This window comes from Daucus carota, chromosome 1 (assembly GCF_001625215.2).
Source record: "Daucus carota subsp. sativus chromosome 1, DH1 v3.0, whole genome shotgun sequence".
NCBI lineage: Eukaryota > Viridiplantae > Streptophyta > Magnoliopsida > Apiales > Apiaceae > Daucus > Daucus carota.
This window is the reverse complement of record NC_030381.2, coordinates 32,146,231-32,218,319: the sequence shown is the minus strand read 5'-3', so window position 1 is coordinate 32,218,319 and position 72,089 is coordinate 32,146,231. Positions and strand designations below refer to the sequence as shown.

Below are 72,089 nucleotides of genomic sequence, written 5' to 3'. Positions count from 1 at the left end.
TACAAAAAAAAATTCTAACTCAGCACAAAAGGTATGCAAATTGATCGTTGGAAGATGATGAAGTGAAAGCAGATTTCAAACAATAATATCCCCGATTAGCCTGAAACATTAAATTGGAAACGGAGGCGATTATGCGGGATCATTTGTGTTAGAATGTATTTTAATTATGTGCAGTGCCTTTTAGAGGCTGTTCGAAGGGTTTAGATTAATTTTGTAGTTTGTACTGTAATTTGGTTTGTATTTGAGCAATTGGATATATACACACACACACATACATATATATATATATGGTGCTCATCCCCGCCATTCATGGCTGAGAGACTCTTAACTGACCAACTATTTATGGGCCATATAAATATCAGACGGTTAGGATAATAACAAATTTTTATTACGTTTAGGGTTTTTTAAGCGAAGATGACCTCATCAAAAAGTATTGGATGAGTCCCAGTCGAGCACTTAAAAAGCGTTGGACGTGTTAAAAAAAATTATAATGCTGGCTGCTGAATTTCATCATTTTTTTTCAAAAAATTGTTGAAAATTAATCATAATATAAATATTGGTTGTACAGTGGAATCATCGAAAGAGGTTCTATAGTGGAACCAAATTTAAATTGCCAACTGTTAAATTGGTCCCTAGCCAGTAGCCATGGATGGCTGAGTGACTGTTAAATTGCCATAAAATTGGTTGTACAGTGGAACCATAATAATCGAAAGAGGTTCTATAGTAGAACCAAATTTAAAATATTTATTCTATAAAGCTAGCTCATAGCAGAAGCAAGATGTATCTTGACATTTTTCTTTACAATTCAACTCGAGTACAGATATGGTTGCAAGTATGCTCATGAACATATCAATTTTCGAACAGTTAAAACTGAAAAGATGGCATATACCAGGAAACTGATATAAATTACAATATATGGATGCTCATACCAGTTTTTACAGTCATCACACGCTATCATCAAAGCATCTGGATTGTAAGGCATCTCACAATTACAGAACCTTCAATTTCAAAAAAATAAACAAAAGTTATGACCCATGTCATTTAGGAATCAAATATATATTTAACGATCGAGAAGAGTGTCAGTACTCACACTTCAACGGTTGCAGGGTTGAATTTTTTAGTAACAGTGTTGTACTCGAATCGAGAGTAGTAATCCTTGGCACCTACGTCTTTAAGCTGGATGTAGTCCTCGAACGAGTGCACAATGCACTTTCCTCTAATTGCGTCAGTACTGCAAGTGCCATATTTATCAGACAGAAACACTTCCTTGATTCCATGAAATTCTCTCCTTCCAGCGTCTGTCTGCTCTGGCCTATAGTACCATCTCACTTTAACCATAGATTTACCTTTCATTCCAGTTTCGAATTTTTCGACACGGGCAACATAGGTTTGTTTATCAGGTTCAGATGATTTTATGAGCACATAATCTCCAGCTACAAACCATCAGCAATATAATTAATGTGTGTCATAAGCAACAAAATACATTTTACCTTACACCATATATTCAGTCTCTAAATGCATAAAGAACCTTTAAAAATAAAGGCATTTCGATCACAAGAATTTCACCCAATGTAACACAACAAAAATAACTTTTCAAGAATTCGACTCAGTGTGTTTTGTATTAATATGCCCACACATATGTTACTATAACAGGTCTTCATAAATCCCCTAAACATAAATGGTGTGCTTAATGAAAGATTTAAGCAGAATAAAATGAATATTGAACTTGTCTAACAATAAGCTTTGGATCTTTACCCCACAAGATTTCTTTCTCAGGTATAGACCTACATTTTTCAATTAAATTGTTTATTTTGGCATAAATATAATAATACATAGAAAAATATTTGAAAGTATGATTCGTTCCACGGCCCAAATCTCATCTTTGAGAACGAAGAATCAAATGTAATCTTTAAACACAAAGAGGCGCACCATGCCTCTAATATGATAGATCTTTGCATTAACACAAACACACACACAGCGAGACACACATTACCCAAAACAATTTCCTTTGTTCGTCTGAGTGTGTAAGAATTGGAGTACTCCCGCTTTCGTTTTCTAATTCTGATTATCGGTTTTGAGAGATTCCCCATCAGTCTCCGGGATACAGTGATGTGCGGAATAGATAAAATTTGAAGGTGTAATATGTTTATGGCTCAACAAAAAGAACTTATTACGGCGGCGTGAAGATTGAGTATTTGTATTTTGCGAGAATAGAGAGTCGAGGTGAATTTCTAGATTGTTCCTTAAACCCTAAAATTTTAGGGGTAGGTACATGACATATAGAACTAAAAAGCGGATTTCACAAACCATAAGGTAGCTCAAGAAACATATAGCGAAAAATGAGAATTTTTTTAGAGAAAATATAAATATGTAAAAGTAATAATATGATTACGTTTCTAGTGTACTTTGTAACCATTTGGGGCGCGGGGCAATATAAAAATACAAACTGAAAAATAACAATCAGACTGAAATTCTCACTTAAAGATTTTAATGACAATATTAATCTTGATTGAATACATTGAGTTGGATATGGAGTCTTCAATTTCTCCAATATACAATGATATTGTATTTACAATTTATGCGCACACATTTCCATCGACATTTTAACAACCCAAGTCAGCACACAAAGGAAGTAAAGGCAAAACATTATAACAACTTTGAAGGCCTGAGGCATGTATATATAGGGTCTCTAAAATTTCTCAAGAGATTCACGCAAACAGAACTCTCTCTATGCATAAACGAAAATCAAGTTATATTACAAATTACTGATTTAAAGAACAATAAAGTTCCAAACAAAAACAATTTCTTGAATATATACAAAATATAATAAAATCAAGCAAAAAACTAGCAAACAGAAATATTAAAAAAGCTTTACAGCTACTATTTAGGTCCATTTGGATCCAGATTGCTCTGCAAACCCTAGACTTCTGGGGATAAAAGACAGAGTGGCATTGGAAAACCCAGGTTTGAATACTTTTCAAAGCTTATGCCAAACAATATATATTTGACTCATGCATCATGATCAAAACCCAGCTTGATTGAGGGGAGGTCCTCCTCTCCTATCTCTTTTATATAATTAAGGGGCCATTTGGATTAACTTAAAATAAGGGATAGGCCCCCATTACCACAACATAGATCATTAATGCCCTGAATATCAGGATCCAAAAAAAATGGCCCCGAATACCATTTATTAACGCGGTATCATCTAACATATCTTGGATATTCATAAAAACCAGTACTACAGCGTCTAGCGTTTGTTACGGTTAAAAGAACAGAACATTATTTCATGTAGGGTTCTTCTAGGGTTAAAAGAACATAACGCTATTTCATATAGGGTTCTTCTAGGGTTAAAAGAACTAAACCCTACATGATATAGCATTTTGCTTGGTTCAAAAAACAGAATGCTACTTCGTGTAGCGTTTTGTTAGGGGTTAAAAGTACAAAACGCTACAATATCTAGCACCGCTCTTTACTCCACCTGTCACCACACATGATCAACCACCGCTCGACCTTTAATTTCCTCCATTTGATCACCAAATGCCGCTTGACGACCATAATTCCGGTGATTGGCCACTACCTACTTAACACCAGCCCCAGCCATTCCTCCGTCTCGATCGAATACCCACATCTTTTCTATTCACAAACACACATTTAATTTCCAGCAATTTTGCTTTGTAATTGGTGATTTTTCAGATTTTGAGGGTCTGTATATGGTGGTGGTGTGGTGATTTTCATTTTCTGGTGGTGATTTTTGTTTTCCGGTTGTATTTTTCAGTTTGATGGTGATGATTTTATATTTGCCGGTGGTGATTTTCTGTTGGTATGACCGGAGGTGGTGGTGTTGGTCAACGGTGGTCAGAGGTGGCAGGTGGTGGAATTAGAATGTAGATGGTGATAAAATATTAAAAATGAATGTGTGGTGAGAAACTGATATAAGGTATAAAATGAGTGGTTATGATTGGATCTTATATGTTACATAAATATTGGTCCTAACTAGAGCAGGATTCCCTCCCTCTCTCTGAGTCCAAAGTGATATTATTAACAAAATTTAAATGAAGCCCAACCCTTCCTAAGATTGCAATAAAGATGAGAATTAAGGTGGTGGTAACACGCCATAACAAACGCAAAATCCCCCCCCCCCAACGATGTCATCGCTACTTTGTTGATAGAGGAATTTGGTGAATCAACAAACGTGAGGTTCGTTGCCGGAATACGGTGTAACGTGGTGGTGATATGACGGAAACCCGCCGTAGGGTGGTGGTTTTTGGTGTTTGAGGGTGGCTGAGATCAAGGGAATATATTTCTGCTCTCGTTCTCACAACTCTCGATATATCCTCCGATGTGCCTACGTACCCCTTTACATAGGGGATCAAGCCGTGCCAAGACTCCTGGTTTGATCAGGACTAGGCCTCTTGGGGATAAGACCAACCTTAAGCCAGTGACTTATCACTTAGAATCCTACTCCAGTTAGAATCAAGCCTTGATCAGGCAACTACGTCAGACTCCTAGTCCAAGTACATCACGGATACGGCATTATCTCCACTACGAGAGATAACACTAACCGCTACTTTTTGTAGCATGGAGGAGACGTCTGATAGGGCCGTGACCTATTCCTTGAGGTGTAGGGACGCGTCCTTACCCCCTAGTGGAGATTCTCACTAAAAGGTAAGGCCATTGAGGAGCCAAGTTACACGATCGTCTCAATCCCTCAATGAGGACTAACTCACCAGAATACAGGATCCAGACATTTGATCGGCCTTCATGTTACCCCTAAGGGCCTTCAACAACCATGATCACCTCAAGCCCCCGCACGAGGACAACCCGGCAGATAGCAGGATTGAGGATTATAGATCAGCCCGGACGTAACGCGGGAACGACCAGATGAGCCTGATAACTACCAGATGAGCCCGGCACTAGTATTCATATCCCTCGGAAGGGTAGGTCTTCGTATCTCCCGAAGGGGTCGTCATCGAGACTCACTCATCCTCACATAATTTGAACAATTATCAATGTTGTAGCATATAAAAGACGAAAACACAAAATATTATTAAAAAATTTAATACATATTTAATTTTGAATTACTAGAGTTCTATGTTAATTTGTCAAACATCTAGACCTACATGGAGTCCAACTAGCGTTACAAATAACTTTTGCCTGTTAAACTACTAAAATAATTATAAATTTATTTTAACTTTTACTAAGATTGAAGACTTTATAAGCCAATTGCTTAATATTTTCTCATCTCTTCAGAAGTTATAAACAACATAATAATTTTACTAATATAAAACATATCATTCTGAAATAAATTCATATCATAACATCTATTCGAGAACAATATTTTTTACAAAAAATGAATGTTTAAAATAGGATCAAATGTGAATATATAGAAAGTTTATATCCAAACAATGATAGTGTAAATACGTAAGTTATGAAAATCATAATGTAATCAAATAAAAAGATATTATCATTATAATTGATAAAAAAAGTAATTTTTTTAAACCCGTGAAACCCTCCTTCAATTACACATCAGAAATACTAAATACCAAAGTACCAAAATTATGTTACCATGATATAATTTTTATAATTTAATAATTATTATTCTTATACTACCATAAAAAGACTTCCATGAATTTTATAATGTAAAGACTATTCTCATAATTATATCTCCAACAAAACTATTTGTCTAAAATTTTAAAAGGCAAGCAATATTATAAAACAACTCCATGAAATTCCTATCATGATTTAGAATTCAAGTAAATAAGGATTTCATATTGATGTTATTAGTGAAATCCATATTAATACAAAATTTGATTCAAACTCTACCCTTCACAAAATTGTGATAAGAAAATTGTGATAAGAAGAAGGTGGTGGTAACATTGGCATGAGAAACACAAAATCCCCCCATAATGATGTCATTGCCATTACTACCATTAGAACAATGATCCACGTTATAGCATATTGTAAAAACATTGAAACACAAGTGATTGTAAAATTTTCTTGATAACATATGAATTTTAAATTAAATTTATTTAACTTAAAAGCTCTCAAGACTTCTATTTTAATTTTTCAAACAACTATTGAAAAAACTTCAGCTAGCGTTACAAATAACATTTACCTATTAGACATCTAAAACAATTAATAATTTAAATTTTATAAAGATTAACGACTCTACAACCAAATTGCAAAAAAATAATAATTCATCTCTTCAAAACTCAAAAAGAAAATAATGATTTTACTAAAATAAAATATATCATTCTAAGATTAATTCATATCATATCATTTATTTGAGAATATTTGTTTTTAATTCTTTTTATCAATGCTTAACGGATATTATGATAAGTGACCTAAATGAAAGTTTTTTGAGTTTGATGACTCGATTGCAAGTTTGTAGTTAATTGAGTGACCAAAATGCCGCTTCAGCTGAGTGTACGTGCCACGGTGAATTTATTTAAGCCAAGTCATGACGCTTAGTGAGCTTTCCCTCAAATTTTTACGGAATGTAATAGTCAGTGACCTGAATGAAAATTTTTTAAGTGTATAATAATGTGAATAAAAGTTTTTTGAGTTGACTGACCCAATTGAAAGTTTTCGGTCAGTTAAGTGACCAAAACACCATTTGACCCGGCTTCTATATTAATTTGTCTAACAATTACTCAAATAACTCCACTACTAGATCTACTGGGACTCCAACTAGAGTTACACAAAAATTTACACATTAGACTTTTAAAATATTAATAAATTAAAAAAATTTAAATTTCACTAAAGATTAAAGACTTTATAAGTCAACTGCAGAATTTTTTTCCGTCTCTTCAAAAATTATAAACAACATAATGATTTCACTAGAATAGAACATATCAATCTGAAATAATTTCAAAACATAACATCTATTTGAGAATATTTTCTTTAAAGAAAATCAAAATTTAAAATAGGATCAAATGTCAATATATAGAATATTTTAAATAAGTATATCAAATAAAAAACACATAATTATAATAAATAAAAAATTTAAAAAATTATTCTTACCTTTAATTTTTTTTTTAAAATTTTAAAAAAATTTAGAAAAACTAGTATAGATAAAATGAGAAAGACGGTTATGATTTGATGAGAAAGGGATGCAGATTTTAAGCAATTTCTGTTGAATAAGCTGATTAAGCGTGATTGGCTGGTTCCTAACTAAAACACCCACGAATTGGTATTTTGGGGATGGTTGTTATAACGTCCAACCCTGCAGCAATGCGCAGGCATGCTAAGAATAAGAATAGAACAACAGCGATGGTGGAATTAACAGATTGCCCGATGAATTAATTAGCAGTTCGTGCTCGTTTAATTGTAGGAACCAGCGTCCTCTCCAAACGATGGAAACTTATCTGGACCACTCTTCCTTTTCTCATTTTCGACTGGTACGTATGACAAATTCTTCCATAACAAAGATAATTTTTCCAAGTTTTTTTATTATGTTTTCACCACTGAAACCATATCTCAAACGTATCAAACTGAAACTACATGTTCCCAGGTAGGGGTGTGCATTCGGTTCGGTTAACCGAAAACCGTACCGAAAAACCGAAATAATTTCGGTTCGGTTAACCGAAATTTAAATTTCGGTTCGGTTTTCGGTAACCAAATTTTGATTTTTCGGTTTTTCGGTTTTTTAACTGCGGTTAACCGAAAACCGAATGGTTAACCGAATTTTTATATACTTTACCAAAAAATTAGTATTTTAATTAATAATATAAATATTTGAACTTTACAAGCAACGGAGGCTATAACCGATTTGTAATGCTTGTTAAGTATCCCAGGAAGATCCAACTAAGGATTATAAGAATGAAGAATGCTAATCTCAAGGATTCTGATTTCCGGTTCATCACCTCTATCAGTCATTGTATTATGTAGTAGTAAGTACAATTTTAATCTCAAGTTCATATCTTTCTTGTTCTCTTTGTACTGATCTTGTGGCCTCTGGTAACTGTTTGGTTTTCTATTTAATTTTTTAAGATTTCTCTCATCCTTGGTTCAGTTAATGAACAAAACAATCTTTCATTCACTCTATAATACAATAACTAGTCCCTGTTTTATTGTAGCTATGATCTCATTACAATTACACAATGCATTTGGTTCAAACTATTTTCACGGTTTCCTATTTTCAGATTTTTTTTAGAATTTCGGTTAATAAATTCGGTTTTCGGTAATAACCGAAATTTAAAGTTCGGTTCGGTTATTAACCGAAATTAATTCGGTTCGGTTTTCGGTAGGAAATTTTGATGAATTTCGGTTTCGGTTAACCGAATGCACACCCCTATTCCCAGGGACGTCAGCAGTAGTTCTGTTGGAAGGTCGGTTGAGTCTTTGATTTCAATTGAGAAGTACGTGAAGTATGCCAGTTCCCACTATGTGGAAGAGCTGGATGCTAATTGTCAGTTAAGTACTCTGGTAACTTAAAAGAATCTTAAACTGACCATGGACTTTGATCCAGATGAGATAAGGGGATTATGGTGTTGGGATTTTATGGGTTTTATATCAAACTGGCCACCCATTATATCAAAATATCTCACTTTATCCACCCATCTCACCGGGAACTCATTTATGCCACTGTAAATCAAATATATATCATTTTACCCACATCACTATTCATACATCTTTACTTAATCATTTGTTAAAAATTAACCGTTTATTTTTTTACCACAAAACCACTTCGAGTACTTTCATAATTGTCTCTAGTATTTATCAAAATAATTTGGGAATTTATAAAGCAACATAGCAAGGGTGATCACATAAATACATATATTTTTAACTATATATTTTTTAACTACATAGCTATGTTGCTTTGAGAATTCCCAAATTATTTTGATAAATACTAGAGAGAATTATGAAAGTACTCGAAGTGGTTTCGTAGTAAAAAGTTAAACGGTTAATTTTTTATAAATGATTAAGTAAAGAGGTATGAATAATGAGATGTGTCAAATATATATTTGGTTAACAGTGGCCTAAATGAGTCCCCAATGAGATGGGTGGGTCAAGTGGGATATTTTGATGTAATGGGTGGCCAGTTTGATATAAAACCCGGGATTTTATTTTTATTTTTTGCTAAATTACGGTGTTGGGATTTACCTGCTTTAGAGACTCTGTCTGAGAAGCCATTATCATATGGGAACCTGTGAGCTTCTGGTATCATGTTTGATTTTCTTGTTTACATTAACAACGTTGAGTTTTAAAAATATCGATCTGTTTGCTATCGTTTGGTTATTTCAGCGTGCCTGCTTTAAGGAGTCTCCTTATCAATGGACTGCAAGATCCCCAAAAGACCTTGGAATCTCCCAACTTTATTGAGTCTAGAACTTGGTGATATAAATTTTCCTCAGAGTATGACTGACTTTTTATCTGCCTTCTTTAGTCTGCAGAGTCTCACATAACATATCATGTACTGCGAAATCAAAATTGTGTTTTGTCTTGTCCTCAATTGGTGAACCCGAAAATTGGTGCCTGAATGAGTTGTGTTGAATTTGGTACAGATGAACTTGTGGTTATAGCACTGAAGCTGAGGAATTTCTGGTCTCGCGCGTGGTGTCTTTCCAGTTACATTTGAAGGGATGGTGGAAAATGTACAATGTATGCCATTGAATACAATCATGCATTATGCATCTGCAGAGAAGTTATTGGAATATTTTGTTCGGCTTATGCTAATGTTTCCAGGACTTGGTACTGGCATGAGTCTTACTATCAACCTGGATACCATCGAGGTAACATTTTATTTCCCTTTTTGTAAGGGAAATGTTATATCTAGATCATTTTTTTAATTTCCAGAGCAATTTGCAGAAGTTTCCATTAAAGTTGTACGATTTATGTGGATGCAAGGGGAGAGAGAATTGAATTTGCTCTGGAAATAAAAATGTTGCTCTGGAAATAACATTTTCCTTTTGTAATGATCTATATGTTAATTCTATCCCTGGAAGAAGATATTTGGTTGTGTGACATTGCTGGAAATGTATGTAGTCTATGACTTTGATATTGAAAATAAAATACACAACACACTCTTGTTTTTATATAGATAAGGCTACCGCTTATTTTTTTTACACATTCAAGGCTACAGCCTTTTTCTCACAATCCAGGACACAGAGCTTCTGCTCTTGTTTTGTTTTATCTATTTTCCTCATCAATTGTGTTCTCTCTTGCTTTAGGATGCTTATATATATAGGTTACAGATTACTACTTTTAACACATGTATTTATTACTTCTCTAGACTTTTATCAGCCTGCTATCTTTGACCTGGAGAATGCTGCAGATTGTCCTCCTTCACCAGCCTGCGTTTAAGAGAGCCCACCTTATATCCAGGAGCTATGTTTCTTTGTTTAATCTCTTTAATCTTTAAACTTAGCCTACCTTAACAGGAAGACATTTATTACAGACAATATTCTTATGTCTTCGTTGGAGCTAGCTGCTGTATCTTTTTCTCTTGATATTACTGCATCCATTAATCCATACACACCCAGCTGTTTACTTTGATATATATAACTCTTACTTGCTTAACAAAATAACATTTGAATTTATCTCAGCTGCTAATATAGTCTTCCATGTTATCTGGCATACATAAGCTGAATTCCATCACCCACTTCATAGCCAACCTTTTATTCATAAGAGAGTTTGGATTCTAAAACTCCCACTCAAACTCGATTTCCATTCCGAGTTTTCATTCCTTTTGTCAAATATATGCGACCTTACCAGCTTCATGAAAATATTTTTTAAGTGATATTAAAATCTTGTCTCTCTCAAATGATTGGCGGCTTTCATTTGGCTTTCATTTTTCTGGCATCTCTCAAATGATTTCCTTCCAAATTCACGTCTACCTTGATAACCAATTTTTTCACATACAAAGCCGCTCTTCTGCCTTAATTATAATGGTTGGACACCTTAATTACAAGCACTTAAAAAGAATTTACAAGCTCATCACATGAAATTCTCGACGACTACTCCTTTGACTTCGCCACAAATGTAATGACATAATCAAATTTTCTTGGTAATGAACTAAGAAGATTTTCTTTCATCCAATCATTAACGCGTCTTTCGTGATTTCTTTCCATTTCATTTTTTAAACACATAACATTTTCTTCGAAATTCTTAGAAATTTTCATTTTGATATTTTCGAACTCGCCATGCAGTTTTTGAGGCTGCACCTCTCTAACTTTATCGACACCTTGAAATGCCTTTCAGAAAATCTCCCACGCAATCAAAAGTTGATTCATCGACCACTTTTGACTATCTTAAAGATGTTGTAAAATTAAACTAAGTAGCTCTTTCATTTTAGTTTAGAGCTTTAATAATTTATATATGTTAATAACAGAACTTGTGCTTCTTAAAACTTGCCATTCCTTTTTCTTGAATGAAACCTTGGCTCTGATACTACTTGTTTGAAACATATATAGTTCATGGTAGTTGTGTGAAAATATAAAAAAATTGCAGATAATGGTGTAGTGATCCTCAGACTTGAAGTCATTACATTTTTACACGAGAATTAATATATTTTGATTCTATCAAAATATTACCTTTAACCGGGTAATGTTAAAGGTGGACATTGGGTTTATTATGAATCATGCGAGAAATTTGAATAATTTAGATAAAATTTAACCCTTATATTTTAGGAGTTTAAATTATTAACTACTTGATTGATTAAGACTATAAAATTCATGATCGTACGCAAATATTGATTTGATTAATTAGTAGTCTACTCATTGATTAAAAAAAAATTTAAATTATTGTAAGAGTGACACAAACCATGCCTCGAGTTTAATCTATAATATCAATGTTAAAAGGATTGTATTACATGAAACATTAGTCATGAAAGGTTTCACCGAATCACCCATATATTATTATTACTTAGATAGCAATGATGTATTATTAGATGATGTTCGTTGTTTATTATTTTATTAACGAATATAAAAGCCTTATGTAGTAATAACCTATAGGGTCACATACAAAGAGCACTTATAGGAAATTTAATTTAAGTAATGAATTTAAATAATTATGTAATTCAAATTTATTTACCATATTAATTAAATGAGACTTAATTTTATTAAATCTGAAATTCTATTATTATCTAACTAGATGAGTTCAAAGTAATGAAAATGAGTCTGATTAGACAATAAAAAAGAGTTTTAAATAAGTATTAACACTAATTGGTTTAGTGTTACAAGTCTTAGACTAGTATCTCTGTATATTTTTCTTGACAGACTCATCTATGCGAGAAAAATTCATATTTAAGAAAAAGCAAGGAGTTGAGAGAGTTTAATGAGAGAAACGAATCAATTATGGTGACTATTACCTCTGTCCCTAATTGATATATGGTTGGACGTTCGGGTGTCGTGTTGATTCCAATAAAGACGTATATTGCAAACACAAATATGTTTGTGATTACAGCAAGCTAGGGCCTCTAATTGACATCCATATGTAAAGCTTTAATCAAGTAAATAATCTAACTCCCAATTAACTCTTATGGATTTGTATGGATTCTAGAGAGGGTTTTGATTTTGTAATTATTAGTTGTCATATTTTGCCACTGTGTTTGAGCTCGAAATCCTCTGATATATAACTGAAAGAATATTAAATCCAGATCCTAAGCACGTTCAATTTTGTAACTTTGTCTCGGATGAACAAATAATTTTGAGCAGTGCTCTCTATGCTTGTCCAGTTGAAAATGGCTTTTGTGACTTTTTTTCCCAACTGACATTCAATAAATTAGGATTGGTACACACGGATGTGTGCAGACCTATGAGGACGTCCTCACTTGATAATAGCAAGTATTTTAGATTATTTATTGATGATTACTCACGAATGACTTGAGTATACTTCTTTAAAGAATGATCGGAGATATTTAAAATCTTTAGCAAATTTAAGAGCCATGTTGAGAAAGAGAGTGGATACAAAATTAAGTGCCTATGGAGCCATAAAGGGACATAATATCACGGAAAATCTTCAAAATCGACTACGTTACATAGGCTATTCATAGGAGAACCCATCTTAAAGCATGTTGTGGGCATAGACCATCTGTAAGACACTTGAAAATATTTGGATGTATTTGTGCTAGTAATAAGTGTTTCTGTGCTTGGAGTAGCCTATATATAAGGTATTCCTTTATTCGAACATCCCACACAATTGTTGTGTAGCTTGTAGGACAACTTTCATTTTGATACTCCAGAACTTATATTTTTGTTCATTGAAAATGGGAATAACTTGTTGCTAAGAAAAAGACATTGTTTATATTATATTGAGGAAGTAAGTATAGGCCCTTTTGATCTTATAGCTCTGATACCAAATGTTGGATATTTGATTATTGTTTATAATAGTGCAAAAAAGACAACTGAGAATAAATGTGTTTATAAGAATATAACTCTTCTTCTTATCTTATTACATAACAACCTTATTTTTATTGATAGGTTGTTCATATAAATATAGTAATTGTACCAGTACCATCAATACTGGTGATTTATCTTATTATGATTGTGTCCTATTTTGAAACAGACGCAAAAGTTTCATTATAATCTACTCCAAATTGTTGTGAGTAACCTTTCATGACTAGCCTTGCTTTGTATTTCTGAATTGAACAAAATGGATTTCTCTTGGTTTTAAAACCCACTTCACACTAATAGTATCCTTGTGTGGTGGTTTATGAGCTAATCCTCATGTATGGTTCTTCTCAATCATGTGAATTCCTACTTTCATCGCAGCTCTCCATTCTTTGAGCTGAGCTACTTGCTCATAGTTATTTGGTTCATCCGAGACAAAGTAAAAAAATTGAACTTTATGAACATCTAGATCTGGTATTTTCAGTATTATAATATATATATATCTGATAGTCTTTACGTTTTGTAGGTGGTGTATGTGAAAAATTGTCATATTCATACCTTCACGAGTCTAGTTCATCTGAACTACTCTCAGACTCCTCCTCGAAGGGTTGTTCAGGTTGACCAACTATCACTCGTGTTGGTTATTTAGTTATAGTGTGCTAATAGTGTAGAGAAGATAAAAGAGAATAAATGTGTTTATAATAATATAACTCTTCTTCTTCTTCTTCTCTAATCTGATTACATAAAAAGAGATTTATTTATACTGATAGGTTGTTCATATAAATATAGGCCCTGTTTGGAAGTTAGAGGTTTGGGGCAAAATTAGAGGTTTGGGGTGGTTTAGAGGTTTGACCACTAGAATCCGCTAATATAAGTGTTTGGTAGTTAGCAGATTTAAATAGAGGTTTGGACCCAAAAAGCTAATTTTGAAAAACCTACTTTGAGGAGCTTTTTGGGTTAGAGGTTTTGGTTTGTGTCATAAAAAGCTAATCAATCAGCTATTAACCAAACAGTTTTACGAGAAACAGCTAATTAATTCAATCCACTAGTCAAAACATCTATTTCAATCCACTAGTCAAAACATCTAATTCAATCCGCTAATAGCTAACCGCTAACAGCTAATCCCCAAACAGGGCCATAGTAATTTTACAACTATCATCAATATTGATTGTTTATCTTATACGACAATTAAAACCTTATTGGTTTAAATTTAATAATATATAAAACTCTTATTTTATATATAACAAATATTGAAGTTCTTCATAATTGAACACTCCTCCTTGAAGAACATCTTGTGTTGGCTAAGCTTATTCCTCAAAGATTCAAACTATATTTTTGAAAGTGATTTTGTAAAAATGTCAGCTAGTGAATCTTCTATATGACAGTGAACTAGGCTCACTTTTCCTTTGTTTTCTACTTCTTGAACGAAGTGATACTCTATTTTAATTTGCCTTTCTATGTTGTATTGGGTTCTTTGCAATAGCAATTGCTGCTGTGCTATCAAAATAAATCTTAGTTGTTGATTGTTGTTTTTCCCCATATTCTACAAGTATCATCATGAGACATGTTACTTGATTGACTGTTGTACATACTCCTATATACTCGATCGGCTTTAACTGTTGATTGAGCAATTATATCTTGCTTTTAACTTAACAAAGAATATATTCCATTTTCAAGTGAAAATGTGTATGCCATATGCGGAGGTGCTTTTTATATCATCTACCGACCCCGCCCCATCACTATATAAATATTATATTATTGTAGTAGTTTTGGTTTATGCACAAACCTTTATAGCATACATTATATCTTGTTATGTTGTACTTTAATATAGTAAACTGTTAATCATACTTCTATTACACATAACATGTGCTTCTCATGAATCATCATCATTGCTTAATTTATCATTTTGAGCTACAGAGTTGAAATTGGATTACATTTATCCATGTTAACTTCTTCAAGATGTTGCTTGCATATCTTTTTTTACAAATGAAGATGCTTCTTTTCTTTGATCAATCTCCATTCCTACAAATTAGTTTATTAATCCTAGTTCTGTCAATTCAAACATCTTCATAATTTGTTCTTCAAATTTAGTAATCATTAAGAGATTACTTCCACTAATAATAAGATCATCAACATAAATGAAAAGAATGAGTACTAGTATGTGAATATTAGTATGTATGATCCTTCCAATTTAATATATAAACTCGCTTCATTCAGACATTTATTGAATCCTTGTTGATGGTCTTACTGTTACTGGAAGTAATCTCTCAATGGTTACTAAATTTAAAGAACAACTGATGAAGATGTTATAAATTACGGACCTAAGATTAATTAACTACTTTTTAAGAATGTAGATATATCAAAGATAAGAAGGGATCTTCATTTGTGAGAAAGATATGCATTTAACATCTTGAAGAAATGTAATCCAATTTCAACTCCCTCAAAATGACAAATTGCCCAGAGATGACGATTTAGGTGAGGCATATGTTAAGCACTATAGAAGTATATGATTGGCAGTTTACTATACTTAAGTGCAAGGCCATATATATAATGTATGCATGCTACAAGTATGCTATAAAGGTTTATGCAAAAATCTTAAACTTATAGGATATTCAGATAGTGATTGGACGGGGTGAGTAGATGATATGAAAAGCACCTCCCGATACATATTTTCACTTGGAAAACGAATATTCTCTTTATAATTAAGTCAATTGTAAGACATAGTAGCTCAATCAACAGCTCAAGCCAATCATATAGCAGCATTTGCAACACTCAAGTAAGTAATAAGGCTCAAGATGATACTTGTAGAATTGGGTGAAAAACAAAAATCGACAACTAAGATTTATTTTGATAGCACACTAGTAATTGTTATTACAAGGAACCCAATACACCATAGAAAGAGAAAACACATTAAATTAAAGTATCACTTTATTGAAGAAGCTAGAAAAACAAAGGAAAAGTGAGCCTAGTTCACTGTCATACAGAAGATCCTGTAGCTGAAATTCTTACAAAATCACTTTCAAAAGCAAAGTTTGAAACTCTAATTAATAAGTTTGGCATACAGAAGAAGTTCTTGAAGGAGGAGTACTAAATAATGAAGAGCTTCATAATTTTGTAATATGAAATAAAAGATTTATATATTATTAAATACAAACCAATAAGTTTTTAATAGTAGTATAAGATAAACCACCTGTATTGATGGTACATGTACAATTCTATGTTTATAACTGAAAACCTATCAGTATAAATAAAGTTGTTAAGTAATCAGATAAGAGAAGAAGAAGAGTTCTATTATTATAAATGCATTTATTCTCTTTTATCTTTTCTGCACTAGTAGCACAATATAACCAAAGAACCAACACTAATGAGTTGGTCAACCTGAAAAACCTTTCAAGGAGGAGTGTGAGAGTTGTTCACATTAACTAGATTCAGGAAGATATGAATATGACAATTTTTGAGATACACCACCTACAAAAACTCGAAGACTAAGATATATGATAATAGTGACCATACCATACCATACCATACATACTCAATATTCCCGCTTAGAGCAGGGTCTCCGGAGGGTAAAATGCACGCAGCCCTGCCCCTACCCTTAAAGTAGAGAGACTGTTTCCGTGAAGACCCCCGGCTTAGTGTACGATAAATAAAATAGTGTGTTATACAATATGACTATAATACCTTAGCCCATGGTCTTCTTCACATGGGACTTACCTAAACATTCCCCATTGTCGGTGGCGAAAGCCGGTTAGGAAACGAATGGGGAAATCAAGAACCATCACTTTCACCGACTGCAAGGTTGAAGACATGGGAGAAGAGAGATTGGTGCAAACCAAATCGGAGCATAAAACCTTGAATCTTATAAAAAATCCAAATCATGAGCAAGTTCAATTTTTTTTACTTTCTCTCGGATGAACCAAATAATTATGAGCAAGCAGCTCAACACAAAGAATGGAGAGTTTCAATGAATGTAGAAATTTACATGATTGAGAAGAACCATACATGGGAGTTAGCTGATAAACCACCACACAAGGATACTGTTGGTGTGAAGTGGGTTTTCAAAACCAAGTAAAATCCATGTGGTTCAATTCAGAAAAGAATGCAAGGCTAGTTGTGAAAGACTACTCACAACAATTTGGAGTAGATTATAGTGAAACTTTTGCGCCTATTTTAAGATAGGACACAATTAGAACAAGATAAATCACCAATATTGATGGTACATGTACAATTGCTATATTAATATGAACAACCTATGAGTATAAATAAGGTTGTTATGTAATCCAGATGTATAAGATAAGAAGAAGAGTTATATTATTATAAATACATTTATTTTCTTTTATCTTATGTGCACTATTAGCACAATAATCAAATATCCAACATTCGGTATGAGAGCTATAGGATCAAAAGGGCTTATACTTACTTTCCCAATATTACAATGGCATTTCCTCAGCATCAAGTTATTCTCATTTTTAATGGATAAAACTTTAAGTTTTGGAGTATTAAAATGAAAGTTGTCATGCAAGCTACACAATTTTGCAAAAGGTGGTACCCTCTGATTAAGCTGTGTAAAGAAGACATAATATTTGTGAATGTTGTTATCAGTTTGATGCTTGTTTTTCCAGCAATTTTGCAAAACATTGTATTAGTTTTCAAACTTATATATAATTTACATGGATGAAAAGACTTGTTTTGAGTTTACTCAAACAGTTAGACTTGATAACATGCAGTATTATCTTTCTCATTGCTTTTTGGCAGTTTCTATAATCTATATTTCTTAGTTAAATAATGGTTGCATTGGTTTCATATGGCGTCATACATGACTCTTTGCCAATTTTATGTTGATATTCTTTTATTATGTACCATACCCTATTGTTGTCAAATATCCGTTATTGATTGCATAAAGAAGCAATATTTCCTCTATTCAGCAGTGATAATTGTTGTGATGCTTAAACTCTTTGCAAAACTCGCCGGAAACATGACATGAACATTTAGATCTATATTAGAAAGTAATTCAAAAATCAGACTCTTCATCTCTGATATCCTATCCACATGTTCAATGACGTATCTTTAATTATATGACCTATCTGTAAGAGGAAGAGAAGAATAAGAAAATATATGAAGAAACAGAGGTGAGATTGATGTGAAAGGATAAAAGAAGTAACTCTTTCTTGATTTATGCAATTGTTTGTAATGTAGTATGATAGAATGATATTTATTTATTAATAATTAAGAACTATAGTATTAATTGAAAAACAATATTGGATGATCTAAATCCAAGTTTTGGATCCTCATCAAACATTAATACCCTAGGTCTTTTATTTTTTAGTTGGAAAAATCTGACCCCAATTTGTGTCCATGTCCTATCCTTTCAAAATAGTGTGAAGTCCTAGGATAATTGCACTAATCCTTTTAATTACGCAGTGATAGGGTGAGCAAGAAAACGAAACTGAACCGAAACTGATAAAACCCAGTTAAAACCAAATCATATAAAACCAAACCAAGACCGAAACAGAAAAATTAGAAACCGAATCATTTTAGATGGTTCGGTTTAGGTTTTAGATTCACACCAAACCGGTATAAATCCGAACCGGTTATTAATTTATTAAAATCTACATATACTTTTATGTTTAGTACTAGCTAGTGTACTATAGTAAAAAAAATAAGCAAGAAAAAAATTAGAAAAAATAATAATTTTGCCAAGAGGTCCAGAATACTTGATCAGCTGATATCCTATTTTTTAAGTCTGCATTGTGTCTGAATTTTCAACTGAGTTCTAGACTCCATGCTGCAGACTTGCTAATGTATCTTTTATATTAATGTTATTGTTTTGATTATTAAAAACTTATATTTATATATTTATTTTATTGGTTTTGATTCTTAGACAATTTATATCTTAAAATTTTGTAAACTTCATAATTTTTGTTTTGAAGTTCCCTGAATTTGACGAACAGAAGTGTACAACTCAATTTATAATTAAGTCTTTTTACCTAATTAATATAATTTTCTCTAGTTATTTTCATATGGTTTTAAAAGCAAACCGAACCGAAGATAAACGAATCGAGATTTTTGAAACTGAAAATGAACTGGGATTCAATTAGAATTGCGATTTTGAATTCCTAAAATCGAAGATATATATATGGTTCCAATTCTGGTTTTATTCGAAAACCGAAGCCCGCCATGTTTTACCTATAGATATAGTTGTGTAGTGTATTAATATTAATGCTCCAAAAATTTAGTAATGCGTGACTATGTATAATTAGTATGATTTACTAATAATATGTCACGAATTACTTTCTGTCTTGCTTTTGGCAAACACTTTATATTAATCCTCACAATTACGAGTCAAGTAAATCTAGATATATTTGCTATTTCTTGAAAATATTATTGGTGACTAATGTCATTTTTTCAGATAGTCTACATGTAAGATAAAAACTGATTTACTTCATGTCTCCCATTTTTGTGACAAATTAACTTTGTTATATAAATATTCATGTGGTCTGGTGGTTGAAATATATTTCACCTGATATATATGTACTTCTCGGAGGAAAACTCGACTGCTCAAATGGCATCAGTATCCCAAACAGCTCAAGATGTTGCACTCTTCTAGGGCATCAGTTGGTCCTACTGTGCAAGGAATTCATGGTCAGATGCTGGATATTGCAGGGAAGACGTACAGTCGTCAAGCTAGCCAGAGTGTGTAGGTCTACTCCATATCATTCTGAAGTACCCAGAAACCTGCGAGTACTTTACAACCAAAAGCAAGAAGTTCTTAACTACGCAATTGAATACAATGTGTACCTCAGTGAACACCTTTACCCAGACCTACAAGTGGATAATTAATTCCAAGTCAGTTTATCAATATTTTATCTTATATGGTGATGAGTAAAAGAAAAAGAAAAGAGTGAATATTCTGCTTTCTTCTTCAGAACCCTTGTAGATTAGTAATGTTATTTGTGCAGGACTTCAGTTAATATAGTGTTATGTACAAGGGCTGATTTGTTGCTAATTAAATTCTGGCCCAAAATTTATTGTAACTATCAAGCATGTGTTAAAATATAGCATAAGATTCATTTGGGGACTTCCTCTAACACCTTACCATGTTGAGATCAGTCCATCTAAAACCTTAAGGTGGGGAAGCCCCAAATGGATCTTATGCTATAATTTTAACAATATGATATGAAGTGTGTGTATTCACCTGGGTTTGGTATATATTTCCCTTTACCTCTACATTGCATAATGTATATATGATTTTTACACCCTGTTAAAGACATGATGTACTTTATACAAATCTCCTAGGATCATCCCTGATATGATAGAAATTTGGTTTTGTAAGACCAGTCTTGCCAGAGTCCCAAGATACGATGATTTGTAATGTTGATAACACTTAGTGTTACATATTTATCTTATCCTCTTACTTCTATATAAAGCAACTTTTATGGTACACTTCAAGTCTGCAACATATACAAACATCACGAATTTATTCTTTCAGGATTTGAATCATGCTTGAATGTTAGGATTTCCCGCTCCTAATAAAAAATGGTTTTTGAATCTCAGTGCATATGTTGTGGAATGTCAAAGCTAAAATAGAAATTCGATAGGGTGGAACCTCAAAGTCAATGCTTCATAAAAATTAGACATGAGATATACTTGGGATTGGGATTGAGGGGAGTTGTTGCTGAGGGTAATTAAAAAGTCATTTATATATTAGTCAAGTCGAATTTTAAGCGGCTTAAACTTTACAAATTCAATAATGTGGTATCCGGAGGTAATAGACCCCAAAAGAGGCTTAGGGTAAAAAGTTATTTATATTAGCTAAGTAAAATTTTAAGCCGTTTAAACCTTACAAGTGCTGCAATCAATGTGGTATGTGGAGGTAATAGACCCTGCAAAAGGCTTCGGTAGGACGAGGCCAGCAGTTGGGGGAAAGGCTAATGATGCTTTACTTTCAGTTTTGCCTGCCAAAACTTTCAAGAATTTAGTGAAAACAAGACAAGTGTATACAATGGTCTCGCGTCTCTAGCCTCTCACCTGTTGCTAAAGACCCGGACTACTAAAAAATCATATACAAATTAAAATCTGCTGTGTAGTTTATAGGATTTTTGTGAAAAAATAGACACATGTAGAATGGTGTCCCTCTTTCCCCTTCAATTTCAGGCCTAAAAGGCCTACAAGCACTTCATAGCTACTTGTCTTATGCATATTATGGATCAGTGTCAAAGATGATCCTTTACTCAGAAAGATGGCTTCACTAAGAATACAATTTATAGTTGCAATTTAAATACGATTCGTATTATAAATAGTTTTATATGAATATAGTATGTGGGTGGTAGTGCCTGACATGAATTGCAAAAAATGACAATTTTTTTTAAAATGTTGTGTTCAATTATTTTAAAGCATTAAACACATTTTAGAAAAAGATTCCAAATGAGAGTCTTTCCTTAAAATTTAAAATCTAGAACGTGCTCGTGCCTTGCACGGGCTATTAAGTTAGTTATTATAAATAGATAAAAATTCGAATCACCTAATATCACATAATTTATTACCATATTATCACAATCCTATTCCTTAACTATTATAAATAAATAAAAATTCGAGTCGTCGAACATTACGACTATCACCAACATGAGTTATTGTTATGATTATTATAAACAGAAACAATTCGAATCAACGAATATCACATCAATTATCACTAGATTATCACATTCAAGTATATCTTGTTCCTTAATTATTACAATTAGACAAAACTTTGAATCGTCAGTTATCACGACTATCACTAATATTTATCGCTATAATTTTTATAAATAGATAAAATTTGAATCAACGGATTGACATCAGTTATCACTAGATTATCACAATCTTATTCCTTAATCGTTATAAATAGATAAAAATTCGAATCACTGTACATCATGATATCATTAACATATTGCTATAATTATTATAAATAGAGAAAATCCAAATCAATGAATATCACATCAGTTATCACTATATTATCGAATTCATGTCTTGTTCCTCAATTATTATAAATAGATAAAAATGCAAATCGTCAAACATCACGGCTATAAATAACATGAGTTATGACTATAATCTATACTATACTATAATAAGCCAACATGGGTATAATTTGTAATCCAAAGTTTTAGTTATATTTTTTGGTTAGGTACTCTCCTTTTGGTACCACAAGTCTACAAATGTGGAGTCTATTAGTATTATATTGTTAAACAGTTTCAAATACTAAAAACACTCATAACAATACATTATCATATAATATTTCATTAAAAAATTATAATGATGTTATAAATAAAATTATAAATATACAATTTTGAATTTTTTTTTTTTAACAAGAACTTTCATATAACTCTTTTTAATTTTAACGTGTTCTATTTCAATATAAACACGAACCATTACATAACTCTTTCTAACTCTAATCTTAAAAGTTATTGTTGTCAAAAAAACCAAGATAACAAAATTACGTTTGAAATTTGATTGATTAGATTACTGAATCTTTCAAAGGTATTACACGATCGGCTATGTTTGGAAAAGATTTGAATTTTCTAATTTTTTTTATTTTTAAATCTACGTGTACTAAATTCAAATTAAATGTACTAATATATATACATACATACATACATACATACATATATATATATATATATATATATATATATATATATAGTCAGTTGAATAATATAATTTAATTAAAATTCAATCTATTAATACTAAAATACTAATAAAATGATGTTAAAATTTAAATTATAAATAATAAATTACGAACTATATTCCCGCCCGTGCTTCGCACAGGTTAAAGGCTAGTTATTATAAATAGATAAGTATTCAAATCGCTGAATATCGATCACAGCAATTATTATTAGATTATCACATTCAATTATCTTGTTCTTCAAGTATTTGTAACTAGACTAGATAAAAATTTGAATCTCCAAATATCACAACTATCACAAATATCAGTTATCGATATAACTATTGTAAATAGATAATAATTCGAATCACTGAACAGGAACAGCATGACTATCACTGACATTAGTTATCTAGACGAGCAATCTTCTAAAAAAAGGAAAAAACCCTTAAAAAATCATTCACACCACAATTGCAATAATGGATAAAAGAGGCCCAACTCTGGAAATCCCAAATCCATGGGCCATGAGAGAAAAAGTCGCGAACGAGGTCATACTTTCCGCCTAAACTACACTTTGGTTCGTAATTTAAAAAAGCAAGCTGAGTTGTCATTTTCAAAACCCAAAAGTCGCGTCTCTTGCTCGTCGTATAACATCTCTATATAAACCCTCCTCTCTCTTCACTCTCCCTTCGTCCCATCCCTTCAAATTGCTTCGATTCTCTCTATTCACACCTCTCCTAGCTATCTTTCTGGTAATCCCCGATATCATCTCTATTTAATCATGTGCTTTTTCTTTGTTAACGTGCTGAGATTTAATAATTTTTACTGTTTGTTTGTGTTCTGTCACTAATCGATAGCTTAAAACTGAATTACTAGGGGTAAAGGATTAAGAATGCTATCTCTGTGGTAATACCCGATTTTATCTCTATTTAATCGTGTGATTTTTTTCTGTTAACGTGCTGAAATTTGATAACGTTTGATATATGTTGTGTTATGTTACTAATCGATATGATTGGGGGCGGTTAACTTTATTCATTTATAGAAAATGTTATTGGTTTATCGAATATTTATTTATACAGTGTCGGGGTTTTGCGGACATTTCGTTTATAAAAATGGGTCAATTTTATGTCAAAGATAAAGTATCTTAAAATTGAACTACTGTCGTAAGGGATTAAGAATATTATATTCGGATGTTGTCTTAGCAAATTGTGCTGTTGGAGTTTATAAATGGGTCAATTTTGAGTCAGATGTAAAATAGCTTAAAATTGAATCATTAGGGGTAAAGGAATTAAAAATGTTATCTTCGGGGTTTTTCTCAGTGATTTATGTTGTGTTCAGGTTAATTAGCTGTGCGGATGGAATTCAGGATCAGGAAGAAAATGAGGACTGGTAATGGAAGTGTACAAGGTGAAGATAGAATCAGTAGCTTGTCGAATGATCTGATACACAAGATTTTGTCGAATGTCGATACAAGAACTGCGGTTCAGACAAGCATTTTATCAAAGAGGTGGGAGCTGGTCTGGAAAACTCTTCCTTTTCTTAAATTTGATGGGTATGGAAAATATTTTAACAGGAAAGAAGCTCGATTTTTGAGGTTTGTTGACAAGGTTTTTACAAATCGGAACTATGAGTCTCGGATACTAAATTTGGAACTCAATGTGAAAAAGGCGATTGGTCCGGATTTAGTTGAAAATTATGTGCAGTATGCAATTTCCCGCCGTGTTCATGACTTGCATGTTGATTTGTGTCATATTTATCCATTGTCGATTTTCAATTCTACTAGGTTGAAGGAACTTAAATTGACCATGAGACCTGGATCGGAGGGATTTTTTAGGTCAGATTGTTGGAGTTTGCCTGTTTTAACAAATCTTCATTTGATATGCGCTCATCATAGCCACGAATTGTCGATGTCACTTTTCACATGCTTGCCCGCATTGGAAACCCTGTGCCTCGATCATTGCTATTTGCCGGATTCTTTTCGTTTACCCACTTTAAAAGTTCTCTGCCTGGCAAGGTGTGATATGCCGGGAATAGTTTGGCATTTGCCAGCTTTGAGTAGTCTAGAGTTGGATGATGTTGTATTTTCTGCAAATATGAATGAGCTTTTCTCTGTTCTTGTCAGACTTCAGAGTCTTACTTTATCATTTCGGAGGAAAAATAAGCAACAGTGCTTTATATCTTGTCCCGAATTGTTGAACTTGGAACTCAGGTCCAGCAGCATGACTACTACAAGTTCTCTTACCGGTAACATTGTGGTTATGGCACCAAATCTTCGTAGTTTCAGTTCTGTTGGTATCTTTCCTGTTATGTGCGGAGGTTCCAAGTTAGAGAACGTCAATATCAAACTAAGGGGTTGTTTTAAACACAAAACTAAGTTTCCGTTGGAGTTCCTAAAACAGTACTATCACAGGTTTATATTTATGTTTCCAGGATTGGGTAATGCCAAAATTCTCGCTCTCGACTTAGACACCGTTGAGGTACGTTGATGATTTATTTTTGCAAGTATATAATCATCATGTCCTTATTTATCTTTAGGACCAATGATTTTATTTGATATTTGGCAGTTGAATTAGTTCTATTTGCTGATTGCTATGTTCTGATCAATTTTAATTGTTATTTCCTAGGCACTTATTGCAGTCTCTGACTTTCTGGCACGTTTTCCATCTCCATTTTATAACTTGAAGTTTTTAAAGCTACCGAAAGGATATCAGCAATCAAGTCTATCTGGTGCATTGAAAGGTTACCTGCTTGGTGGTTCTCCAGAAGCCAGCATTGTGACAGGACTGACACAGGTAAGCAAAGGCACATAAAATTCATGTTACTTAATAGTAAGGCTATACATATGTGCCGTTATATTTCCAAAGAATCTGTTATATCCGAAAAGTTTAACTAATTGAAATCCCGAGCAATGTAATTTTAAGTTTTACTATTCAACCTTTGAATAGTTTACCCTTATGGCAGTAGGAAACGTAAGTGCTATCTTGCTTAATAATTTGGCTATGATTAAATTATAAAATGTGACTATGATTAATATTTATGGATGATATTGGCAGAAACCTTTTATTTAGGCAGGCGTAATAAAAATAGTTTTCGGCTTCATTGATTTTCACTGTCTTTAGTTTTGACATTTCCATATGGATTGTATGTAGATATTTTCATTAACATACCTTTTAATATCTATATGGCCACGAGTAAAAGATAGAGAAAAGAGTGAATATTTTGCTTTCTTCTCCAGGACCCTTGTAAATTAGTAATGTTATTTGTGCAGGACTTCAGTTAATATAGTGTTATTTACAAAGGCTGATTTGTTGCTAATTAATTCTGGCCCAAGATTTATTGTAACTATGAAGCATATGATATGAATGTGTGTGTATTTCAGAATTATGAAGCATTTGATATGAATGTTTATTCACCTGAGTTTGGTATTTATTTCAGTATCATTTCAATCCCGAATCGGATTTGGTTTCGCTGCCAGGTTGGAAAGCTTTGCTTCGAGAACCTGTTGCCAGAGCAGGCAATGCTCAAGCAAGCTCTTCAAGGGAAACCAGTGGTTTTAGGCTTTGGAGGGGTCATGAGGTTAAGTCAGTGTATGTAAGCCTACTTGAGCGGATTACAAAAGAGTACCCAGATACTCTGAAGCACATCACTTCCAAAGTCAATGTCATTCAGACTATGATGTTGAATGTGTTTTGCACAACAGTGACCTATTATATGAACACCGCAGTAGCTGATGTCAGTGCCGCCATGATCACGGAGTACAGGGCATTATTTTCTGACTTGCAGAGATGGGGATTTGACATAAGTTGGCTGGTCAGACGTCTGAACTATGTGGAAGAACTCCGAAATTCAAAACCCTTAATTAATGAGCTTCATGCAATTTTCTCTCGCATTCATGATATGCAGACTCTCCCTCCTGAGAAAATGACAGAGATTCACAAGGCTTTTGGAACCATGGATGCTGGCCTTTCTCTCCACTTTATTGGCGACGACTTACTTCCTAGTTCTTAGTTATCTTATGGTCACCAAGGCAAGATGATTTTACAGATAGTTTAAGAGTGGTGCATTAGTTTCTCAGAAATGGATTATCTGAATTTAAATGTTTTAGTTTTCAAAATGTCATAAAATACATACAAAGAGACCACATTTTTTGTAGGTTATTAATGGATGGTTGTAATTAAACACCGAAGGAATGTTCCTTCAATTTTCGCCATAAGTTTTTTTTGTTTATGAAAGAATAATAATTTTTAGTTTGTTTTTTTAAAGTGCACGTTCAAGATTTAAATTGGAGCTGGGGTGGGAAAACATGACATTCCTTTAAAGAGTTTAATTGTGTTAATTTTTGTGGATGGTTTTTACTTGAAACTTGTGCTTTTTATTTACTTAATCATTTGAAATGCAATGCTATATATTTTTTAAATTGATTTTACGTTATAAAATTGATAATTTATAATCTAATACTTAAAAACTGAGGAGTACTCCTCGATTTTTAAGTATTTGTTTTTTGATTTTATTTAGCACACATATTAAGGTGTTTTGATCATATAACTATAAATATTATTTCGAACTTTTGTTTTTTGTGAATAAAAATATTGATGTAAATATTTTAATTCAAAAATAGAAAATAATATTTTTAACTATGTATCCAATGCATTTTATTAAACGTGCCAAAAAGTTGATATACAAGAACTATGAGAGTAATTCTCAAGTTATCTTGCATTGTCATATGAATTTTGGATATTATATTCTTCGTGTACTATGTAATTTTTTGCCGGTAGAGAGCTTCTCAAGTTATCTTGTATTGTCATCTGAATTTTCGATATTATATTCTTTGCGTACTATGTACATTTTTTCCGGTAGAGGGCTTCTAAAGTTAACTTTAGATATATTCCTACTGTTACTTGCCTAAACTACCTAGTTTTGTCCCGGTGTTTTTTGGGCAGATGATTGACAAGAAAACCATACTTGTAGTTTCATGATGTAATTGTATTTGATGTTACATATAAAACAAATAATTTTTCATTGCCGTTTGCTCCATTTATTGATGTAAACCACCATACGCCATCTATCCTATTTGGGTGTGCTTTATTGGCGGATGGAAAAGATAAAACTTTAATATGATTATTTAGGCGGTGGTTAAATTGTATGTGGGGCGTGTATCCAGAGCAATTATTAATGATCAAGATCGAGCCATCAGAAATGTTATTGCACAGGTATTCCCAAAATATTGTACTTTGCACCTTGCTCTTCATGAAAATAAGCATCTTGGTCTTTAGGTTGTGCATACAACCCAGAACTTGACTTGGGCGAAATAAAGCGACAGTTGAAGATCCTGCTCAATATTGGTATACATCAATTGAAAAGTATAAATATTGTTATGAAGAACCATTAACCAGGAAACAGAAGACTGAAATGAAATCTTAGAAGTGGGTACGTGGAGAGTATGTATGGGCAACAGCGTCATTGGATAAAAGCTTATTTGCGTGACACATTTTTCATAGGTTTGCAAATAGTATACTTTTAAAAGTTATATTTTCTATGTCATTACATCTTGCATATGTATTGGTTTTCATAATTTTCAATCCTATAGGCATGAAAGCTAGTTCTAGAAGTGATCAAAGTATGAGTACCTATTTTGATGGATATGTCAATAGTATGACACCTTTGTCATATTTTATAGAGCAACATGATAAAGAACTCTATGATCGAAGTGGAAATTCACTAAAAAAAAAGTACAAAACCGACCATCAAAAACGGCCGTTTAGCCTTAAAACTATCGGTTTTAGGGTTATAACCGACCAACAATAATGGTGGTGGGTTTTAACCTGGTCGATTATGACATATTGGTCGTGTTTATGGCATAAAACCGACCGTCCCGGTGGTCGGTTTTCTCAGCTGCAAAAAAATCGCTCGTCCGGGTCCTACACTGCCAGCTGGAGCCACGTGGACGCACCTGCCACACGAAGATTTAGTCTCTATGAAAACTCATCCTGATTTGACTAAGTTACTCCCTTTAGAGGTGCACGAAGCCAAAGTTTACGCAAGAAATGTATTTGAAGGTTTTATGAAATTAGAATTTAAACAAATCATTTTTTGTTGGCATGAGAAATTGCAGAAGAAGGGTGATCTCACTGTATATGAGGTTTACTATGAATTTAATCAATGTGTCTGCTATCACAATGTTGAGGTAAATCATATTGACATGTAATTTAAGTGTACTTGTTCCAGGTTTGAGTTTGGTGGAATGCTCTGCAAGCACATATTGTATATTACGAAGCAGAAATTTTCATTAAATTGAGTCCCAGGTTAGTATATTTTAACTAGATATATGGACACTTGGTGACACATTAGCCTTGGCCAGCTGCAATCAAGTTGATGGTATCAACAGTTATCCGGCCCGATGAAAATAGGTGACACCATCTGAAGCATTATTTTTTATAAGCAAACACTACAAGGAAAACAGCATCAGACAAGCGTTTTTGCCCGTTGTCTGATACCAAGAAAAACCGTGGTCTATTGCGATGCCGTCTGATACACGCCTCAGACAACGGTACCGACCGTTGTGTGAGATCAAGAAACACAACGGTTTATGTTTAACAGCGTGTTGTGTTACACCCAGAAACAACAACAGATAAGTTTAACAAAGTGTTGTTATAAACATTTCACAACAACAGTCATATTTCGAATTTGTGTTGTTATTAGGACTATCCACAACAGTTTGTGGATATATTTACTTGTTAATAAGAGTATCAGACAAGATTGTTTGAGTTATATAGGCTCGTGTTTTACCACCTTGTACAACGGGCTTAGAGTAGTGGTCACTTGTGTAAGGCTCCTTATAACAATAGTTTATTTGATGAAACAATTGTGTGAAAGCTCTTCTACAACGGTTTTTGTTCCAAATGCTTGAATAATGTTGATTTAGACAATGGTTTGTTACTACTATATACTTATTTGTATATGTCTTAGACAACGATTTTATTCTTAAAATTGTGTTGTTTGTAGGGCATAAGACAACTGTTTTCTTTTTCTTTTCCTTTTGTATTTAGTTATGTCACACAATGGTTTTACATAACCTAATCAAATCATGCTGAAGAATATAATTAACAAGCCATAAATTAGTAACAAAAGTTTTTATTACCAACTATAGTAACAACGTACAATCACATACAAAAATTTGTTTCACACAATTAACAAGAGCCTATATAGAGTAGATAGAAGCCAACAGAAAGCCCTTTGCAAGATAGAGCAGCTTATTGGAGTTTGACCTCCATAATTGTTGCAAGAAAAATAATAACTCCTAGTGTTAGACAATAGGGCTTTAAGATCTACTCCGTATTTGTTGTCTTCTTGACGACAACTCCATTTAATACTAGGGCCAGTAGCTGAATCGACACATGCTTTCCATCCTTGGTTGGCCAGAGGCCCCCATAGAGCAGCTTTTTGTTCATCTGACTAAAAATGAATAAAGCAAATGAGCACATGAAGTTTTTACCATACAAAATTCAGATAAACCACAACCAAATATGCAGCTCAGGCAACTCTTTACTCTTACACACAGTTTGTCAGAGAACAACACTCTTAAGCAGGTTCATATGTCTCGGTTTTATGGCATTAAATTCATGCACAAGATGATCACAAAGTCAGCTATTAGAAGCACAATTCCCCAACTTTTGGCCCTTATGACAAAGAAAAACCTAGGTTATCAGTGCACCCACACTTAAAAACTCCAAGTCTTCTTAATTACGTTCAAGCGTTTCTAGTTGTTACGACTTTGCACATGAATGAAGTCGGTCAATTCAAGCTTAGTCCATTACTAAAATTATCGTCCTTGATGATTCGAATAGTGTGCTTAAATTGTTCGTATTTGTCAATTGCCAATTTTAGTAAATTCCCAGTTTGTTATCTAATCAGACTTACTCATATCTTTTACATGTCTTAATCTACTGCCTTTGACCACAATTAAGTAGTATAACTCAAACCTTAACTGCCATACTATTAATAATTATAAGGTAATTTAATTTCTACACAAACTAATCATCTATCACAAAAATCTCACCTAACCTAAAACTCTCACGCATGTTAGAGTAAAAACTAACAAAAAAAATAATCACAGATCGCAAATACTACATAAATCTATAAGAAGAAAAAGAATTCCCAACAACCCATAATCTAATAAGAAAACAAACACAACCAATATAGAGAAAGATAACACTGAAGGCCAATGAATGTTGATACACATAATCAAGAACACATATCATATATGAATGACACATATATTTATAAACACATATGAAGCTGAAAATGCATACCGGCAGAAATGAAGAAGAGGTGCGGCTAGAGGGAGTGAAAAGAGTGAGCAATACAACAGCAGCAGCATCTAGAGCTCCTCCTGGATTCTGGTGGAGGAGCATCATTCCGGCAGATTCAAACAAGGCAGCTACTCCGGAAAGTCAAAACTAAACAATAAAATAGCCCCCCTTACAAAAAAACAGAACAGAGAGAGAGAGATGAGGGGGATGAAAATAAATAAAGAAATCTATGCTTCTTTTTATCATATCTTTAACTGAGCTTGCTCTCAAAATGTCATCTCTTTAAGCACATTTTCTCAAAAATTAAAAAGGGGGCCTAGATATTCTGATCCTTAAGGAGAAGGTGTTCAAAAGCAGGCTGATGTGAGATTGGAATAAAGTAAATGGTATCCCCATCTGGGCTCTGCTCATTCAAAACAACACCAATTAAGAACTATACTTTCCTATAAACAAAATCAAAATACTATACAAATGCAAAAACAAATGTGACACAAATGCTAAATACATACATAAAAATGTGAGTAGATGTAAAGATATGACCTGAATGGATTTGATGGGGGGCTTGTTGAGTCGATTTAAGTGCTTCTGATGAACCTCAAGCTTCTGCCAAAAAAGGCCACTCCCTCTAGGCACAGGGCTACTCCAACACAAAGTGAAGAAGAAAAACAAGAAAACAAGAGGATAAAGAGAAGAGAGACAACTACAGAGAAGAGAAGAGAGAGCCGGACAGAGAAGAGAGACAACGAGAGAGAATATTGGACAGAGAGAAGAGAATAAAGCTAGATGGTCAGAGAGAGAAGAGAAGAGAAGAGAGACATCTGAGAGAGAGAAGCATAAAGGGGGAAGGCCGTCGACCTGCCGATTGGAGTTTGGAGAGAAAGATAAGGGGGGAAATCAAAATTAGGGTTAATGCTGAAGGGGGGAAACGAAAACTTATGCAGGGGAATGAAATGGTTCAGCTGGAAAGTTTAAAATAAAAAATTGTATTATTATATTTTAATATATTGTCTAGTTGAATTATGAAAAAAATGAATGTTTTAAATATTTATTTATAGTTGATTATCGAAATATCATTAAAAATAGAATTTTAAGTATATGATAATTTAATAATATTAAAAATAAATATTTTATATTTATCTTATACGATCTTTTAGCAAGAATATAGTAGGATATTGTGTCTGGTAAACAAAATAATTTAAATTAATATAAACAATCAGTAACCACCAAAAAATTCAGTTATTAATATATATTATAATAAAATTATGTAATATTATTACATATTACATATTATATACTGAAATATAAATTAGTTGAAACTAAAATATTTTAAGAGTCAAATATAATTGAAATATAAATAACTGAATATTTTTATGGTTACTAATTGTTGTTTTGGGGAGAATCACCAGGCTCATTTTTTCACCTAGATAGATGTGCTTATTTTGTTTTGAGTAATTTTTTGTTATTTATATAATATTAATAATTGAAAAATATTACAAAATAGTATTAGTATGTCTTTAACGTTAAAATTTAGGAAGTACACAATAGAAATTTTGTTTTATATACGATAAGCACTTTATTAGTTATTAATTAGTAATTAGTTTTGGGATTACCATTGTATTAATTTTAAAACATATATTTATATTATGCATATATGCAAATATATATTGTTCATTTGGACAATAAAAATAATTTTGTAGTTCGGATGTAAGTATTGGTATGTGTTCTATGTTAACAATTCAGAAAGTACTGGATGGAATCTTTGTTATGTATAAGATTAGCTCTTTATTAATTGATAAATATATTTTTCGATGATCTAACCGTACGGATGTCGAGAAATAACAATATTAGTCATGTATTAAAAATATCAAAAACTTTTATGTTTATTTTGTATATTTTTTTAATAATACTAATCAAACATAAATTTTGTCTTATTGTAAAAAGGTGTTTTTTGTCCTGTAGTGTCTAACAGACAACGGTTTTTATACGCACTTATGTTGTGTCATTGAAAGTGACACAACTGTTATGGAAGTTATACCGTTGTAAGAGAAAACCATTGCCTAAATTAGGCTCAAACAACGCTTAAGGGAAAATCGGTTGTATAAAAGTACAGTAGACAACGGTTTATGGGAAGAAAACCGTTGTATAATAAATTTTCACTTTTATGAGTTAAAAATTCGCATTTCCTTGATCAATTCTTATTTTTATACTTTTTAACTAAAAAAATATAGTTATATTATGCATATATGCAAATATGTATTGTTCATTTGTAATACCAAGGCAAATTTTACTTCGATGTAAGTATTGGTATGTGTTCTATGTTAACAATTCAGAAAGTACTGGATGGAATCTTTGTTATGTATAAGATTAGCTTTATAATAATTGATAAATATTTTTTTCGGTGATCTAACCGTACGGATGTCGAGAAATAACAATATTAGTCATGTATTAAAAATATCAAAAACTTTTATGTATATTTTGTATGTTTTTTTAACAATATTAATCAAACGTAAATTTTGTCTTATTGTAAAAAGGTGTTTTTTGTCCTATAGTGTCTAACAGACAACGGTTTTTATACGCACCTATGTTGTCACATTGAAAGTGACACAACTGTTACGGAAGTTATACCGTTGTAAGAGAAAACCATTGCCTAAATTAGGCTCAAACAAAGCTTAAGGGAAAATCCGTTGTATAAAAGTACTGTAGACTACGGTTTATGGGAAGAAAACCGTTGTATAATAAATTTTCACTTTTATGAGTTAAAAATTCGCATTTCCTTGATCAATTCTTATTTTTATACTTTTTAACTAATAAAAATATAGTTATATTATGTATATATGCACATATGTATTGTTCATTTGTAATACCAAGGCAACTTTTACTTCGGACGAAATATTGGTATGTGTTCTATGTTAACAATTCAGAAAGTACTGGATGGAATCTTTGTTATGTAAAAGATTAGCTCTATACTAATTGATAAATATTTTTTTCGGTGATCTAACCGTACGGATGTTGAGAACTAACAATATTAGTCATGTATAAAAAAAATCAAAAACTTTTATGTTTATTTTGTATGTTTTTTTAACAATACTAATCAAAAGTAAATTTTGTCTTATTGTAAAAAGGTTTTTTTTGTCCTGTAGTGTCTAACAGACAACGGTTTTTATACGAATCTATGTTGTATCATTGAAAATGACACAACTGTTACGGAAGTTATACCGTTGTAAGAGAATCCATGTTCTAACTTAGGCTCAAACAACGCTTCTCAGAACACAGCAAACAAAACACTTGTCTCATTACAACAACGGTTTCTCAGAATATTGTCTGAAGTTTCTTCACACATCGGCACTAAAAACAGTTGTCTATTGTGCATCATCACACAATACCACTGTTAAGATACCGTTGTCTGATTGAATTTACTAGACAACATTTTTTTAACGGTTGTAGGTCGTGGTGTTAGACAATAGTTTTTCCAGGACGAAAAAAAAGTGTCGTGTCTTTGTTTCGGCCAACGCTTTTTTCAGCGTCCGTTGTCTGATTAGTGTTGTCTGATTCCAGTTTTGTTGTAGTGAAATTGATATATTAGAATCTCGGAGAAGCTTACAAAAGGGTGCAAACACCCTACAAAAAGGCATATAGCCAACATTAGCAACCTTTGCATCTATGTAAGATGGTCCGAGACAAAATACATAAAGGAGACTGAAATTAAATAACTGAGATTGTGAGCTCGATCGAGAGCTTGAGGAGAGATCCACAGATGAATTAGATGCTGGAGCACCGACGAACTTTTCTTTGTTGCAGCAGACAGGTCTGGGGCAGGAGGGTCTGCAAACCCCATAGCAGTGAGAACTTGGTCCACCTGAAGAAGGTTCTGAATTTCTGGAGAATAAGGGTCATCCTCCTTTGGACCAGCAAGAATAATCGCGTATTGTAATGAAATTTTGCAACGGAAGCACATCCCGTACGTGTTAACTGCGGACGGAATAATAATGAATAGCAAGAGGAAACCGGGCAGTGATGCTTATGACGTTTTTCGAACATTTTACCGACGGTAGTTTACCAACAAAATCCAAGCCGTCGCTAATGTTGGCGTGAAACGTAACGGAATTGGTAATATTGTACACACGTATATCACCTTTATGTATACACGTTTGCCCTGCTTAACATGTAGCAATATTGTACCCTTGACGGCTGACTATGATGATCTCTTCATAAATAGTTTTCAGTTTTTTTTTTTAACAGAATAAATAGTTTTCAGTTGATTCATAACGTAGTAAGCCTGATATATGTCTCATTTTGACCTAGTGGATCTAGCCAAAAGATAATCAACCTATTTTAGGATATCTGTTTCACAAAACCTTTTATTTAGCTAGGCAGGCCGAAATCTAATTCAAATAGTTCCATATGGAAAGTGTAGCTATTTTCAAGAACATTCTTTTTCCTTTAACATCCTCTTATTTGCTTTTATGGTTAATTCCAAATCGGTTTATCAATATTTTCTCTCATATGGCAACTGAGTAAAAGAAAAAGAAAAGATTGAATATTCTTCTTTCTTCTCCAGAACCCTTTGTAGATTAGTAACGTTATTTGTGCAGGACTTCAGTTAATATGTGTTATGTACAAAGGCTGATTTGTTGCTAATTAATTCTGGCCCAAGATTTATCGTAACTATGAAGCATATGATATCAATGTGTGTGTATTTCAGAATTATGAAGCATTTGATATGAATGTTTATTCACCTGGGTTTGGTATTTATTTCAGTATCATTTCAATCCCGAATCGGATTTGGTTTCGCTGCCAGGTTGGAAAGCTTTGCTTCGAGAACCTGTTGCCAGAGCAGGCAATGCTCAAGCAAGCTCTTCAAGGGAAACCAGTGGTTTTAGGCTTTGGAGGGGTCATGAGGTTAAGTCAGTGTATGTAAGCCTACTTGAGCGGATTACAAAAGAGTACCCATCTGACCTCGTATATGAACACCGCAGTAGCTGATGTCACTGCCGCCATGATCACCGAGTACAGGGCATTATTTTCTGACTTGCAGAGATGGGGATTTGACATAAGTTGGCTGGTCAGACGTCTGAACTATGTGGAAAACTCCGAAATTCAAAACCCTTAATTAATGAGCTTAGTGCAATTTTCTCACGCGTTCAAGATATGCAGACTCTTCCTCCTGAGAAGATGACAGAGATTCACAAGGCTTTTGGAACCATGGATGCTGGCCTTTCTCTTCACTTTATTGGCGACGACTTACTTCCTAGTTCTTAGTAATCTCATGGTCACCAAGGCAAGATGATTTTACAGATAGTTTAAGAGTGGTGCATTAGTTTCTCAGAAAATGGATTATCTGAATTTAAATGTTTTAGTTTTCAAAATGTCATAAAATACATACAAAGAGACCACATTTTTTGTAGGTTATCCATGGGTGGTTGTAAACATTGAAGGAATGGTCCTTCAATTTTCGCCATAAGTTTTTTCTGTTTATGAAAGAATAATAATTTTTAGTTTGTTTTTTAAAGTGCACGTGCAAGATTTAATCTGAGGTGGAAAAACATGACATTCCTTTAAAGAGTCAAGTTGTGTTAAATTTTGTGGATGATGTTTACTTGAAGCTTGTGTTTTTTATTTACTTAATCATTTGAAATGCAATGCTATATTTTTTAAATATAACTAAGAACTAGGAAGTAAATGGATCATTGAATTTACATGTTTTAGTTTTCAAAATGGCTAAGTGCCCTTTTAATCCTATTTGGAGGGTTGAATCAACAGAGTTGAAACATTGAGGCCTCATTGCTACACATCCCCAAACATTGAGGGTTAAAAGTGCATCAAGCCTTTCAAAATATGACATGGAATAGATACAAGGAGACCACTTTTTTTTTTGTAGGTTATTAATAAGTGGTTGTAAACACTAAAGGAATGGTCATTCTATTTTCTACCTAAGTTTTTCGGTTTATGAGAGAATAATAATTTCTAGTTTATTTTTTGATAAAAATAATTTCTAGTTTGTTTTTTTAAGTGCAAGGTTTAAATTGAAGATGAGACCCGAAAACATGACATTCCTTTTAAGGGTCAAATTGTGATAATTTCTCCATATAGTTAATTTTTACTTTATAGCCTTGTGTTTTTCATTTACTTTTAAATATCATTTGAATTTACAATGTTATATTTTTACTATTGGTTTTACTTTATAGAATTGATAATTTTATAAGCTAATAGTACTCATCCATTTTTAAGCATTTGTTTTTTTAATTTTTATTAGTTGACATTTTAAGGTCTTTTGACCACGTAGCTATATATATTATTTCGAATATTTTTTTTGTGAATAAAAGTATTGATGTGATATTTTTATTCAGAAAAAAATTTAAAAACAGTCAATGCACTTTAATCAACGTACCAAAAAGTTGATATACAAGAATTAAGGGAGTAATTCTCAAGTTATCTGGTATAATTATCTAAATTTTCAATGTTAAAAAGTCGAGATTCAACTTATAATGCAAAGCGCCACACAAAAATATATGACACGAAAAACTCACCTAAAAACTTGTATTATTATCAAAACTGTTATCAATAATACAATCAATCGAACTTGGATACTCAAGCCTAACAATACTTAAGCATGCATTCGTTCTCGAGCGATAACTAAATCTAAATCTTGATCACACATAACAAACACAATATGACTATATATATAGTCATCTCAAAGTTAACTGGATAAGAATCTAATTCAAAAATACCTAACTCATTAGAAACTAATTCTCAAATATTACTCAACTCATAATCGAGATCATACGAGGTTAATACCCAAAAATCCTTCTCATATTTTGTGACCATGAGACATGCTTTTTATTATAAATATTTAAACATACAATTATTATCCATATATGTTTCGAATCACCCAAACCCATGCTATCAGTGTAATGGGCTTATACTTAATAATATTTCTGGTGTACTATGTGAGAATTTTATCATGCCATTGAGATTAGTGAGGATCAATCTTCTAGTTTCTTTTAGCTAGGCAGATAATAGATCAAGAAAATAATACTTCTAGTTTTATGATGTAATTGTGAATATTTAGGCATTCAGGCCCGTCTTAAACATTTAAGGGGCCCTGTGCTATATAAAAAAGTTGGGCCCATAATATAATATCAAAATTTTAATTTTCTTTTTCTTATAACGATAATAAATTTTTCATACGAAAAGAACTAGATGATATTAATAGAAAAATATAGAGATGATATATTTTCATAAACAAGGTGTAAATTTCAAAGATGAAAAGTTTTGATATGGGCCCTACTTCTAGTTTTTGCTCATATATTAAATATCTATGATTGAGACACAAATATTTGGGGACTCTAAAAATATTGAGACCCTGTTCAATTGAGCTGTTTGCACCCCTCAATAGCCGGCTTAGCCGGCTTTGTAGGCATTCTAACTTCGATTTGTAGCTTCTAATTTCTTCATTGTTTTCCTTTCTCTTTTCCTCTCTCCTTATTCCTTTCTTTCTTCTTGCTTCTCTCTCTCAATTTCTTTCTAACTCCTTTGATTATGATTAACAAATCATTTTAATGGTTTTTATAAGAGAAAGTTTAGATAATTTATTTTTAAGGACTTCTCTTTCATTTATTTGTTAATCCCATTTCTTATAATATATTAAGAATTTAACCTTCTAAAATCCAAACTTCCTTTCTCTCTCCCTTTCTATTACTATTATTGTTATTGTTTCTTATTATTATTTATAAATAATCATATTTATCGTGTCACTGCTAAGATAATAATAACGTCGCTACAACATTCTTATTCAACTCAATATTCTGTACTTCAATTATTTATTTTCTATTCTCTATCTAAATATTTTACTAAATATTTCTTTCTTTAATAATCTTTTATATAAATCTAATGAAAACCCATAGAATCTTTCGGACACTTGATAACCATATTGCTCGAATCTTGCGGCTGCCGTTTATTTATCATAATTAATATAAATAAGATGTTAATGATTCTTGACTTTTATTCGTGACCTAAAAATAAAGAAATGGAATTAAAACTGATGTGCCATTACCTCATCAATATTAATTGATAAGTGAATACATGCTTGAAATTTTAATGATGGTTACACAGTTCAATTCAAGGGGATTTGCCAAACATCAACATTATTTCCACTTATCTCAAGTCTTAATTTCTTTTTCTTCTTATGAATAACAAAAATATTTATATTCTCTTGTTTTGCGAAAATCATGTGACAATATGGTTCAAGATACCTTATCCACCACTCAAAAACCTACATATAAAGATAGTGAGCGGCTGCATACAAGGCAGACGACCTTGATGACAACATTACAAACATGGGGGTCCAGAACTCTTTAGTTCAGACCCCAAGAAATTACACATTCAAGTTTATACCCTCACATGGTTCATGGTTTGGGAGTGGTCATCCCCAGGGGGAGCCACCCAAATTCACTGCAATTTCAATGTAGGTTCAAAAAGAACCACAGTCCCTTACAAACATAGTTGAAGATGCATCTTAATGGATGTTGAAAATGTGAGACCAACTACCAATCAAGAGTCCAATGCTTCATGTACAAATCCACTTTCAAATGGTGCACCTGCATAGGTGCCAGGATTTGAGGGTGATGCCAATGTATATTACTCACCCAAATATTACCTAATTTAGTTACAGGCTCAAGCAGTTCAGCGGAAAATCAAGACAACCACATGTGAAAGATGCATCCATCCAAGATGCAAAACCTATGAGTACAACTATTAATGCAACACTCATAATGCAGAGATACGGGGGCTTACTTCTTATAACTCGGTTCTAACTTATTGTCTCAATGGTTGTGCAACATGACACTGTATGACCATCTACTTCCACATGGCCATTTCTTCATATAAGATTTATTTCCTACGAAGAACAATTTAACGGATTTAGACATATCATTCAATAACTTCTATCCTCAAAACTTCCAAATAAAGACTGACAGGTTATCTTCTTTGCCTACAGGTAATATGTTAATGGATGAAAACCAAACCCATTAAAATACTACTTATTGGTTGAACAAACCATTTTACCAATAGCTATTTTATATAAGACTATCTTTATTTTTACAAACAAGATCATCTGGGATCACATGCCAAGGATTTGTCTTATTATTGCCATTAATGAGATCTACATGCAACAGTTGAAGGCTTTATATTTTCTTGGAAAGGCAATGAAGGATGAGTTTACATCCAATAGGAGGATCATTCTGGAGAAGATCGAAAAGGAAGCTCATTAAGAATTATCAAGCTATAAGTTATTCGACTTCAGCCAATTATTAAAGAAGACCTCTGACAATTTCTAAAAGGAAACTTCGGACGGCCAACATATAAAATTTCGAGTCTTAAACATGTGTTCTGAAAGCTCTTTGAACAAGATGACAAGCGAAACTAGTACAACTTGGAAACAAAAGTCAATACAGATACTTTATACAAGACTAGGTTTGATTATTCTCTGTTCATGGATTCTATGCAAGCATGTAGTTTAGCTCCTCTCTGCTTCTACCTTCACTTTATATACAGATTCTTCTACCATTTCTTCCATTGATAATGATATCGATAATCTTAAAGATTCTCAAGCTTCATCACAATTTACTGTTTTGACTTGGAGTAAGGAATGGTTGGAATTCAAGGGTGATCTCTTAAGCAATTGATTGACTGCTAGAATTCCTTTCTAGTGAAAACCAATCTTGTAAGCAATCACGGATTCTTTAAATATTTTCGTACATTAGTTTTTGCAATAGTAGGGCTCGAGTCTATTCTATCCTCCAGCATCCATCACAGAACCTGCTACTAAGCTTAAGATGGAGAAGTCACAATTTAAACAAGTGAATAAGATGAAAAAGAAAGTGCCCCAGCAAAATGTGAAGCTATCAAAAGTTGAAACTGAAGTAGTTGGTGAATGGAGCGAGTGGAAAAGAATTAAAGTGACTACAAAGAAATTATACCAGAATATGGAATTTAATGAGTTTTGCAAGAATTATGGCTCTTAGCCAAATGGAATGACTACACCGACGTGGAGGCCCTCAAAGAAACATCAATTTGCTAAGAACCTTGTTTACACCAAGGGAGCATGACGGCATATTAATTTTCAAATGTCACTGTGATTAATGTTGTTCATGGAAAGGAGATGTATGCTAGCACATTTCACCTCACAATCTCAAATGCAGAAAAAACTTTGAGCTGGACATTATCGTTAACAAACTGAGATTGATATCAAGGGAGGATACTGAACAAATTTCATACTTGATTTTCTGATGGCGAACCTCCCTAAAGCATACTCCATGCCGGACACAGCCATCGTATATATGAGCAGAACTGGAAAATTTAATCACTTCAAGATTCCAAATCACCGCATTATGTATAAATGAAAAGTTTTGTTGGATCTTGAGATTTGATTAATGGCAAAAACTTATAGGTTTTATGAAGAGTTGGATATGATAAGGATTCTCTCTTTAAGTACAATTCAAATCCTCGAGCCAAACTGCCAATAGTAGAAAGAAATACTACTAATTAACAAAATAGATAATAATGACAAATATCAATTGATGAAAAATCTAAGGGACCCAAGTCAGGTGGATCTTCTAAAAGCCAATTGGAGAAGAAAGAAGGTTCCAAAAAAGATGATGACATGGAGGATGATAAATTTTAAAGAAGCCACTGAGCAATAAAAGTTTAAAAGGAGCCAACATTTCACAACCATGGTATCCGAAACTTTTACTCGGCCTTTTACACCTTCAAAAACCCAAGCCAATGTTTATCCTTCTAGGTGCAAGAAATTTAACAAGATAACAGCAAACAAAAGAATTGTAGTTCGACATGATTTAACATATATCAATCTTAAGAAGGTTTCCAAGCTCAGAAATTCAGGCCATCTACAACTCACACCATAAAATTCAAGATTATGGAAGAAAACCAGAAAAGTCAAAGCTAGGACCATCAATTTGAGATAATACTCATTTCAAAGTTGACCAGTATGCCATGTACGAGGAGGAATATTACGCATGCAACAAACTACAATGATTAAAAAGATGAGGTTACAAAAGAAAAGGTCAAATTATTTTTAACATATGGGACTATCACAGATTTCTTCTCAAATTTTGGTTGATAATTCTCAATAACAAAAAGTCCTGAGAGTGATTAGTTTGTTGAGGTAGAATGGTCCACATACCAAGCTGATGAGGATTCACATTGCTGAAGCACTTGAAAGAAGAGAACTAAAAAGCGTATTAGATGAGCAAAGGAAACTTGAAAGAGCTGAAAAATACTATAGAGAACTTAATGAGTTTGAGAGAAGATCTAATGATCCGGAAGCTAAGGCCTTTATAAAGTTTTAAAAGATGGAAATTGTTGAATACAAAGACCAGTTGCACGAGGAGAATAAAGCAGCTGTACTATCTTAAATATTTAATCTTGAATTAATTAAAGAGTTGGGTGACTTAGAACTCAAGAGCATGGATAAAGAACAAAATGGGCTATATTATTACAGAAACTTGGGATGAGAAAACATTTCCGTCTAAGGGAGCCGAACGCGAGCATTTTTACTACTGTTGTCTCAATATTTTTAAAGTAAGTTCTTATTTTTTTAGATATTTGTGTCAATGGAGGAAAAATTCAGGACATTTTATATGTAATTATGTTTTGTTAGAACTTCCGCAAATATGAAGACAATTTAATAGAAAAAGTGGGGGTCGGGGACATACTTATCAAGAAAACATATCAGGAGAAATTTCACGTCCATACTTAACAAGATAGAAGAGTTAACAGAGATGTTGTGTTTGACGAAGATTCTCTTGAGATTGGGAGCATAAATTTCAAAAGGAACCAACACCAGTGATAGTTGGTCAACCTCGTGAATAACCTTTTGAGGAGGAGTCTGAGAGTAGGTCAGATGAACCAGACTCGCCAAGGTATGAATATAACAATTTTAATTTTTTAGATACACCAAATACAAAAACTCGAAGACTATCAGCCCAAATTTAGATCATGAGTAAGCTCAAATTTATTACATTGTCTCGATGAACCAAATATCCATGAGCGATGCTCTCTATGCTGGTAGGAAATGGCTTCGTGACATTTTTCCTTACTAACATCCAATAAATTAGAATTGGTACACACTGATCTGTGGGGACTAGGGAGTCCGTCACTTGATAATAACAAGTGGTATTGTTGGGCTAGTTAGGCGAGCCTAACTCCACAATAAATAGTATGATATTGTCAGTTTTAGGTCTTGCCCACGGAGTTTTGTTCTTTGGACATCCCCAAAAGGCCTCGTACTATTAGAATTGTTGTGAGTTGCGACTACTTATATTCAAACTTTCTGCTCCTTCACAACGGGCTCGACGCCTGTCGAATTCTGCCACCTGATGTGCAATCAAGCTCCCCCTTAAACCTATACCAGAAGTTCGTCTAGCTATCTAGCCCCCCTCCCTAGACCCAAACTGGAAGGCTCACTTGTCTTAACCTTAAACCTATTCTAGGTAGCCCATCTGCCTCTTCATATGCCTGTTCTAGAGCCCATAAGAGAAAAGAGAATGTGGTGCATCGTTCCAAACTCGCTCTAATACCACATGTTGGGCCAATGTTGGGCCAGCTAGGCAATCCTAACTCCAATAGTACGAGGTCTTTGGAGGTGTAAAAAAAATCGTGCAGGCTTAGCCCAAAGTGGACACTATGGCATTTATCGTGGAGTTATGGCTCGCTTAGCTGGCCCAACGGTACGTACAATAAAAAAAAATATAATTCATATATGACAAAAAATAGTTTAACAAAATATGTCAAATATATAAATTTAATATTTGTTATTAAATATGTTCAATTCTTAATATATAATTATTTAATTAATTATAACTATTCAAAATAAAAATTAATAAAATAAAATATGGATGTGATTAACGAAAAATCCACGTAATCATAAAATGAGTTCCAATAGTTCTTCTTACGAATTTGTGTTAAAGATTTTTATATTATTATCTTAAGGCCATATTACACGAGATTTTGTTCCTTGTATTATTGTATTATAAACAGGCAAAAGTCAAATCAATAAATATCGTATCAACTATTACTTTTTTTTTTTAACATATGACGTATCAACTATTACTTATTACTTATTATTATAATTATAATTATAATATTATAATTAGATAAAAAAAATGAATTTGAATCGTCAAATATCACATCAGTTATAACTAGATTGCCTCATTCAACTATCTATTATCACTGCCTTTCATATAATCCAATCATCTATTAACTCATCAATTATACTATATAAATTACGCATTTTCACTAATTTACTATATCCATTTACTTTATTTTGCATATTTATTTCACATCCATAATCAAACTTCTAAACAAGTAATCTTCGACTTTCCTTTTAAAAAGAACCATGGACATCAAAATTGCAATAATGCATAAAAGAGGCCCAACTCACGAATCCCAAATCCACGGCCATACATTCCGCCTAAACTACACTTTGGTTCGTAATTTAAAAAATCAAGCTGAGTTGTCATTTTCAAACCCAAAAATCGCGTCTCTTGCTCGTCGTATCTATAATCTATAATCTATATAAACCCTCCTCTCTGTTCACTCTCTCTTCGTCCCATCCCTTAGAATTGCTTCGATTCTCTCTATTCACACCTCTCCGCGCTATCTTTCTGGTAATCCCCGATATCATCTCTATCTAATCGTTAACGTGCTGAAATTGAATAAGCTTTCCTTTTTTCTTTTTTTTTTTTGTGTTTTGTTACTAGTGGATTTGTTGGGACCGGAGAATTTTATTCATTTATATAAAATGTTATTAGTTCATAGAATATTTATTTATACAATGTCGGGTTTTGTGGACATTTCGTGTTTAAAAATGGGTCAATGTTAAGTCAAAGGTAAAATAGCTTATCGAATTACTAGGGATAAAGGGATTAAGAATGCTATCTTCCGGTGATGACCAATTTTATCTCTATTTAATGATGTGCATTTTCTTTGTTAATGTGCTGAAATTTAATAGTGTTTGCTGTTTGTTTCTGTTATGTTACTAATCTTTATGATTGGGACCCGAGAATTTTTTTTCATTTATAGAAAATGTTATTAGTTTGCCGAATATTTATTTATATAGTTTCGGTGTTTTGCCAACATTTCGTGTTTAAAAATGGGTCAATTTTAAGTCAAAGCTAAAGTAGCTTAAAATTGAATTACTAGGGTAAGGGATTTAGAATATTATATTCGGATTTGTCTTAGTAAATTGTGTTGTAGTTTATAAATGGGTCAATTTGAGTTATAAAAAATAGCTTAAAATTGAATTATTAGGGGTAAAGGAATTTAGAATGTTATTTTTGGGTTTCTTCTCAGTGATTTATGCTGTGTTCAGGTTAATTAGCTGTTCGGATGGAATTCATGATCAGGAAGAAAATGAGGACTGGTAATGGAAGTGTACAAGGTGCAGACAGAATCAGTAGCTTGTCGGATGATTTGATACACAACATTTTGTCGAATGTTGATACAAGAACTGCGGTTCAGACAAGCGTTTTATCAAAGAGGTGGGAACTGGTTTGGAGAACTCTTCCTTTTCTTAAGTTTGATGGGTATGGAAAATATTTCAACAGGAAAGAAGCTCGATTTTCGAGGTTTGTTGACAAGGTTTTCACAAATCGGAACCATGAGTCTCAGATACTAAATTTGGAACTCAATGTGAAAAAGGCAATCGGTCCGGATTTAGTTGAAAATTATGTGCAGTATGCAATTTCCCACCGTGTTCATGACTTCCATGTTGATTTGTGTCATATTTATCCATTGTCGATTTTCAGTTCTACTTGGTTGAAGGAACTTAAATTGACCATGAGACCTGGATCTGAGGAAGTTTTTTGGACAGACTGTTGGAATTTGCCTGTTTTAACAAATCTTCATTTAATATGCGCTCATCATAGCCACGAATTGTCGATGTCACTTTTCACATGCTTGCCCGCGTTGGAAACCCTGTGTCTTGAGCAATGGTATTTGCCGAATTCTTTTCGTTTACCCACTTTAAGAGTTCTCTGCCTGGCAAGGTGCATTATGCCGGAAATCGTTTGGCATTTGCCAGCTTTGAGTAGTCTAGAGTTGGATGATGTAGTATTTTCTGCGAATATGAATGAGCTTTTCTCTGTTCTTGTCAGACTTCAGAATCTTGCTTTATCATTTCGTAAGAAAAATAAGCAACAATTCATTATATCTTGTCCCGAATTGTTGAACTTGGAACTCAGGACCAGCAGCATGACTAATACAAGTTCTCTTACCGGTAACATTGTGGTTATGGCACCAAATCTTCGTAGTTTCAGTTCTGTTGGTATCTTTCCTGTTATGTGCGGAGTTTCCAGGTTAGAGAATGTAAATATCAAACTAAGGGGTTGCTTTAAAGACAAAAGTAAGTTTCCGCTGGAGTACCTAGAACAGTACTATCACCAATTTATATTTATGTTTCCAGGATTGGGTAATGCCAAAATTCTCACTCTCGACTTAGACACCGTTGAGGTACATTCATGATTTATTTTTGCAAGTATATAATCATCATGTCTTTATTTATCTTTCGGACCAATGATTTTATTTAATATTTGGCAGTTGAGTTGGTTCTATTTGCTGATTGCTATGTTCTGATCAATTTTAATTGTTATTTCCTAGGCACTTAGTGCAGTCTCTGACTTTCTGGCACATTTTCCATCTCCATTTTATAACTTAAAGTATGTTAAGCTACCGAAAGGATATCAGCAATCAAGTCTATCTGGTACATTAAAAGGATACCTGCTTGGTGGTTCTCCAGAAGCCAGCATTGTAACAGCACTGACACAGGTAAGTAAAGGTTGCTGTACCACTTTATAAATCAGTAATTTTCTTGTTCTACCTTTGTAAGCACATAAGATTCATGTTACTTAACAGTAAGGCTATATAATATCTTTTTAATTTAATGTAGTTTATTGTTGTTCTGTTTTTTTCTATATATGTGCGTTATATTTCCAAAGAATCTGTTATATCCGAAAAGTTTAACTAATTGAAATCCCGAGCAATGTTTTAAGTTGACTAGTTTACCCTTATGGCAGTAGGAAACCTAAGTGCTATCTCGTTTAATAATTTGGCTATGACTAAATTTTAAAATGTGACTATGATTATGTAAGATTCTTTGTTGATCGGACCATTTATAATGTTAAGTGATAATACTCTGCCAAAGGCTATAGTAGCGAGGCATTAGTTCCTCAAATTGGGTAGAAACTTAGATGATATTAAGAGTTACGGGTGGTGGCTGTATTATGGCAGCAACCTTATTATTTACTCTAAAATCACCTTTATGTATACACATTTGCCCTGGTTCATTATGTCTTTTTAAGCAACATCACCTTTATGTATACACGTTTGCCGTGATTAGCATGTAGCAATATTGTACCTTTGACCGCTGATTATGATCTTCTCTTCATAAATAGTTTTGCAGTTGATTCATAACACATTATGTAGTAAGCCTCATATATGTCTTATATTGACCAAGTGGATTTCAGCATTCGTCATTTTCTGATTAAATATTTGTTATGCCCAGTGCACTGTAGTTTTTCTAAAAGATAGTCAACCTATTTTACGAGATCGGTTTCGCGAAACCTTTTATTTAGGCAGGTGTAATACAAATAGTTCCTCTGTCTGGAGTTTTGACATTTCCATATAGATTGTATGTAGCTATTTACATGAACATACCTTTTCCTATAACATCCTCTTATCTGCCTTTATAATAAATTCTAAGTCAGTTTATCAATATTTTCTCTTATATGGCGATGAGTAAAAGAAAAAGAAAAGAGTGAATATTCTGCTTTCTTCTTCAGAACCCTTGTAGAGTAGTAATGTTATTTGTGCAGGACTTCAGTTAATATAGTATTATGTACAAGAGCTGATTTGTTGCTAAATAAATTCTGGCCCAAATTTTATTGCAACTATCAAGCATGTGTGTTAAAATATAGCATAAGATCCATTTGGGGCTTTCCTCCAACACCTTACCATGTTGAGATCCAGTCCATCTAAAACCTTAAGGTGAGGAAGCTCCAAATGGATCTTATGCTATATTTTAACAATATGATATGATATAAAATGTGTGTATTCACCTGGGTTTGGTATATATTTCAGAACTATGAAGCATCTGATATGAATGTTTATCCACCTGGATTTGGTATTTATTTCAGTGTCACAATAATACCCAATCAGATTTGGTTTCGGTGCCAGCTCGGAATGCTTTGCTTCAAGAACCTGTTGCCAGAGCAGGCAATGATCAAGCAAGCTCTTCATGGGAAAGTGGTTTTCGGCTTTGGAGGGGTCATGAGGTTATGTCAGAGTTTGTAAGCCTACTTGAGCGGATTACAAAAGAGTACCCAGATACTCTGGAGCACATCATTTCAAAAGTCGATATTATTCAGACTATGATGTTGAATATGTTTTGCATAATAGTGACTTCGTATATGAACACGGCGGTAACTGATGTCAATGCGGACATGATCACGGAGTACAGGGCATTATTTTCTGACTTGCAGAGATGGGGATTTGACATAAGTTGGCTGATCAGACGTCTGAACTATGTGGAAGAACTCCGAAACTCAAAACCCTTAATTAATGAGCTTCGTGCAATTCTCTTTCGCGTTCATGATATGCAGACTCTTTGCCCTGAGAAGATGACAGAGATTCACAAGGCTTTTGGAACCATGGATGCTGGCCTTTCTCTTCACTTTATTGGCGACGATTTACTTCCTAGTTCTTAGTTATCTTATGGTCACCCAGGCAAGATGAATTTACAGACAGTATATGGTTTTATATACTATATATAGTTTAAGGGTGGTGCATTAGTTTGTCAGAAAATGTATCATTTGAATTTACATGTTTTAGTTTTCAAAATATGCCATAAAATACAGCTTATATAGCCTTACAATTTTAGTATTATTGTCGAGGTGAGCCAGAGTCAGTTACCTGGCCAAGAGAGAATAAACCCTTAATCATTTGGGCTATCTAATAGTGCTCAAACACGACACTCGTTTAAAGAATCAAGTTGTGTTAATTTTTGTGGATGGTTTTCACTTGAAGCTTGTGCTTCTTATTTGTTTTTAATCATTTGAATTGCAATGTTATATTTTTACTATTGGTTTTACTTTATAAAATTGATAACATATAAGCTAATACTCCTCGGTTTTTAAGTATTTGAGCTTTGAATTTTTTTAGCACACTTATTAATTAAGGTGCTTTGATCATATAACTATAAATATTATTTCGAATATTTCATTTTATGAATAAAAATATTGATGTAATATTTTTATTCAGAAAAATATAAAATTAAAACTAATATTTTGAACTAGATATTCAATGCAGTTAACATGCCAAAAAGTGGCTTAATGACCTTTTAGCTCTCGAAGTATGGTGGAAATTCTGATGCGGCCTCGAAGTTTAAAAACGTACCTTTCGACCCTCAAAGTATTTTGTCGTACCTTTTAGCTCTTACTAAAAATACCGGTATAAATCGGGGGATAAACTTGACAATTCATATTCGGGGTAAAGTTTGGCCTTATCTTTTAACCCTTAAAGTATACATCTCGTTGCTTTTAACCCCTAAAGAATACATTAAAATACATTAGATGTTCCTTTTAACCCTTAATCTTTAATGCCCCTTTTAACCCTCACATGTGAAATGTCAACTTTGTCCACCCCGTTATATACCGGTATACGCCATAAGGGTTAAAAGGTACGATAAATATACTTTGAGGGTCGAAAGGTACATTTTTAAACTTCGAGACTGCATGGGAACTTCCACCCAAACTTCAAGAGCTAAAAGATCATTAAGCCGCCAAAAAATTGATATAGAAGAACTAAGGGAGTAATTCTCGTTATGTTGTACTATCATCTGAATTTCCCATGTTATATTTTTGGTGTATATACTATGTAAATTTTCAGGGGTAGAAGGTTTCTAAGTTAACTTTAGATATATTTCTATTGTTACTGCCTACACCTAGGTTTTGTAAACTAATAAGTAAACTGAAGAATGTACGATTATGATTCAAAAAATTTTTAGAGACAAGCAAGGGATGCAGAATTTTATTATGCCATTGAGATTAGTGAAGATCAAGTTTTTCCTAGTGTTTTTTGGGCAGATGATAGACAAAAAAATCATACTTGTAGTTTCATGATGTAATTGTATTTGATTTTACATATAGAAGCCTTCTGCTCCATTTATTGTTGTAAACCACCATATGCAATCTGTCCTATTTGGGTGTGCTTTATTGATGGATGAAAAAGATGAAACTTTTATATGGTTATTTAGGCCGTGGTTAAATTGTATGTGGGGCCTATATCCGGAGCAATCATTAATGACCAAGATCCCACCTTTAGAATTAATGCTATTGCATAGGTATTCCCAAAAATCCGTCATTGGTATTGCATTTGGCACCTTACTCTTCATGAAATTAAGCATCTTCGATCTTTACGTTGTGCATACAACCTAGAACTTGATCAAGTATGTAAAAATTGCGCAAAACAAAGCAAGACAGTTGAAGATTCTACGCAATATTGGTGTACATTAATCGAAAAGTATAAATATTGTTATGAAGAACCATTAACCAGGAAACATAAGACTGAAAAGAAATCTTGGAAGTGGGTGAAAGTACGTATACCTATTTTAATGGATATGTCAATAGTTTATAGAGAGATATGATAAAGAACTCTATGATCGACGTGGAAAAGAGGAGAAAGAAGATTTAGTCTTTATGAAAACTCATCCTGATTTGACTAAGCTACTCAAGAAATGTATTTGAAGGTTGAAGAAGCCAAAGTTTACACAAGAAATGTATTTGAAGGTTTTATTAAATTAAAATTTAAACAAATCATTTTTTGTTGGCATAAGAAATTGCAGGAGGTAACTATCACTGTATATGAGGTTTACTTTGAACTTGATCAATGTGCCTACTATCACAATGTTGAGGTAAATCATATTGACATGTAATTCAAGTGTACTTGTTCCACGTTTGAGTTTCGTGGAATGCTCTCTGCAAGCACATATTGTATACCAAGCAGGAATTTTTTTTTGTTTGCTAGGTATTATACCAAGCAGGAAATTTCATTGAATCCAGCCCCAAATTAGTATCTTTTAACTAGATGGACACTTGGTGCAAGACATAGTGGCCTTGCCAGCTGCAATCAAGTTAATGGTATCAAGAGCTATCCCGATGAACCGTGTATTGCAACGAAATTTTGCAACGGAAACACAACCGTGTTAACTGCGGACGTAATAATAACGACTAGCGAGAGAAAACCAGGCAGTGATGCTAGCGACATTTTGCGAACATTTTACAGACTGTAGTTCACCAACAAAATCCAAGCCGTCGCTAATGTTGGCGTGAAAACTCCGGCATAGCTATCCTGACTAAATCGTAACGGAATTGGTAATGGACTATATATATAGCTATGGAACGTAGTCATTGCTAATTTTTGCGACAAAGAATTCCCGCTTATATATCCTGATGGAGCTACCAATGAAGTTCCATTGCAGTGGGGTAGTGACCGAGCTCTATTGGGACTTAGAAGTCAACATTTTTTTCTTCTGCTCCAAGACCATTGTAATTCTAGATCGGTCGTCTTTTAATCTGTTGCTGCTCCGTTGCCAAAGAGTTACATTTCATTGCTAAAGTGTTACTATTCTAGATCCATCGTCTCTTTTCCTTTGCTAAGCTGTTGTTGTAGACCGGTCATCTTTTTTCGGTTGGTAATCCAGTAGTACCTATACATTTTGCTAGGATGAGAGTATGCTTTTTCTAACCGACTCTTAGTAAAGTAGTTGGTGGTACATGTGACTGTTTATGAAATAAATTTATTATTAAAATTGTATATTTTATAATCAGTTGGGAATATTAAATTATGGGGTAATTTGTAGTATATTGAATATATTTGAGAAAACAAGATGCTAAATTGTATTTGGGAATTTCAATTTTTCAATTATATTAATCCAAATTTGTTAATCATCCATGAGAATTAATATCCACATTTTTGGAATATTATAAAAGCTTATAATAAAATAAGTCTTTTTTTTTCATTGATCCTTAATAACTAAAGTTTAATATAATTGTAAAAATAAACATCCCAAAATATGTATTCATATTTTATTAATGTGTTCCCTACTAGGGTCGCCCTCAAGAGGGAAGCTTAACATGTAAACACTTTCATGCGCACAAATCTCATATGTATATGTTGTATAAGCTATATTTGGTTAGTTTTGCTAATACAAGTGTATGTGCCAACTCGATCCGTCCGAAAACATATAATTTTAATTAAAGAGTGATTGACACTTTGCACCCCTTATGTTTAGGCGCTTTTTCGGTTTGTTCTCAAACAATTATTTTTGGCAGTATGCACCCTAAAGTTTAAAAAGCGCTTCGCTTTGCACCCCTTTGATCACTCTCCGTTTAATTGACCGTTAAAGTTAACAGATGCGGGGTTTACACTTTGCACCCCACACTTTGCACTTTGCACCCCACATCTGCTAAATTTTTTTCATGAGTATTTTTTCATGAGTATTTATAGTTTTATCAATTAATTTAGGCTTATTAAGTTCTTAGAATTAGTTTTCGGGCTCTTAGAATTAGTTTTGACAATTGACATTTTTGGCGTTTCTATTTAATTTGACATTCGTTTTCACTTCTGCAGGTTTTTCTTCTGCAGGGATGATTAATATTTGGTCCAGATATAAGATCGATCTTCATGGCTATATTCCTTATAGCCACTCCTGTAGCCATCTTTTGTGGCTTCATTGACAGAAAACTAATGGATAAATATTCTGATAGTTTTGGACTGTGGGTTATTGTTGTTGCTGTTTTATTCACGATATATGTAAGTCCCGCTTTTTATTCTCCAGTCCCATCGCATCTCATACATTTTTACTTTTATTGTAAATATGTATCATGTACTTGCACCGGCATGCTTGTGTATTTACATAGTTTACATGAAGTAGGAAATGCCCGGCTTCTTATCAGATTGTGATTATAGGTCTATTCAGGTTGGTTTCAGTCAGTTATGCTAGTTGAGGATAATGGGAGGAATGAACTCCTTTGAATATGCCTAGCTCAATAACCATTAGATCTTCATTATAGAGAAACAAGAATGCAGAAACAATATTGACTTGTTAGATCGAAGTGATATTATAGGTTACTGTGATAATATATGAACTGAGACGCTAGTTTCTTGGCACATTATGAAATTTGTGACAGCAAAACTGGAGTTAAACTGATTCTCATTTCTAATAGCAGATACAAAATAATGTACTCATGAAAAAAAATTAACAGATGTGGGGTGCAAAGTGCAAACTGTGGGGTGCAAAGTGTAAACCCAGCATCTGTTAACTTTAACGGTCAAGTAAACGGAGAGTGGTCAAAGAGGTACAAAGCGAAGTGCTTTTCAAACTTTAGGGTGCATACTGCCAAAAAAAATTGTTTGAGACCAAATCGAAAAAGCGCCTAAACATAAGCGGTGCAAAGTGTCAATCACTCTTAATTAAATGTTACTTGGGCAATATGAGTTGGGGAAACATAAATGATGTCACAGACTTCATTAAAAAGTTATAAAATAAATCACATTATTTTGGATATGATGGTGGCATGTTTGTCTCTGTCACAAACTTTCATAAAAAAAATTATGAAATGAAGTATAAGAAAGTTATTTCAAATTTCTTTTATTAAGACAATTTTCAATTATTTTATTTTCATATATATATATTTTTGAATGTGGTGCTTCGGAATGGACCCTGGTTGGTTAATATATAGCTAGTCTAGTTTGCATGTAAGAAGATAATGACATTGGGTACATTCTCTTAATCATGTTAGTGCATTTACTAATTTGTTCTTTGTATAAATTTTGTTAGGTTAACATTGTAATGGATGACTCAATGACTACTCTTCCAATGGGTTAACATATGTTTTCGGGGTTAACATATGTTTTCGTCATTAGTTTAATATGGAGCTCAAGTGCCTCAACAAATATACTAATACGTAATATTAACTTAAGGTAGAGATAGACTATCATGTGTTATATCGCTACAATTGAGACTTTCAATTTTGTCATCCAAACTAAGTTACTTGTAATGGTTAAAAAATTTATTGACAGCATTGTGTTTGGTTGAATTACTTGCAAGAGACTTTGTGTTGGTTTAATTTATTACTTTTATTTTGATTGTCAATTTATTTCTAGTAAATTAGAGTAACACAAGTAATAATTTGTTGTTATTTACTAACAAAGATGTAGGTTTTATTTTGTTAAATTTGTGTTGGTAATTATCCACCGAATTTCATAGATATTTAGTAGCAATAAACTGGTCATAATTACGACAGAAGTAAAAGAATCTAACGTTAAACTGTTGCAGCCCCGTCACAAAAGTTGCGGCCGGAGAAGATCATTGCAATTTATTTTATACGATGATTTTAGCAACAAAATAGTCGGTCACAATGTTTGTTGCTACTGTCAATTGCGGACAGAATTTGTGGATTGCCACCAATATTTATTGTTATTGTTAATGAACAAATTATAAGACGAGGTTATATGTCATAAAGACATTTTTGATCCCATTTATAAAACAATAATGGAGCTGTGGAAAATTGCCTCGGAATTTGACAGTGCAGCCAAGATGATCAACTAAACAGTAAGAGTGCTGAATTTAAAAAAGGTGTTGAGCTAGGAAAAGAAGGCCCACATGTCATATTGCCATCTGAGATTACCATTCGCGTTCCTAATGAATGAAAAACAAAAGAAAAACCTCTAGTTTCTAGCAGAATTTCTACTGGAATGCAGGTTGCACGGTGGAGGTGCACAAAAGCAATCTAGAAATTGTAAAATGAAGGGTCACTATGCTAGAAGCCTAGAACGTGTAAAAATTCTGCAGCTTAGTTGATGTTCAGTCCTTGCTTATCCATAAATTGGGTTTTGAAGATTTCAGTATTTTTTGTTTGTAGAGAACTATTACAAACTGTCCATTATAGTGTAACACCTACATTTTGTTTAGGTGGAAGAGTTGTATGGGTGGAGTTTTTTGTGGCCTCATCATTATTAATGAGATTGTAGGTAATAGAAAACCATCAACGGCCTAAAAATTAGTTGTTATTGTGTGCCCATTGGCACCCGTTACCAGTTATGCATCTTTCATTTAATATCAGCTACATTGGAGGCTTTGTTTTCGTAGTATAATAATTTTCAATAATTATTTTTTTGTTTGTTTTTGTGTTATAATTTTCTTGATAAAAAGTAGGACATCCATTTTTGAATATTTGTTTTTTTTAGGACATACTTTAAGGGTGTTGGCTCCAGTGATAATTTCAAGCAATAACACCTATATCACATCCGAAAAATATGGCCCCAAATATCACATCCGGAAAATATGATCCCAAATATCACTTTATAACGTTACATCGGTTGGCGTTTATAATTTTCTTTTGTAAAAAACATAAAAGCTACGTGGCGTAACATATGCTTGAAAGCTACATCGTGTAGCGTTTTATTCTTATAAATCTAAAATTATATGATGTATTTTTTTAGTGTGGTATATAAGAGCATATTTTGAGAATGTGATATTAAGGGTATTTAAATTTCAATTTTTGGCATTGAGGGGCTTTTCTCCATTTTAAGGAGTTTTGACTACATAGCTAGAATGTCTTTTTCAAATATTTTTTTGTTAATAAAAAGAATATTTTAAAAATAATATTCGGTGCTTCACTACAATCCTTGGGCACACAGAATGTCTTGAGACTCTCGTAAAGTATAGTTCAATAAAGTATTTTTAATTTTAATAAAAGTTTAAATTTCAAACCTTTTTTCAGGATTTCCTTTAAAAATACATTTATATTATGAATATATTTTATAGGAGTCTTAAAATGGGTGTCGAAAATTAACGTAAAGAAGCTGTCGAAAATTAACGTAAAGAAGCTGATGGGACAGAGCAGTATTAAAATAGATGTAAAAATAGATGTAAAAATACGTAAAACCCCTTCACAGACATGAAATTGCAGTTATATATGCCATCAATTGTTATGGGAGCCCCCAACTTTGTGCTCCATGACACAACGAACGATCAGCATATAGAAACCACATGATCGAATGCCGGGATAGGATAGTTCAATTCATCAACTGCAGTTTAATTCAGCTACAGCCTACAGCTATGTACATGGGATCTTGGGTCGTGGAGCTTTATTGGGAAGAAGATAAAGAAGTTGAAGGGATCAAATCTTTCTAGGCTTGTGTTTTCCGGGGGTCAGTGACTGGGGATCTTTGACGATCGAGAGAATGTTAGGTATTTAACATTATCCCCTCTTTTCATTGGTAATATGAGTATTACATGTTGTAATTTGTGTGTTGCTGAATTTTGGTGTTTTGTTAACCCTTTGGACGTTGAAAGGTTAAAATTAATCTTGTACAGTTGGCAACATTTCATGTATATTTTCTATTCGGTTTTTCTATGGTGTGCTCATGGGCACACACTAATAGTCAAAATTTATAAACTTGGATGGTTTTGATTGGCTTACACTCTTTAATAATAGTGGTGGACGCTTTGCATTTACAGCAACCACACTGATAGAATATATATTTATATATATTTTAGATGATAATTATTCTCATATTAGTTATATTTTGCATTTAATTGGACATATATTAATTATATATTTAATATCTTATTGTAGGGAGTAAGGAATTCTAAATTGGAGAGGATTTGGAGCAAATTAGAAGAAAATTCGCAACTATTGAGCTACCCGCATTAGGAATATTGTTTGGGCCATATCTTGAGTTCTAGAAGTCGGATTTGGGCGATTCAACAGCCCACGCGAAGATAATTTAATTTTCTATCATTCTAGATGGGTCCAGATATCAAAAGACTGCTGAAACAGCCCAGGACGAGGGGAGAAAGTCAACTGCGAATTTTGACCTTTTGGAAACCCATTCAGTTTCGGAATTGCCTTGTGTATTCCTATTAGAATAAAAACACTTTTGTATTAGGTATAATTGGGAGAGTACTACATACATGCTATTGAGGAGAGCCACGGAGAAGAAGAGAAAGGATCGACACTTTGTATCGTATTCTATTCTTATGATTCTTACGTGTTTTACTATGATTATGATTGGCTAAACCTCTATTGTTGGAGGGCTGTTTTGAAGCCCTAAACTTTATGACAATGATTTTTGATTTTCTGAGATATGTTCTTGATTGTGCTTATATATACGTCAATGCTTATAGATAATCTTGAATTAACTGTGGTATGTGGACATCCAATTCAGTTGTGTAATTGATATATCTGTAAAGTCAATTAATCTTTCTATGTGGTCCATGGGATTAATTGTATCAGTGTGTAATCTGTTTTAGCCTTTCTATGTGGTCCATGGGGTTATGCGGATAGCAGAGCTTGTTTCTATGTGGGCCATGGCAAGTTCTCTATAAGTGTCTTTCTAGACATATCATAAGAGTTTGAGAGTATGTCATGGGTTTAGTGGTGGATCTTCATGCTTTCCAACATGCTTCTTTAATTGTTAAAAACACACTTGCTTTAGTTTAATAATTAGTTTAATTAATATATAAAACAAAATCCAATTTTTATCTCTTTGCAAAATTTAAGTTAAGTGAGCCCTTGATTCCTGACGTAGAACGATACTCTTACTTTCACTGCATTATATACGACATAAAAGGGTTTAAATTGATTCACATCACACACCAATTAAAATCATCCAAATTTATGGATTTTAGTGCTTAGCATGTGCCCATGGGCACACACTAGACAAACCCTTTTCTATTTTATCATAAGTTCTTGCCCTATCGTATATGCTTCTCTGGTGACTTTCAAGTGTTTGACGGAAGTTGCATCAGAGTTATTCAAGGGAGTTTATTGTTTGTATTGATTTATACTAAACTATGCCGCAACGTCATTCTACCCAAGTTTGTGAGGCTTCATCCAGGAAATTTGCCTAAAAAATGTACACTAAAGCCAACTAATACACAAAGCTCATGGCCTGTGAGAACGAAACTGATTGACAACCATTTGTATTTCAAAAAAGGATGGAAAGCATTTGCTAAAACATCACTCTTTACAATATGGCGACATGCTTGTTTTTCGGTATGCTCAAGTTTCAGAGTTTCATGTGGATATGTTTGATAAAACTTGCTGTTTAAGAGAACCTGTTGCTATCAGCCCTGCTCTCATACTACCTAGTCAGTTCATTTGTTTAAATACTAAAATTATATGAAAATATATATGCATGTAAACCAACATAAATATCGTATATCATAGCATGTTTGAATTTAAGCTGGACAAGAATGTTGGAATTCAAACCCGACTCAAAGCCATGCTGGAGAGACAAAAATTCTCAAATACTGGACACTTGGATTATGTGAAACAGAAAATGGAAAATGGTTTGAAAAATAAGGAGGCAGCTAAAGTAAATGCAGCAGAATAGATTCCAGGTCTTCTGGGATATAAATGGAAGCAACAATCTGGTCAAATAAAACCGCTAGTAAGATTAAATCAGCAGCTGTGTTTGGGGAAGTTAAACTATATATTATATATGCAGATAAGAGATGAAGGAGGATAATATTAATGGTAGTCAAAGCATCTGGAGTTTATGCAAACAGTACAAACGAAGGGGGTTCTTAAATGGTTTCCAGGATATAAGGTGGCTGTGCAGAAAAACTAGAAGTAGCAAGGCTGGCTGATTTGAAGTCTTATATGGTAGGCTGATAATTAATATATATTATGTAAGGGGTGATGTAAACTAGTGTACTTGCAACCTATAAAAGTGCTAGCTGCTGTGCATATGAATAGAACACACTGAGGAGAGAAACTACAACAACAGTTGTAGAGTGAGATAGAAGAGAGTAGAGAAAAAGCAAAGAGCTGTAGCTCTGGTGAGGAATGAAAGGCTGAAGCCTAGTGTGTGTAGCAAAACTATAAGTATTGTAGCTGCGTGTTACATTAATATACAAGTTGTGTGTTTGTATCTTAATATTATCAAAAAGTTTTTTTGGTTTTTAAAGCCCATACACGTTTCCAACAAGTGGCATCAGAGCCGAGGTTTCGTTTGAGAAAAGGAATGGTAAGTTTCCTGGAAGCCCAAGTTCCAATGTTGACGGACACAAATTATGGAGACTGGAGTATCCAAATGAAGGAATTACTCGGTTTCTATGATATTTGGGATATTGTCGAAAGCGGGTATAATGAGCTCACATCAGCTGCTGAAGGAGCCCTGTCAGAAGCCGAGAAGACGGCGTTAAAAGGGTGCAGGAGCAAAAACAACAAGGCATGTTTCATGATTTATCAAGGTGTCGATGAATCCACCTTTGATAATATTGCAGATGTAAAAAAGGCAAAAGACGCTTGGGAGATTCTGCAGAAATCATTCCAAGGAATCGACAAAGAAGAAGAGGTGTAGCCTCAAGTATTGCATGGTGAGTTCGAAAATATGAAAATGGAAAATTCTGAAAATATTGGCGAAAATATTACGCGTTTGAAAACGGTGAAAAATGAAATAAAAGAAAATGGTGAAAGTCTTGACGATGTTCGAGTCACGGAAAAGCTCCTTCGCTCAATGACATTAAAAATTGATTATGTTGTAAATTATTTAGAGGAGTCGAAAGATCGGTCCATAATTTCTATTGAAGAGCTTGTATGTTTGTTCCAAGCCCACGAGTTGCAGATGAATCGTTATGATGAAGAAATGAGTAGTTTGGAGAATATGTTGCAATGGAAAGTGTTTGATAATTGGAGTCCTAGTAGAGGCATTAATAATATTTCAGGAGAAGCGCCAAGGAATATGCTGAGCCCGGATAATATCTATAAAGCAACAAGACCGATGCAGACAACCATCGATGATTTAGCGTTTTGTTTCAACGCAAGCAACGTCATCAACAAAATTCGGGAATCTGTGCATCACAAAATTGCAGAACGAGTTAACTACATGTCCAAAGAAATTTTAGATGATATATTCATTAAGTAGTTGAAGTGGGGCATCTTTCACAAAGCGAGAGAAAAAGCTCGGTATGCAAAGTCGGGTTTGAGGGGGAGTGTTGGAATTCAAACCCGACTCAAAGCCATGCAGGAGAGACAAAAATTCTCAAATACTGGACACTTGGATTATGTGAAACAGAAAATGGAAAATGGGTTGAAAAATAAGGAGGCAGCTAAAGAAAATGCAGCAGAATAGATTCCAGGTGTTCTGGGATATAAATGGAAGCAACAATCTGGTCAAATAAAACAGCTAGTAAGATTAAATCAGCAGCTGTGTTTGGGGAAGTTAAACTATATATTATATATGCAGATAAGAGATGAAGGAGGATAATATTAATGGTAGTCAAAGCATCTGGAGTTTATGCAAACAGTACAAACGAAGGGGGTTCTTAAATGGTTTCCAGGATATAAGGTGGCTGTGCAGAAAAACTAGAAGTAGCAGGGCTGGCTGATTTGAAGTCTTATATGGTAGGCTGATAATTAATATATATTATGTAAGGGGTGATGTAAACTAGTGTACTTGCAACCTATAAAAGTGCTAGCTGCTGTGCATAGAACACACTGAGGAGAAAAACTACAACAGCAGTTGTAGAGTGAGATAGAAGAGAGTAGAGAAAAAGCAAAGAGCTGTAGCTCTGGTGAGGAATGAAAGGCTGAAGCCTAGTGTGTGTAGCAAAATTATAAGTATTGTAGCTGCGTGTTACATTAATATACAAGTTATGTGTTTGTATCTTAATATTATCGAAAAGTTTTTTTGGTTTTTAAAGCCCATACACGTTTCCAACAAAGAAAATAGAGATGACACTTATAAAATTTTTTGTTTAAAAGAACCTGTTACTACCAGCACTGCTCTCATACTGCCTGGTTACTTCATTGATTTAAATACTAAAATATAATGAGAATATTAATGAACACAAGCACATAGCTATTGTATATTATATCATGTTTGTTTTGAAGCAGGACAAGAAAATAGGAATGACCGTGAAACAGCAGCGGACGAGTTAATCTTGACCTCAGAATTTCCTTCATTTAAAAGGACCATGCAAACAACTAATGTAGTAATGTGAGAAGCAACGGATATCTGCAGGTAAGTTCATGAAATCAATTGTATCGAATATATTTGTACGGTACATAGTTCTACAATCCACTAATCCTATCACAGAGGTTTACACGTGTATAATCTGATTTATAAGAGCAAGGCCAACCGTGATGTAAGAAAAGTGTGGCTATCTTTATAATTTAGAACAAAAAAGTGGTTTTCTCAAATAGGACACCCCCTCCAATGGTTTGTTCTGTATTTAGCTAATAATGTTATTTTTGTAGTTATATAGAAACACAATATTTCCCTCCAGAATCCATCTCTCTCTGTTTTTCACTTTTTTGATGATGTGGTGATTTAATTAAGCAGTCTATGTCTTCCTCTATATATTGAACAAAGTATAGCATTGCTCAATTTAGAGCAATATACACATAACGATGGGAGTTGGTTTTTTGGTTTTTGTTCTATAATATGGTTAGAACAAGTTTTGCAACAAGATCGGCCTTGCCTAATGCCTAAAATATTAGGATTAATGCGTATACAGCTTTAATGCAATGATGCCAATGTAATTACTAATTCTTATTCTGGATATATAATGTGTGTATATATGTATGTTAATGTGTTAGTATTCTTTATTGCAGCAAATCCCATTGGAGTTTGCACGAATATAAATGAAAAAAATTCACAAACTACACTACGAAGCTTGTGTTCTTAAAAGAAGTTTGGGTTGTTGGATTATTGAGAGGTGACAAACGAGTTTTTAGAAAAGGTTGGTCCAACTTTGTGAAGGAGAACTCTTTAGAGCTTGATGATGTTTGTGTCTTTCGGCTGATCAACGCCAAGGATAACACTTCTGAAGTTACAATATTCAGAAAATCAGTTAAGTATTCCAAATTTTGTAGGTGCTAGGTTTAAACCCAAGAACATTAGTTTCTCTAGGAATATGCACTAATTTATAGTCTTAGCAAGTCATGCTGATGTACAGGAAACGCTGGCCAGCGTACTTTGAGGTACACATCTTCAAGAAATTCTGTGAAGTCTACGCCTTATCGTATTGGGCCCCTTTCAAAAGATAGACGGCCAAAGAGGAAACCTAATCCTACTGGGTATATTAGGAGAAAAAACTATGTACCGGCTTGATCGCAATAAATAGGGGTACACGTAGGCACATCGTAGGCATGAGTAATTCTTCGGAACAAGAGGCGGGTGAATGGACGCCTAGTGTTCTTCGCGATCTTGAACCCTATGCCTACGATCTCAGCCACACCTAAATACATCACCACCACTCTCCGGTGCGAGTTTGAGGAAGCGGCCAGTGTTACAGATCTTGATTCCGGTTAGAACCTCCAATTTTGTTGATTACCAAATTCCTCCGTTAACAGGTACTATATTATTAAATGGTTCCATATCTTCCATTTCTTTGATACTCCCTCCGTCCCGGTAGATTGTATACATTTGGTTTGGACACGGAGACCAAGAAAAAGTGTAAAAAGTGTTTAAAGTGAGATGAAAAGTGAGTAAAGTGGTGGGACCCATTTATATTTAATGATAGATTTGAGATAGTGGAGGAAAATAGTGGGTGTAATAGTGTTTATATTATTATAGAATGTAGATAGTGGAAGAAAAAAGTGGGTGTAATAGTGTTTTATATTATTAAAAGTTACTATATTTGGAATGTATAGAAATGATGGGACGTCTCAAAAAGGAAACTGTATAGAATTGATTGGGACGGAGGGAGTATCTTTATTTCAATACAGATATGACAGTTATTTAATACTTGTATACGTTTGGTATCTTTTTTTTAATTGAACTATGCAAAAACACTTTAGAAACCCAAGTTATTTTCATTACCTATTATTTCAGATTGTGAAAATGAATTTTTTCGTCACCATTTTTTAAGCCACTAATGTTAGCTTCGGATTTGATTATTAACATTATGTTATTTTTTTCTTCAAAAGAAAACATTATGTTATTTTTTGTAATATTATTAAAATATGTTGATAGTCTATAATATTATGGTGATCTGATATATGTCTATATCTTCATATAGTAGTACTCCATATGCGCCTCAGGTTGTTTACCTTATAGGACATTCCTAAAGGATTTAGTTTCATAAATCATTTTAATTTTTTTTCTAAATAAAATTTAACGTTAGAATTTTAATAGCAGAAATAAAATCTCAAAATTAAGTTATAAAACTATATTTTATAATAAGTAAGAATTATAAAATACGTACCAAGTAATGAAAAAGAAATATAAAGAAATGAGGACGGCGGAGGGAGTAAAAGATACGTACCAAGTAATGAAAAAGAAATATAAAGAAATGAGAACGACGGAGGGAGTAAAAATAGCACACATTAGTGAGTAAAATCGGTAATATTTATAATCAGAATTTTAGATATTCATTAAATCATCGATCATAAATCAATCAATGATGATTTAATGAATTTTTAGATTACCGTATTTTTGGATTCCATGGGATCTTTTGGTGTATTTTAAGTTTTTTGAAATCCCACCAAAATCCATGAGATTTTGAAGCTTGTGCTGAAATCTTAAAGAATCCATATTCAGCAACATTTTATCAAGAATCCGCACAAAATCAAAATCACATGGAATCTATTAAAACTCATAAAGAAAAAATAATTTATTAAAATTCTAATCGAATATATTGACTCATATATGTGTTCTTTTTTCACTACCACAAACATATTGGCTCATATTTTTCAAAATTCGACTATAATAATATTCTAATGACTTTTTATACATGTTTGATGAAATTGCACAATAACCTATTTTTTTGTGAACTATATGAATTACAAGTGAAGAAAAATAATTATCTTTATGTATATATGAAGAATAAAAGGTCAAAGATGATAAATACAAGCAACAAAAAATGAATTACTACTAATTTAGGGACCATTCGCAGCTAATTATTATTTATATTATTGATATGTGGTGGACGAAATAATGCTGATTTCATATTTATTCTATATATTCAATACAAAGAGAAACAATAGAGTCTTTAAGATAATCTCAGAATTAATTTTGAGCTCCAAGCTGTACGCACTTTCCTATGCATTCCTTTGCGATACATTGCTCCAAGGTATTTACATCTGCAACAAATGGCCATTCAGAACTTAGTAAATGTTTCCTTGTATATGTATTGATATATCACATATAACTTAATTAGCAAAGTATTACCTGAGTGAATATATTTGGAACATGTAGATTGAATACAGGAAGAGGTGCATCTTTTGACTACATCTGGAACTGATTTAGGAGGGTCACAAACCAATAGACATCCAGCATAACATGCTTCATACCCGTCTCCAGCATAGGCACATATCTTCTGACAATATGCATCACATGGAGTATCTTTAATACCATAACCACTATTGTTTTGTGTCTGAGTAGTTTCACCATGAAATATTATCAACTCAATCACCATCATGACCAAAATCTTCATCATTGTTGATTTCTGTTTACTCTCCTAGATACTTGTAATTTTATTTTAATGTAACATATGAGACACTCTTGTACTCATTTTATAGATTGCTTTTATATCTGCACGCCTAGGAGATTTTATTTCTAGATTAGGATTTGGTAAAAATCCATCTATATTATCTCTAATGGTTATCAAGAAGTTCATAACAATTAATATTCACATTTGACTAGAGCATAAAAATTTGTTTATTTATCTAAGAATCCATAACAATTAATATTCATATTAGACTTTTTATAGAATAGTCAATTATGAGTAATATTAGGATTTTGTAAATCTTGGCACAATATTATCTAATCTTGGCACAATATTATTTTTATTTTTTAACTCTATGTTTTGTCAGCTTATATATATGTATATAATATATATATTAACTACTTTTGGAGGATTTCTGATACAAAATAGAGAATCATGTGCAGTGGGGCCTGTGGTGGTAATCAGCTGCCGAAAGAACACGGTGGTTCATCCGAGGAGAATATAGTCTCTAACTGTACGTTTTATAGTTTTAAACTAAATCATTCACTTAAACAAAAACAGTTTTATTTGACCGTGTTTGGTCAAATTTAATTAAATTTGACTGGAATAGATGGTCAATCATAACTTAGCGAATTTTAGCTTTATCCAGTCAAATTAGCTAAAGTTTACCAATTACTTTCGACCGATTAAAGTTGACCATTTTTTGTCACTTTTGACTATTGTTTTTAAAGTTAAATTTTAATGAAAATTCAAATCTCCCACCTTTTTTAAAAATTAATTTGACCAGAACGGTCAAATTTATTTTTTTGACTGCTTGTGTTGAGTTATACTTATAAATTTGACCACTTATTTTAGTTAGTCAATTTTATAATTTAGACTAATAATTGTAGCCAAATTTATAAATCTGATTGATGTTGGGTAATCAAATTTATAAGTTTGACGGTTTCCACTCACATATGATAAGTTTAATGGGACCGAAAGGAGCCAAATTTATAATATATATTACCCAAAAAATGTCAAGACCTTGCTCTATATGCTACTATCCCACCTCTAACCAAATCAAAATAACCCAATCCATTCACAATAACTCAATCAAACTATACTATACTTTGCAATTTCATGTAAACATACATTAGATAAACATTATATAAAAACTTGATTATACACCATTCATGCTTAGTAAAACTTTTATACTGCAAAATTAATTACTGCAACAGTTAGAAATTCATTCACCAAGGTTAGGCTAACAACTTACAACATTATATGCAAATTTCTACTTGGGCATTTTAGTCTTAAAAATCAAAGTGAGTTTCAAAAGTTAGCCTCAAAAGATGAGTTAGTCCCTCATAAACCTTATATCTATTAGAAAGGATATTCCTCTCCTTCTTCGTCGCATCATGGTTTCTTGAGATGTGGTGATCCATTGGAGCTGTTTTAATACTAGTACCGTGCAATTGAATAAACTATATTATCTTCATGAATCACTACAAGAAAAACCGGGTATTTTTGACCGATTATTTTTGACCGGCTTATTTTAGACCGCTAGCAGTCAAATTTAAGGTCAACTTCATATGATATGAAGTCAAGGTTAAAATTGACCGACTATTTTTGACCGCTTTCATATTTGACCAAAACCGGTCAAATTTAGCACGGGTCAAATTTATCCGGTCAAATTTAGTATGCGGGTCCCCAAAAAAATCAGAGGGAAAATTCCCTCAAAAAAAAATTAGGGCTGACGTCATTAATTTTGACCGCCTTCGGTCAAAAATGAAGTTGGTCAAATTTAACTTTGGGCGGCAAAATTTCCCGCTTGAAGTGGTGGAAATTTTTTGAATAATAATTGACTAGTTTCGGTCAAATTTATAAATTTGACCGCTGGCGGTCAAATTTATCCTTCCCAGATCTAATTACTTTCATTACATGTTAAAATTTAATTAGTTTAAATTTTAAATATTTGTAAATTTTTAAATATGAATAAAAATATATTTATTTTAGGCGTGTGAAATAATTTAAAAAATTTAGAATTTAATTTGCATGACTTTGTAAGAAATATTCAATAAGAAGTACTACTCCTTAAAATGCGATTCATTCCTAATTAATATAATAATTTTTTGAAATAATTTAATCAACGATCCAACCGTACGGATAATAACATATGTTGATTTTATTCATGTGAAAAAATAATTAAAAGATTTGAAATTTGACTTGCATGACCTTAGAAGAAAAATCTAGTAAGAAGTCATACTCCTTAAAATGAGATTGATTCCGGATTAACAAAATAAATTATTAAAATGATTTTTTGAACGATCCAACCGTACAGATATTGAGATATATTGATTTCAGTCATGTGAAAAATAATTAAAAGATTTGAAATTTGAATTGGATGACTTTATAAGAAAAATCCAGTATGAAGTAATACCCCTTAGAATGAGATTTATTCCTGATTAATAAAAGAAAATTTATATGATTCTTTCAACGATCCAACCATAGAGATGTTAAGATACATTTATTTTTGTCATGTAAAAAAATAATTAAAATATTTGAAATTTAACTTGCATGACTTTATAAGAAAATCTTGTAAGAAGTGCTACTTCTTGAAATAAGATTCATTCCCGTTTAACAAAATTAATTATTAAAATGATTTTTTCAACGATCCAACCGTACGAATGTTCAGATATATTAATTATAGTCATGTGAAACAATAATTAAAAGATTTGAAATTTGAATTGCATGACTTTATAAGAAAAATCCAGTAAGAAGTACTATTCCTTATAATGAGATTCGTTCCTGATTAACGAAATAAATTATTAAAATTACTTTTTCAATGATCCAACTATACGGATGTTATGATATATTAATTTTAGTCATGTGAAAAACAATTTAAAAGATTTGAATTTGACTTGCATGACTTTGTAAGGAAAATATATTAAGAGAAGTAGTAATCCTAATATAACATTCATTCCCGATTAACAAAATAAATTATTAAAATTATTTTTTGAACGATCCAACCGTACGGATGTTCAAATATATTGATTTTAATCACGTGAAAAAATAATTAAAAAATTTGAAATTTGACTTGCATGACTTTATAAGAAAAATATATTAAGAGAAGTACTACTCCTTAAAATGAGATTCATTTCTGATTAACAAAATAATTTTTTTAAATGATATTTTCAACAGTCCAAACATATAGATGTTAAGATAATACTATTTGAATTTAGCACCTTTTTTTTAGTAATTTAATTAAATGATTATATATTTATTTTGCTTTTTTTGAAATTAATCTAATAAATTTTTTTGACCGAAATCGGTCAAATTTACATTTTCGACCAGCGATGGTCAAATTTGCATTCAAATAATTCGAATTATTTTGTGAGGGAAATTTGCCGCCCAAAGTTAAATTTGACCGCCAGCGGTCAAATTTATTGCCATGTCAGCAATCCGCGTGAAACACATCTAATGGTCCTTATTTAACATACCAACACAACAATCCAACGGTCTAAAATCATCACAACATATCCTTATCCTATATATACATACAAACACACATTATAACCTAAATACACTCTCCATTCTCCAAATCTCTCTCTCTCCCCCCCCCCCCTCCCCATCTTCATCTCCATGACTCCATCTCCCCCTCCCCATCTCCATGACTCCATGACTCCATCTTCCCCTCTTCCCCTCTTTTACATACGCATTCATAACCATATATATTTATACATACACAATCTCTATCTACAATAACATGATTTGTACGAGAATATCACCAAGAAAATTAACTCGTGGAATGGTAATTTGGGAGGAATTCAGGCAACTCAAGCAACTCCGGCGTCCGAGAAAAAACTCCGTCGACCAAAAATCTCAAGTCACCATTTCCGTCCAAATTGATAAGGAACAAAGTGGAACTACAAAATCCAATTAGGAACTTATATTAAATTTGTAACATTTCTTTTGTAAATAGAAAAATTCTTAATGTACATGAATTTCATTACGATTTTTTTTGTTAATAAGGTATATAATTTTGAGAATTATGTGATATATATGTTGATTAGTAAGATAATATTATGTGAATTTACTAAATAAAGTATTAAAATTCGCACACAAGAATATACCACAAAGTAGCAAAATACATTCTGTCCAGGTTTAAATTTGACTAGATATGGTCAAATTTAATAAATTGTAGGCGGCAAATTGAAAAAAAATTCAAATTTCAAATTTTCAAGCGGGAAATTGAAAAAAATTCAAAATTTAAAATTTTCAAAATTTCGGTCAAATTTAAGCGGTCAAATTTAGTCGGTCAAAAATATTCGGTCAAATTTAGCTAGTTTTGATCGATTTTGCTAAATTCGACGACGTTATGACTGACCGACATGAATCGGTCAAATTTAGCTAAATTTGACCGCAGGCGGTCAAATTTAACTAAATTTGACCGATTTTTTCTGTCAAATTTACCCGTTTTTCTTGTAGTGAATACAAAGAGAAATAGCATCTTTATTACGCAACCAAAGATGAAGCACGTTTAATTAGATAACTAAAGGAAAAATAATAATAAAATTCAAAAATGCTCAGGGCTAGTAGATCAGGGAGATAGATAAACTTAGCACCTATGGTTGTTGGACATAGAAGGCATATATGGCAGGCAAAGAAGAAGTTTTGCATTAGTTTTATTGTCACACCTCATAAAGTGGGGGAGCTTTATGAAGTAGTGCTCGTGTTACATGTCACAAAAAGCATGAACCATGTGATATGAGAACTAATTCTTAAAGTAAAGGGTGATGGTTAAGACCTTAAAAACAACTAAATACAGGCAAATTCGGGTTCTCGGATAATGACAACAAACATTTTAATATTTATACGCAATCAAAGTCAAAATAATGTCCTTGGAGACTACAAAACTGCCTTAAAGTATATACCTATATTTCATTCTCTTGTGTGTTATTTTACCAAAGAACACAGATATCGAACTAAAATAAGATATTTAAATTCATTTGTACATAACTGTACAGTCAATAGATCTATTCAGACTAAACTCATATTAGACAAGATTAATTAGCCTTTACACCTTTACAGCAATCTACTACCAGTCAATCTAATAAAATATTTCCATATTTTTTTTATATAAAGTGTATAACATTACCTCTGCCACAAACAAAATGAGTTCCTCAAGTCTAATGCCTTGTTATATCTTTGAAAATATTTCATTAGTGTCTTATTTTCTTCCTAATATTATGCACATTGTCATGTAGAGAGGTCACATTTTATTGTTTAAAATGAAAGTGAGAGAAAAAATGACTGTGAAGATCCGACCCACAATTTACACTAGATCTGGCCTACCAATCTCATTTTTTCACTTGCTTAAAAGATTGTCCCCACGGCTTCAATACATAATTAAAATAAATCGAGAAATATTGCATATATATATATATATATATATATATATATATATATATATATATTACACAACCTCTCGTCGATAGCTCTAGTCCGTAGCAGCCTTTATTTGAGAGAGCCAAAAACAAGAACCATTATTCTCTATTTCTTTTGTGAAAAAACCCAATGTATTAATACAAATTTGATTAAAAAAAATAAATTAAACTAAATCATCATTATAACTTTGGTCATCACATCCATATCTTCATTTTGATCATCATTGTCACTTGCGATTTGTTCTTCTTCATAGTCATCCAAATCATTGCTTTCAAACATTGTAAAATCAATAAAAAAAATTATGGGATCACGAATAATCAGTCTTTCACATTTGACGATAAAGAATTCAATACCTCATTTTGAAAAGCATCTTCACTGGCTCTACTTGTTTTCTTAAATGTCACACTTTCATTTACTTCTCGATTCTTTGTTGTTAGAATTGTGTACCACAATGACTTTGGATTTGATATATTTAGCGCATAATATACTTCATGAGGTTGACTAGCCAACACAAAAACATCTTCAACATGTAACTTTAATTTGATATCCACGGTAGTAATCCGATTTCTATCAACTTTGAGGTGTCTTTGTGTTACAAACCAATGAGATTTGAATACTACAAGTACAACTTCATGACCATTATGATAAATAAGCTTTAAGAACTTCTTCTAGTCGTCCATATTCATTTTCATAACTTTCTTTGTAAGAGGTTCCTACAATTAAAATTTTATGATATATACAAATTTTATGATATATACACACACATATAGCAAACGAGGTGAATTTTACAATTTTATTAAATATCTTACCAATCACAACTATGCCGGAGTTAGATGAAGTGAGCTCATGAGGATTTGCACAAGCAAATTTGTAGCCATTTCACTTTCATGTTTTATAGGATCCAACTTTATATATAGGACCTCTTATTAAATCCATAAGTATCTCCTTTCGCTCCTCATCATATTATACCTAAAATATTGTAGAAAATCAAAAAAGAATGTACCCTTATCTGAAATTTAAGAATGAGTATGGCAATTGTGCGTAGATTAAAAAATGTACCCTTCTTTGAAACAAAATTGTAAATTGTTCTTTTAGAATTTCATCCATTTGAGCATCATTGTAATGCGGGTAACACTTCTCTACCAACCGTTGGAATCCACTGCACATTCAAATAAATTCTTAAAATAGATAATTATTTGGATTAAATATGTTTATGAAGATCTCACCGCAAATATTTTCCAACCTTGGGTGATCAATTGATAAAAACATAATATTTTATAAGTTTATGTTCATCATCACTCAAGCTTCTATCTCTATTATGTAAACCAAGTAGTGTCGTATCCGTGTGAACTTCTAAAAAATTGGGATCACGAGATTGTTGGGGTGCCTCATTTCTCCGAAGTGGATTATGCATTGTTGCCATTATAGAGTCGAAATATAACGAACAAAAAGGGACGCACTCTTCCTCAAAATATCATTCTACGATCGAACCCTCTACTCGAGTTTTGTTTTTACTTTCAAATATTTCAAGTTGTGCAAGTAGCTTTCAACAAAATACATCCATCTCCCATTACATGGGTCACCCAACTTCGCCTCGGTAGCTAAATGTAGCGGCAAATGCTCCATCGGATCGAAAAGACTAGGAGTACAGATCACTTAAAGCTTGGATATTATTCTTACTATGTCATTCTTCATTTTTTTCTGAATCACTGTATTTCAAATTAGCTGAGCACAAATCTTGAAAAAAAAAATTGGTTAACTCAATAAGAACATGAGCTACATGTCTCGGTAGCAAGTCAAGACAAAGGAAACACAACAGTTTTCGCATAAAATATGACAATCATGTGAAA

The 72,089-nt window shown here is 32.8% G+C and overlaps 2 protein-coding genes and 2 long non-coding RNA genes across 4 annotated transcripts in view; 1 reads left to right on the top strand and 3 right to left on the bottom strand.

The window, feature by feature from the left end:
• The window catches only part of LOC108221062 (chromatin remodeling protein EBS-like), a 1,588-nt gene extending 250 nt beyond the window's left edge, over positions 1–1,338 (bottom strand). The window contains exons 1-2 of the mRNA XM_064086035.1: positions 1,091–1,338; positions 930–998 (exon numbers count right to left, since the gene is read on the bottom strand). Of these exons, the coding sequence (XP_063942105.1) occupies positions 930–998; positions 1,091–1,338 (317 nt within the window). The remainder of the gene's footprint in view (positions 1–929; positions 999–1,090) is intronic.
• A 28,704-nt stretch (positions 1,339–30,042) lies between these two features.
• LOC108198997 (uncharacterized) lies at positions 30,043–32,197 on the bottom strand. Its single transcript, XR_010284700.1, has 3 exons — positions 31,812–32,197; positions 31,272–31,674; positions 30,043–30,414 (listed from the first exon to the last, which is right to left on the bottom strand). It is a non-coding gene; the product is annotated as an uncharacterized LOC108198997 (long non-coding RNA).
• A 12,526-nt stretch (positions 32,198–44,723) lies between these two features.
• LOC135147173 (F-box/FBD/LRR-repeat protein At3g26920-like) lies at positions 44,724–49,392 on the top strand. Its single transcript, XM_064080025.1, has 4 exons — positions 44,724–44,956; positions 45,661–46,799; positions 46,947–47,114; positions 48,482–49,392. Exons 2-4 carry the CDS (start codon positions 45,678–45,680, stop codon positions 49,049–49,051), a joined length of 1,860 nt encoding a protein of 619 aa, XP_063936095.1. The 5' UTR covers positions 44,724–44,956; positions 45,661–45,677; the 3' UTR covers positions 49,052–49,392.
• A 14,762-nt stretch (positions 49,393–64,154) lies between these two features.
• Positions 64,155–64,844, bottom strand: LOC108200518 (uncharacterized). Its single transcript, XR_010289294.1, has 2 exons — positions 64,536–64,844; positions 64,155–64,447 (listed from the first exon to the last, which is right to left on the bottom strand). It is a non-coding gene; the product is annotated as an uncharacterized LOC108200518 (long non-coding RNA).
• Positions 64,845–72,089: the final 7,245 nt, after the last annotated feature.

Bases quoted from the DNA above. Each gene is read 5' to 3' on its own strand.
- LOC135147173 (XM_064080025.1), top strand. From the start codon at position 45,678: ATGGAATTCATGATCAGGAAGAAAATGAGGACTGGTAATGGAAGTGTA. The intron at 46,800-46,946 runs GTACATTCATGA...GTTATTTCCTAG, and splicing joins TCGACTTAGACACCGTTGAG to GCACTTAGTGCAGTCTCTGA. The intron at 47,115-48,481 runs GTAAGTAAAGGT...TATTTATTTCAG, and splicing joins TTGTAACAGCACTGACACAG to TGTCACAATAATACCCAATC.